Genomic DNA, 71,050 nt, shown 5'->3' on the forward strand with positions numbered 1-71,050 from the left:
ACAAGTCCTACGGTTGACCACCCGACCAAGCTGCACAGATAAGACTAAGGTTAGGGTTTGGCCAAAGTCAGCAGGACATGTCCAAGGGGGCGCGCCCAGGATACTTGTCAAAAGTAAGTCCTGCCAAAAGAAGGCATCTATGTAGACATCAATTGGCGAATACGTTGGCACTTTTCGGCCACGAGAACAAAGCCAAAATCAAAGCCGGGACAATGAGAGGGCCCAAATCAATTGTACATGGCCATAAGGCCCGAGAGTATGTCATCAAGGTGGAGAAAATTGAAAATGGTAATGGAAATGGAAATGGAAATCGACCAGCAAATGAGGCAGATGTAGACCTGGGCCCAGACCCTTCATGCGGGTTCTCCGGGGGTGACCAGGACGACCTCAGGCCTCAATTAAAGACAATCCTATGGTCGATTTCGAGACAAAGATCACAATCTCGAATTGACAGTTCCGAGTAAGAAGCGTGCTAAGAGAAATGGAGTTGCCAAAGGAAAGAGCCAGAAATGAAAACCCCCATTAAAGAAAACCCTCCATACCTTTGGCAAGACATTTGGCACGTTCCCGAATTTCAAAAGAAGCCACAATGGAAACTAAACTAAAAATTGAAAAACAAACTGAAACACAGGCCATAAATATTTGGACCGCACCTTAAAAATAAACAATAACCATACCGATACCGAAATCGAAACCAAGCCATGACAAAACCATAGCAAAACTGACATCAAATTCAATTCGATTTCATAAATTAACCTATGCGACAGATTGAATATGTTTTTGGTGGCGAGACTTCTGCTTACTTAATCGGCAACCTGAAAATTAATAGAGCTGCTTTAAAATGCGCAAATCGGGATCTGCATAAAAACTGAGTTATATGCGAATGGTTAATAAACTTTGACAGCTGCTGTTTGATTGTTCGACTTATATGGTCTCGAGAATTCTGTCAGATGAATTATGTTCGCAGCATGGGAGGAAGGTGTAGGAGTTAATCATCACATAAAGAAGTCGCCTATATTGATTAAAAGTAAATCAAAACCAGTCAAAATATTTTACAGATAAATAAATAGGCCTATAAAACCGTATAAAATTATGTAGGCATTTAGAAACTACTTGAACAAGATATAAAAATATTTACTCGGAACAAGTAAAAAACCCATCATTCTTTTTAAGCTTAAACTTTTCTGGAATATTTATAAAAAAAATACGTCAAAGATAATTTAACCCGTGTGAAGGAAAAATGGTGACAAATCAGTGCAAAAGGACCATCATAAAATTCCGCGAATCCCCAAATCCCTAGCGATAAGAAAAATGCTTTTTAAACTTCAGTTGAAAATTACTCTCCTTTATATTTAAGTATTTTTTGTGATAACTTCATATCAATGCGAATATTTTTTAGGCATATCTATATACAGACTATAGGTAGACGATAATGAGATCGTTGTATCTTTGTGCTTAGTCACAATTGCTAGGGCGACAATTAAGTTGTTAAGTCTAGACAGTAAGTAATCATGACACTCGTCTCGGTTTAACATTACACAATCGATGGATTGATTTATTCACGTATTATTTAAATATAATAATTAAAACAGTCTTTCATTAACCAAAGCGGGTTTGAGGTTTGTTTGATTGAACTATTGTAACATAACATTTGGTTTACTTTTAAATTACAAACTGAATGGGCTACTACGACTATTAGGTACAATAAATGTATTTAAGTTATAATTACAATCATATTATATTTATTTTAATCTATAGTTTACAATTGTGTGTGTTTTGGAATTGTTTTGTAGGAGGCTTGTGCTAGCAATACTTTTCATTGGATATTTCATCAGTTTTCCTCTGCTATTTGACTTTGGCATTGGTTTAATGCAATTGGGGCTTGCTATATTTCCGGGTTATATAGAACCGATTGCACGGAGGATGACTTCTTCGTCTACTTCTTCTGCTCACTGGGTTGCGATTGCGGTTGCGCATTGCTGGCGAGGATTTTTCACTTGCACCTTTGGCCAGAATGCGAGCTGGACTCGGTTGATTCTCCATTCCAGGCACTTCCCATGCCTGGCGGCTGTCCAGCTCTCTGGGTCCCTTCTTGAATCTCTCAACAGAAACCAGATGTCGGTTCGGTTTGGATTCGCGCCAATCTATCTGCTCATGATCTCATCGATGGTGAAGCCCAGCGTTCGCTTGGGCTTCTCGGAGCCCGAGGATGAGGACGACAGATCGAGGACGGGCAGGTGCTGTGCCAAATTCTCAGGTTGAGGCGAACTCAATGCCTGGTTTGGCACGGAATGCGAAGTGGCCGCGGAGGAGGCCACCTCCTTGGTGCTCTGCTCGCTGTGGCTCTGCAGGTGACTCTTCAGGTTGGCCCGCTGGTTGAAGCTCCTCTGGCAGATGGGGCACTTGTGCGGACCCTCCTCCAGGTGGGTTACCTTGTGGACGGCCAGGGTGCGGGACTGGCAGAAGCCTTTGCCGCAATCGCTGCACTTGAAGGGCTTGTCCTTGGAGTGGATGTAGCGGTGATCCCTCAGATGATCCTGTCGCCGGAAGGCCTTGCCGCAGATGTCGCAGGAGTAGGGACGCTCGTCCGTGTGGGTTCTCTCGTGGATCAGGAGGTTGTAGGACTTGGTGAACTGCCGGTTGCAGTACTTGCAGATGAACTGCTTCTTTGGGCGACTGCTGCCGGTGGCAGCACCACCGGTGGGTCCACCACTGGCACCACCGACTCCGCCCAGCTTGAGGGTGGGCATGGCTCCAAAGTGACGACCCACAACTGCGGCATGCAGCGTATGGAGGCCGGCGGGATAGGGACGCACATGGTGGGGATGTGGGTGCGGGTGGTGCGGATGTCCATGGTGGTGATGGTGGTGCGGGTGTTGCTGCTGCTGCTGTTGCTGCTGGTAGATGGCTGCATTGCGGATCCAGTGGTTCATCAGCTGCTGATGCACTGCCACGGGATCGGCGGTGGCAGCGGGGTAAACTGGATACTGCTGCGGTGCCGCATGTTGCTGCTGCTGCTGCATCTGCAGCCACAAGCGGTGCTGCTGCTGTTGCTGCTGCTGCTGCTGCTGTTGCTGCTGGTAGTGGGCCATGTGTCGCATGTGCAGTTGCGTGGCCACAGCCTCGTCGCTGATCGCTGGATGCACTCGCCTCAGCGGCTCCTCGGTGGGCGTATGTGGGGGCGTCAGCATGGGGGAGAGACTCGTCTCGCGCTCCTCCTTGATCACTATGAAATCCTCCTCAGCAAAGTCTAAAAAGAGTAGAGAATAGATGGGTTTGGTTAGTTAAGGCTTACTATAAATATCATTAAGAAATTCAACACAAAATCAGGCTAATAATGTGAATTGAAATATTTTCTTATGAAAGCTGGTAATCCATTTAGCCGACGGTAAATCCCTAGTCCTAACCCGTTTCCGAGCGTGAACCCACCTTGTTCTCTGCTTAAGTTGAGCTCGTCATCCACGGTTATGTTGCTGATGGGCGAGGCCGATGTGGAAGACATTATACTGTCTTTTTTGGCCCTTTGCTGACTTATTTGGTTTTTTATATTTGTGGTTCTGCGGGAACTGCACCGTTCACTTTGGTTTAGCACTTGTATCTGTATCTGCGCCTTGCGTTCTTCTTCTTTTTTTATTAGCTGGCTGACTGAGCGTTCTTTTGGATGCGACGTGCCACCGACAACGTCTCGACACAAACTGAATTCGTTGGCCGTTCGCCGCTCTCCGACTCAAACGGCTGAAAATCGAGGCGAAACGAGTGGAGTGTGTGTGTGCACTGTATTCCCGTCTCTGTCGCCCCTTTTGAGTGACTTGTTTGGTGTTGCTGCCGTGCTGTTGCTGTTGCTGCTGCTGCTGCTGAGCGATGTTGCTGTTGGGAGTAGCGCTCGTTAATAACTGACTGCAACTGCCGGAGTGGCGACCCGTTTTTGAACCCGCCGAGAAGTGCGGAGGAGGGCGACGAGGGTGACGAGCGGCCCGACCAACGGCAGCTGCCTGTGGCGGGGTTGAAGTTATTTGGAAATGGTAGATAGGTCCACGCCTACCTGCCGCTCTCGGATTGGCCCTTGCTGCTCGGCACCCGGCACTGGGTGCCTGTATCTCATGGATATGTGGATGTGTGGCTCTGTGGCTCTGTGTCTTTTTGGCTTTTTCCGTTCGAGCAGTAAACAAGCGGAAACCGTTGGCCTGACGGTCGCAAGCGTGGTATTTTGTTGGTGTTGCTGCCGCTGCTGCTGCTGCTGCTGATGTTGCTGCCGTAGTTGCTGCTGCTGCTGTTGCTGCTGCTGCTGCTGCTGCTGCCGTAGCTGCTGCCTGGCATCAGCAGCCATCGCTTAAGTCCAGCCCGCATCCCAATCCCAATCCGAAGCGATTCCCTCCCAGGCGCATGTGCCATCAGGAGCAGCTGCACGAAGGCCCAGGCCCAGGCCCTGGGTGTCCTGAATCCCCGCATGTCCTTTGCCCTCCACCTCCTCCTCATCCTGCTCATCCACTTCCATTCCCCGCCTCGTGCCTTTTTAATGTCGTGCTGTCTGCGCCCCAGGATATTGTAATCTTTTGTCCCTGCCCGTGTTTGTGCCTGATTCGTTTTCACTTAAATTTTAATTTGCAATACAAATCAGTTTCTTTTTTTGCGCATCCCCCCACTTTGGTTTACACTTTAATCTGGAATTCAATTAGCCGCTTCAAAGTGATGGCGATAAAAGTTTCGAGTGGGCGGGAATGGCCGTTTGTGGCGGAAATTGATTGGTTTTTAAAAGGGTTTCCGGCAGGATATGATGGACATATTTTACAGAGAATTACCATCAAATTGGTTAGGTATACTGCTAATGTAATTTGAGGAGCTAATGGAATGGATAAAATATTATATGTTTATATATCTAGGGACAAAGGTTCTTTTTATAGTGGTTTCAGCGAGAGCTTCTTAAATTTACCGAATTATTTAACATTAACAAATCGCCGTTAAGTCACAGTTTGATCAGTACACTGGGTTTCCAAGTAAACATTTTAAACTTCCTAGTTTAACCTTATTATACTAATATAGAAAAATAAATTGTTCATTTTTACTGCTGTTTTGTGGAATAATCTAAGACGAGACTTATTATTAGTAGTTTCTCGCAGGTTAAGTACGACTCGAGCCTGTCAAATCGTCTTTCATGAGTTTCTCATTCGAAATGCTTCATGCTACTCGCTTGGTTAATTATTTAATACGTACTGTAATTGAAAAGACAGGTGCACTTTGGGGACAGTTGTTTTGAACTGTATTAAGGAAACTGCTTGGTAACAAAAACATATGTAACTATTTTCATAGATCTATATATACATATTTTTATACAAAAAGTATCACTTGAACGAAAGAATCAGTTGAATAATTTTAAGACAAATTTGTTTAAGTGTTAACATAGATATGTTTGTTTCTTTTACATTTTATACTTTAACTACAATCTATTTCGAATTTATATTAACATAAATTAATTAATTATTTTTTAAATGTTTCTCTCTAGCAATATCCTTGACAATTATCCATGACTACTATATTTGAATTTAGTTTTTAAAAAAATCGAAACATTTATGCTCAATAAACTCACAGGTAGTTTATATCTGGTTTGTTATAAATAAGATGAAATAATTGAAAAATTCTTTATAATTTAACAAGCATTAATAAATGTTAAATATGTTGCTCAAAGAAACTCCTTTAAATGATTTTTCTTCCTTTCAAATATTTTAGAATTTCACATGTTATTTTCTTGCTTCCGAACTAAATCCGCTTGGATTTTCCACATATTAAAACATATTTTCCAATTTTTACAAAACTTCGATGTACATCCCATTATCCTGCTTCCGAAACCCGAAAATTCCCATGACTTTGACTTGTCGACTTTGCCGGTGAAGCATTTCCGCAACGGATCTGCGGCTAATCCTTTAACTTGGCAAAACAAGAAACATTCCCATTGATTGGTTTTACCAGTATAGGGATTCAGGATGCGTGGGTCCTAAGGCTAAGCCCATTGCGACACACTCCGTCACAAGCGGTCCTCTTGGAGGATTGACTTTGGGTGATTAAATTAAGCAATATTTGCACAACATTTAGTACAAACTTTCCCAGGCGGCGGAGAGTCAGAGATCAAACAGGCTGAATCAATAGGTCCTGCAGGATTTTCCCCGAGTGCGTGTTGGCCGGATTTGACTTTCGATCCGTTTAAACATCGGATGTGCCGTCGGTTTGTCAGTGCCTGACAGCTTTAACCTCGGCGTTTGGCAATTGTCGCCGCTGTTGACAGTTGACAAACAGTCGGCGAACTTTTCCATTTCAAAGTGACTGGAAATGGGACTGGGAATGGGTCTGGGACTGACTCCGCCTACCCTTTCAGTGCCCTGCCTTTGGCTTGGAGTCGCGAGCGGTAATTAACATCATGTCATAAGTGTACAAAGGCAAATAAATAAATAAATAGATAAACACGGAGTGGATGGAGTGGAGACACATGAAAGACCCAGGCCGAATATTTCCCAGCACATGATATATGGCATCGCACTGGCTGACTCTGACTTCCTGCTGTATCCATTTGTTGTTGATACTAATATTTTTACTATTGTTGTTGCTCTTGTCAACACATGGCCAAAAGGATTAGCCATCTCCCCGGGGGAAACACATGTCGTCTGCGTCCAGTATTTGCATGTGGAAAACGCGAGAGAGCCGGCAGATCCTCCAGATCGCGGAAACGGAAACCGAAGGATGAGATGGCCATAAAAAAAATGGGAAGACCTGAAATTCCGGCCCAAGGACCAGGACCTGCACCAATAAAGAAGTCATTGGCTCGGCCATAAAGCCATAAAAAACTATTGAACTCTCGGCCTGCTCGACATTAGTAGCCTGCCATTGTTTCCGGGAGTCTTGCTCTTCGGGAAAAAAATGTCGAAATACAAAAATGTAGAGCGTAAAAAATATAACAACGAGAGCAAAAAATCACAAAATCATCATAAACCGAAAATGACAACTTACTTAGTCGCTTCTTTGGCATCATAAAAACGCCCTTAGGCACTTCGCAGAAGACCCTTGGCTTTGGTTGACTCTCAGATCGCCGGACTCTGACCCGGTTTTTAGCAATGTTCTTCTTTTTTTGGTTTGCTTTCATTGTCTGCTCTTTTTTCGGGCCACAGCCATGCATATTTTATGGTATTTTTTTCGTGTTTCCACGAATAAAATTAGATTTTTTAGAGCAGAAATGTCAGAGTCGAGGTGGCAGAGTCATGGGCAATAATTGTTAAATTACTTTTTAGTGCGCCATATGCCAGAGGCTTTGCGTTTCCACCAAAATCGCTTTTTGTTAGCCATGGAAAAAATAGGGAAAATGCATATTCCTATTTTTTCGGGTATCTCAATTCGATGACCTTCACTTGTAGGGAAATCTTTTACTTTTTTCCAGCGAATGGAACTTCTTTAAGCTACTGAAAGAAGTCAAATGAGATTTTTGTTTCGAGGAAGTCATAATAGTAAAGAAATATTTTCAATGCCAATTATAGAAAACCCTTGAAACTAAATTAAAGATGCACTTTATATATTAACCTAATAACAAATATTTTGGGCGTGAATTCACAAAATGTAAATTTGTATGTATTATTATTATATTAAAGTCGTTGTTTATTCAAGAAAAATTTTGTTAAAAAGGTTTTGATTGCCAGAATAATTTATTGTACATTCGTTTCAATACGCCATTTTCCTGCTCCGCAATAAAAACCATCTCTAGGTGCAATTTCATATAATTTCCCCCAGATGGGAGGGGTTAAGATGCAGCACAATTTTCTCAGGCCTCAAGTTAGGAGGGGAGAGAGGGCCAAAAGCATCGGTTCAAGGCTTCGCTCGAAAGCAATTTGCAATTTCATGGCAGAAACAGACCAAGTATGGCACCAGCGATGAGGTAAAGGAAAAAACAATTTCAGTTATTGGAAATTCTTCCAGCGAACTGGGCAACAACAAGCAACAACGCAACCTCGATTTCCCAAGCAAAACGCCAAAAAGTCGCTAAAACTGTTCCACGGCAGTCCTTGGGATTCGCATGATAATTAGGTAAATCTATATGGTATTGGGATTGAGATCTCGAAGGGATGTGCCGGAGTCAAGGCTACCGAAAAAGACGGGTGCATGCGGCATTGTTGCGATTTGAATTGCTTGCGAAAAGTATCTAAACACACCATAAACGCGTCACGCCCGCGACTCCGCGAATCGTAAACCCAAGGACACCGCGGCCCTAAGTTGCCACGACCAAAACCAAAACTCTCTCTGGCTGGCGGAAAAGGGGTGTACCCTTTACTGGCGTAATTAAAGGGGTGTGCACGGGTAGGTGCCCAGGTAGCCGATACCATCTTGGAACCGTGCTGTAGGGGTCGTAAACCCGGGTTCCAGGACCAGCACCAGCACCAGCAACCCTAACCCTAAACGTTACCCTGAACTGGACTTTGGCTTCGGGACCCATTGTCTGCCTCCTTGCGGTGGGCGCGACGCACTTTTACTCCTTCGAAAAGGATGAGAACATCCAGATACATTCGCTCGTTCACGCACGACCATCGTACCTGGAAGATCGCGCGAACAAAAGGAGTAGCTCAAGGATTAGTGAGCTTGGACCGAGTATCCTTCGACTGGCATTTGCACATTCCGCGTGTGTGTGGCCTTGTCCGGTTTTTCTTGGCCGACTCCGAGTGTAGCGAATCCAGAAGGGGTTAGTCCGCAAAAAGGGTTGCACTTTATTTGCGAAAATAATTAGATTGATCCGGAGGGCAGTTGACTTGTCTGGTCATATTAGTGCTGCGCGAGGCAACTCCCCCACAACAAACCTGCGATTTCCTGTAGCGAATCCAAAGGGTTTAGGGTTGAGTTCGGTTGCGGGCGAGCAACTCCCCGAAAGGATTGCACTCTATTTGGCAAAATAATTAGATTGATCCCTTAACTTGGCGGCAGATTAGTTTCGGGTTATGATGGCCGGAAGAGGGTTATAAGAGGTTAGTGAGGATGGAGGTTAAGAATACCTATTATTATCATGAAATGTATTACCTTTCAATTAAACAAAAAACCATCTAACAGGAAAATAATGTTTTTGGAATTAAAAATTCCAACTGTATTGAAAATATTTTGAAGCTTAGATTTGTATTCTTAAAACAATGCTTTAAAATCTTTAAATCTTGGTAACATATAACTTTAACCAGGACTGAAAACCGATTTCTGGGATATTATAACGTGCTTTAATACCTCTTAAGCATCGGTTCCTCGTATAATTTCAATCCTTACTTTATTTAATTAGAATAAGGCAGTCTCTAACATCTTAATATCTTGTGGATTTTCCCCTAATTTCCATCCAAAACGTGACTCACCACCCAAAACTCCTCCCCTTGGCCTTATCGACATCGGCGCTTTGTGGGTTGTCAGCTACCTGAAAGCACCTCGTTCCCTTCTAGTCTTATCGACCGGGCGTCAGTCACCACCATATCAACATAGTATCCTATCCCCACCATGATTGCGTGGCTGTTTGCCGTATGGTAATAAACGGAGACCGGAGCCAACCCCGTATTTTGATAAGGACCTCGAAAATGTCGCAAAAACAGAATGAGTTGGTAGAAATCTAATAACAATAAACGGCATGTGGGGCGACAACACCTTTACGACGATGGCCCACAGTTGGAGCGAGGGAGACGGGGCTAGGGCGGCAGAGAGAGACGGGTGACCAGCCAGCGACTTTGATTTTAGCCGCAGCGCTTGTCATAAACATCGGCCGACTTTCATATTTCGCCGGCTGTTTCCCTCTTTTTTCCATTTATTTTCCTTTTATGCTTTATTTGCGTTTGTGATTTAGCAATATGGCGGACGGCTCGGTGGATATGGTGGTTGACTTATCCGGTGGTTCGGTGGTTCGGTGGTTGGGTTCCCATATTCATGGCCTCTCTGTCGGCAGCCCCCAAAGTAAACGGCCAGCCGCCAATCAAAATGCGAGTCCGAAATTAACCCACTGAGGGATTTGATGATTGGACGGTGGGCCCTTCACAATTAATGTTAGCATATGTGGGTAAAATGAAAAGGGGGTGGCTAGAAACACAATTACTGCCTTTATAGGAAATGTAATAGCATTTTTATTTCATTTTACAAATAGGTAGGTACTATAATAAACTGAAAACAGCCATGTCATTATTGCATAGCTAATTACAAATTTCTAACAAATTTTCTAGATTTTACAATAATTTTTGTGGGTATTCAAAACAGTATCATACAAATTAATGTCTTCTTCGAAGAAAACCTACTAAAAATATAAATGAATACATTTAAATTAAGTACTGTTAATTTGTTTTATTAAAACGTTTATTAAATTAAAAATATCTTAGCTTAAGATCTAATAATTCCATTTATTGATCTCGATCCACCATTTTTTATTTACCCTTCAGCCCACCAGGGGTTAAGAGCTAGCTCGACTTTGTCTTCCTTTCGAAACGATGCTTTGATTAATTAATAATGGAATTGCTAGAGTTCAACCTGGGATCAGTTGGGGTGCCAGCTCAGAGGACTAATTGAAATGGCATGAATGGGTTTACTTGAGGTTCCCCTTCAGCTCGTCGGATCTTTTCAATTAGACCAAAAAATCACCTGGGGAGAGTGTTCGCGCTTTCCATTCGAGCCACGTCTAATTACGCGGAGTATTAATGAAGGGCGAGCCCTTTGATCTGGGGACCGGGATCCAGGGTGCTGACCACCCATTGATAGATAATCATGGTGACTGATATGACCCCGAGTAACTCAAGACAAGTGTGTAATTAATAATGCCCCAAGGGCCGCGCTTCTCGCTTTTCGATGATTTCCAGCGAAGATCCCGATCTCTCGTAAAGTATTCAAATTACGGGGCGACGAAAAGTGTGAAAATGCGTTCAGGAATACACGAAAGGTTGCACCCCTGACACCATGTGATTTATGATGCCAAAACATGTGCGACCCACAAAAAAACACGGTCCGAGGGCTCCACGCCAGATGGAGTGCCTCGGGGATGATGATCCCGATCCCGATCCCGATCCTTCAGCGCCACTTGCGGGAGTGTCAAGTGTTTGTTTGCTCCGATTACATGCTATGTTGGTTATTTCGATCCAGCTATTAGGGCAGTGTTTACAGTGCGGCGCTATCCATAAATTACCAAAATTCTCCCAATGATCTGTAGCGGAGAAAGCAGATCTCCAGTTCGTAACCCGTAGCCCGTAACCCGTAACCCGAGGCGGAATTTCAATTTCTGGAAAATTACCCCAACCCAAAAGTTTGTTTACATTTTCCCTGAGACTAATTGTCGACATTGTATTCGAAACGGCAGAGACTTTCGGGCACTGGGCCAAAGTGCTTCCAATTCCAACTAAGTATTTGAAATTTATTGGTCAAATCTCTGGATACTCGTGTCGCTTGTGTGGTCCATAATCGCATTTCCATTTGCATCTCAAGTGGGGGAGTGCTGGCCGTTTGCCGGGTTTCGCAGTTGCCGTTTTACGACTACTTAAGGCTAATGCCCGGTTCGGGGAATCTGGAGACTCGAATACGGTAGTAAATAGTTGCACCACTCAAGTGGCTGCCCGTGGAGTTCCAGCTATGCGACTTAACCCACTACCGAACCACACTCCTTAAAAAAATTCCAAACCTGCTTATCAGTTCGGTTTTGTTTGGTTTCGTTTTGACAGGCCTGCGAAAGGAGCCGTGTTATGCACTCTTGTGGTTGTTACAAAACAACCCAGCCACTAAAGTCGAAGCGGGAAGTTTCAGATATCGCGTTCATCGATTCCCGGGAGTGCCAGTCGGGATCATAAAAAAGAACTTAAGTGTATGTCGTCCCATTTCGCTGTACTCACTATCTATTCATTCAAATTTTATTATAAGTTTAAAGTAATTTTCAAAAGTAAGTGCTCTGCATCAAAATCTTGCTAAAGTGTCAGCTTAATCTAAAAGCTACTTCCATCAATTTCAATTACTTTCTTTACTCATCATCGTTTTAGTAAAGTAATTACCTATATCCTATATTATCCATTTAGAAGAGAAACAATTATTCAAAGGCTGATAAAAAATATAATCAGATCAGGAAAGTCAGACGAATTATACGCCCCTTTTAAAAAGTTATACTACGTCAAAGTACTTTTACACTTACATAGTGCTGAAAAATATATGCGATTTTATCTTGCTGTTCGAAGTACCTCCATTTACCTTAAGGTATTTTAACCTCCATAAGAATCTCACTCCTTAAACGTCTTAATTTTCATCTTGAGGAAGTCCCCTGCTAACACATTAAGTGATTAAACTAATCGAACTTAGTTTCACGGTTAACCCCAGACTGCCCGCTCCGTCACCTTGGACCACACGCACTGCGGATCCTGCCGGCTGTATCCAGCAGGTTATTCTGCAGGTCCTGCTGCTAACTAGTTACAAATAATTATCTGTTTGCCAAATACTCGGGGACAACTTCATCCCAAGAACCGGCCATCTCAGCCAACCTTCCATCCAATTGCAATTACAGCCCAGTGACCTTGGATCGCCGCTGGGGCACCGAGGTTAGCCCAACCATCAGAGTTTTGGGTTTCCGAACTGGCATATCGAATGCCAAGACATCGATGCCATCCTCTGAAGTGGAATCTCTGCGACTAATGCTGTGATTAGCATCTGCGTTGACAAACACAGTGAGCGGTCCCAAGGCGAAGATCCTGCCAAGCAGTTTCTCGAGTTTTTCACATCTCCGGAATAGGGAATAGGGCATAGGGACCTGGGCACTGGTCACTGGTCACGGGAAGACGAACCCCACCCAAGATGAATAATTATGGGCGATCTTTATGCTAGCACCGGCTCCTCGCTGGGACCGTTAATGCTCAAGTTGAGTCGCGGGGTTCCAGGGGTTCTACGGAGCATGGGTTCCGCTCCGATCCGTGCCGAAGGCGATGGCGAAGGAGGATTACCTGCGGCGTTTCCTCTGGCATTCCTGAAATTTCCTTCCTTCACCTTCAATTGATGCGCTCGAGTCGCGCTTTGTTAGCAGCTATATATTCACGCGTATTCCGCCGAAACTCGCTAATGGTCACAGCAAGTCGTCCGATACGATGCGATCCGAACCGAGCTGAGCCGAGCCGAGACCATGTTTCACCTTGGTCCCCGCCTGTGTTATTAATGATGGAAATTTGAAAATACAGAAGGTTCAATAATTGCAACATCATTGGGTCTTCGATTTCTCAACCTTCGGCTGACTTTTGTCCCCGGCCGTAAACAAATTGCCAGGCATTTCGCCACACTTTCCGATGCCGAAACCGATCCCGGGCTTGAAACAACACACGCGCGTCCCTGAGCATATATATGTCCACCATCCCGAAAACATGGCTTTATGGACTGGGCCTAGGCCCATATCTACCTACGATCCGTAGAGATCCGATCGGCAGCACTGCGTTTATATTGCAGCAATTTCGAATCAATTGAAGAGTTTCCACGAATGCGCGCACAAAAGCCATAAAACGCGTCGCGTGGTGAGGGCGCGCAGATACAGATACGCCAACTCTGAGATATTGTAACCGGCAGAAGGACAAACTTCTGCTTTTTCAGCAACAGCAACAGCTTCACCTTCACTTGGCCGTGTTTGCCTGTTTTATTGGCCTTTTTGTCATCGTAATTCACGTGTAAAACACGCCGAATGCCCACTTCCCTTTCGGCCATTTCCCCTCTGTACTGAAGCGAAAAACTGGACTCGAAGATTGCGCGTGCGCACCTCTCCATTTGTTTACATTGCGCGCACGCCCTTCCTCGGGGACTCCTTGGACTTCCTTTTTAGAGGCGTACGCCCGGAATCCGGAATTCGAAATCAAGTAATGAACAAACAAGAGCTGGGCGACCCGTCCCATTGTCGATTCCCCTGAATTTTCGGCGCACGAATCAAGTTCTTTTAACACTTGCCAAGGGGACAGCCAAATGATAATGGAAGTAACCTTGTCAAAAGGGCCAAGAAAGTAGTATATAAGAAGGTTTTAGTAACTTAGTAAAACATTATAAAATCCTAGAAAAGACCTAAGGAGAGAAAATAACATTTAAAATATTATTTATATAATAATAATATTATAATATTAATTATAATAGCTAGCTCGATAAGCTATTGATAATAGCTAGACAGATAGATAAGCTAGATAAAGTGTATAATTATTTTAATTTTTATGTTTTCAAAGTTTAATAATAAGAATGCTTGGGTTTTAATCAGGATACAAAAAAATAAAAACCCCTGCAAGACCTCAAGATGATAACACAGTCACTACCTATCAATATTTTATTGGTTTCCGCAATCGTTTAGTTCAGTGCAAAACTTTGATTACAGCCTATTCAAATGGTTGCTTATCGTCGGCAATCGCAGCCCTTGAGAGTATGGACAAGTTGCAGTTAAGCTCCCGTCTGCATGTTTTTTGCGTTAAGCTCCCGACCAGAAGAGCTCCTTCAAGAGCCAAGCCCCCCGATAAGCTATCGGCGATTGTCTGTCGGTGGAGCAGCTTATATCAGCTGAAACCCCTCGAGTAGCTCCCACAAGTGGCAGTATGGAGCGCAAAGCCTAAAATCGAAAGCCCAAAACCCAGACCGAACCCAATTCAAGTAGCTCGTGCAGTTCACCTTAATGCGCCCCTCGGCATTCGGCATTCAGCATTCGGCACTCGACGGGGGACAGGAAACTGCAGCTCCAAGTGACCGCCACTGCAACTGCATTTCGGACTCGAGATTGGCCAGTTATCTGATGTCAGGCCATAGTCGTCACTCCGCCCCAGTCCTCTGTCCAGCAGATAGCTACTCGTCATTGTCCGGAGGCACGAGCTCGATTAGTTGCTAGGGAAAGGTGTGCACTGCGAGAAAAATATATTTAAGTTTTTGTTTTCTTTTTTAATATGCGGCTACCAGCTGCTCCCGAATTTTAGTATTTGATTTTAAAATTGTAAAGTTAAATTCTTTTTGAACACTTTAAAGTTCCTTCCCATCCCTTTTCTTTAAAGTTAGGTATTATTTTAATTAACCTGTCTTTTAAGAAAATATATGTACATCTGTAGCATTAATTTTCTAATACAAGATTCTGTTTGATAAAAAAAATTAATGTATAGATATTAAGTTTCTTTATTATAATATTTGTAAAATAACATTTTGGTTATTTATAAAACTTTTTTTCGAGTGCTTTGTTTGCCTTTGACCGGACGTTAATTGGATCACTGCTGGACCCCAGTAGGACCTACTCCCGGTTCCAATCTTGGCAGCTGTCTGCCGAACGACGCCCGCTGGGCACACATGTCCTGCGATGTGTCCTCCTTTGATTGCCTACTAATCCTGGCCATCGATGCTCAGGCGACAATCGAAGTAAACAGCCAGACAAATGGGCAAACAAATGAGCCGGGGCGTGTGTCCTGAAACGAGCCAAATTGGATCATAACTGCGAAATGCTGAAATCTGTGCAAACAGCGCTCTAATTAAGTCCTGCGGAGAGGGCTCACATAAAAAGGACATCGGACCTAGCTCCAAATAGCCGGGACCATTAAAATCGGACAATGTGGGTGCGTGTTTTCTGAATTGCGTCACAAGAGCGTTTACTTGTATAGGGAATTAATTACTTGGGGGAAAAATTGGTCTCGGGGGAAGGTTCTGACGTCAGCTGATTTTTGAAATACAATAAAGTAGATATTTTTAAAGAGGTGCGATCATAACCCAAGGGAGACATTAAAACATTAAAATATTTTATAAAATAATACTCCAATTCTATGGACATTGAAGTGAAAAATCCTTTTTAAAAATCTTGATGTTGAGACTTTGGGGACTGAACAAGAAGAACTGCTCAGAGCGCGCCTCACATCGTAGAGAACCTTGGGAATCGCGTGATCCCCTGAAATCAGGCTCGCGATAAGCCAAGACCAGAAGTGCCCAAAGTTTGTGGGGCGGTTCCCATGTGTATTTGACCCCTGATGTTGCCCAGAACCTATTCCCCGACAGAAAAACAGAAACAACTCTCAGCTCGATGGACGCAGTATCGACACTCTGGGCTTATAATGGGGGCGAAACTACCGATCGAAGCCACTCACAGCCACCAGAATCAGCAGAACCACCAGCTCCACACTCCGTCGGAATATAATTGATCCCATGGGGCACCTACTTATCGCCCGGAATGTTCGTTTTTAATTGCCCCGTTTTGTTGAAATACAATTTGCTCATGCTGATGCCTTTGTTGAATTTAACACACTTTTTATCGGCAATGAAAAAAGAAGAGGAACACTTACCGAGAAAAAACACTTAGCGTTAACTGGCTGCTATCGAGTGTGAGAGAGTGTTTCGCCCAGAGCCAATCGGCATCGAGAGGGCCTGGGAAGTGGGTCGATATAACACCCACACCCATTATCTGGTGAGGAGCCACTCTAAAGCACAACTCCCCAACCACCCACCGTTCAGATTCCCTTTGCATTCACCAACGAGCCATCATCGAACGACTCCAATTGAATTACTGCTGGAGACCATTTCTTCTTCCGTTTTCAAATGTGACACACTTGAAAATTCTTTTTCTTTATTCAATAGTAAAAAACTAATTATTTCCCTTAATAAAAGTAATTTTAATTTTGGTTTTAAGCGCTTAAGAAATACAGAAATCCAACGAATTGATAAAACTAGAACCATTTACTAAGTTCAAACTTTGTTCTCTACAAAAAGCTATAATAATACAAAAATAAAAAATAATAATTAAAATATAAAATATTTTAATTATTATAGCTTTTTGTCAAAGAAAAATTTCATACAACTTAGACTAATAACAAATACATTATATTTTCTTGAGACATTTCTCTAAGTGCATTCTGGGCAGGGCCAGGCACTTCGAATTACCGCCACTAATCTTGCGGGCATGTCAGCCGGACCCGGCCAAACCATTGACAGATCCCAGAGCCCAAACCGAATTCAAATCCAAAAACCGGCGACCGACGACCGCAGCTCAAAGTGCAAAGTGCACTTGACAGACAGCCAGCTGCAGCAGCTGCCAAATGTATCTGTAACTCTGGGCGGGTATTCTTTGGATCCTTGGCTGCGTTTCGAATGGCAATTGCATTTATTATCGCTCCATTTCGCTTGAGGTTCAATTAACGCTTACTACTGTCCATTATCGCTATGTTTTGAGGGCGTGTTTCCGCATCGCCATCGCAATTCAATTGCCCAGTTGAATATCTTGAGGCCGTTTTGCAATCGACTGTTGAGACAAATGACTTGGATTTCTAAATGGATAATTAAATTCTGAATGTTATTAACAGCGTTTGGGGTTCAACCCGGCCATGGATTTCCTTTGGATATTACGCAAGTTACAAATAAATTAAGAGAAATCTTACAGATAAAACCCTAAGCAAAAATGGTTATGCGAAGTGTTCTTTATTTCTTGGATACTGTAATTAATATAGAATATATTTTAATATTTCAATAGCATTTATCTTATTTTGATATTTAGTTTTAGGAAGTTCAAAAGTATCTTTTATCTAGTCAGTCGCATAAATACATTTGTATCTAAACTGTGCTAGGGGCGCCACCTTTATTGCGTTTCAGATTTAAAGCCAGGTGGCAACACCTCCACAAATCGTTAGATATCCAAGAAGTATGCTATACATTTCTTTATTGAAGCTCTATCCCTTAAGATAGGCTATACTGTGTGTTACTATATAAGAAAGGGGTAAAAAAGGATTTATAATTTGGTATAGAACAAATAATACCCAAAATTTTATAGAGAAAGATATTAAAAATGTAGTTAATAATTTGATTTATTCATTTCGACTCATTTACTTTTTTATACGGCGTAAACTATCGATATGTCGCTATCGATAGCAGTTCCAGTTGGAACTTTCCACGGGAAGGGAAGCCAAGCAGGTGCATTTCGTGCCCCTGCACTCACCATTCAGAAACCACAACAAAACACTTTGATTAGCCAAAGCATTAGAATCCCACCGCACAATGGAAGATAAGGTTATCGGATCTGGGAGTTGGGTAACCGACTCAGTCGGTGGAAAAGTACGGAGCGATGTGGCTGCGCAGCGGAGTGTTTATTGCATTTCTGGGGATTCTGGGGATCCCTCCCCAAATTTCCGCCGGTAATGTTCTCGCTGTCTATCCGCACTTTGGTTTCAGCCACTTCAAGGTGGTGATGCCCATACTAAATGAGCTGGCGACCCGAGGACACGACATCACAGTGATCTCGTACGTGAAGAATCCCCAGGCCGAAGCCCTTCCCAACTACGAGGAACTGCTGATCTCAGCGCCTGGTGAGGATCAGTCGAGCACTACGATCAACTTGGTTCCCCTGACGGAAAACACGCCCACACGATCCCTGGGAGTACTGATCCGGGAATATATAGCCCTGCACGAAGAGGGTCAGAAGACCTGTGAGCATCTCTTCGCCAGTGGTCACATAGAAACAGTCATCGCACGACACCAAATCAAGCCCTATGATCTGCTACTCACGGAGTACTTCAACTCCGACTGCCAACTGGCCTTGGCCAAGTTAATGAATCTGTCAATTATAGGCTTGAGTACCTGTGCCCTGATGCCCTACTATTACGATCGCATCGATCTGCCAGATACACCTGCCTTTATACAGTCGGAATTCGTGGGATTCGCTGGACAACTGAAGTGGCATGAGCGCCTGCTTAACTTTGCACAAGCCAAGTTGTTAAAGTTTCTCTACAAATATCACTCCAACAGGGCAGATAACCTATTGATACGAAAGTATCTTGGGGTGGAAGTAGATGTAGAGGAAGTAGCCCGCACCCAAACTGCTTTTATATTCGGAAATCAGCATTATTCGCTGATGGGCAGTCGCCCACAGTCCCTGCAATTTGTGGAAATTGGAGGAGTGCATATTACTAAGCAGGCAAAACGGGAATTGCCAGAGAATATCACCAATTTCCTGGATCAGTCAAGCGAAGGTGTGATCTTCATCAGCTGGGGTTCTATGGTACGGGCTTCAAGCATCGACGAAGATAAACTAACAGCTATTTTGGAAGTCCTACAAAACCAGCCCTTAAGAATCATTTGGAAATGGGAGGGCGATGAGACGCCAAAAACAGATCCCTCCAAATTTCTCTTTGTCAAATGGGCTCCTCAAATAGCTCTTCTTTGTAAGTTTAGCACTATAAAATTCTCGAAGTCCGGATTTTATTTTAATACTATAGCATTATAAATTCAATTCAGAACACAAAACCAGTTATGATGTAAAAACCGGACTAGGGCCCTTTACATTTTAAAAACCCACTCACTCTTCGTTCTATTTTAGGTCACCCTAAAATAAAGTTGTTCTGGTCCCATGGCGGCTTACTGGGAACCACCGAATCGGTTCATTGTGGTAAACCCCTACTAGTCACTCCAATCTATGGAGACCAATTCCTAAATGCATTTTCTGTGCAAAATCGTGGAATGGGTCTTAAGTTGGACTATGAAGACATCACTATACCAAATGTAAAACAAGCTTTTACAGAGCTTAGCAAAAAGAGGTACATTTTAACTAAATTTTAAAAAAAAAAATCCTCTTAAAATGTATATATTTTTCCAGTTACTCAAAACGTTCCCTCCAGATCTCGAAGATCTTCAATGAACGCCAGAAGACGCCGCTGGAATTAGCCATTTGGTCTGTGGAGCATGTCATTAAACATGGCTTAGTGGCCGCAGAACTACTGCAATCGCCCGGCATAGAATTTAATGGATTTATCTACCACTCAGTGGATAGTATAGCTCTGATATTCGCACCTGTAGTACTTTTGATAATAATCCTAAGCTGTTTAAGTAGAAGAAAGCCATCTACGCCTGCCACTAAGAAACCTGGCAAGAAGCCAAAAAGATCTTAAGCCTCACGAGACGAGCAAACAAGACGCATGCCATGACAATTTGTGTAACATTAAATATATATTAAGCATAGATTCATGAGGATTTCAGTAGCGCAGGCGTTGCATGCAATCCCTGCGACACTCCTCAAAGGTCAGGAAATTATTCTCAGTGGATGCACAGCCCGTGTAGTAAAAGCTTTCGCAATTTCCGGTCTTCTTGTTGTAGGCATATCTCAGCTGGCGACCTCGGCACAATCCAGGTGCCTTGGGCTGTCTGCAAGCTAAACAAATTATATTTGTTAATTTTTAAATACAATAATATACATTTTAAAAAATTAATAACTCACCTATTATCTGTTCGATTTGGTCGTCCGTATGATTTTCCAAACTGGGAAGACCCAGAGATAGGCCAATGAACAAGAATAACACTAGGCCAAATTGCCTCCAGCTCAAAGTGAATGCCATTTTGGTCAATTCATAAAAACAGCAATAAGCTGCACAAGTTCCAGAATGTTATAACACTCAATCTTCCTGTTTAACTTTCGTTTTTGAACTATTGAGCTTCAGTTTTCCGTTGCGATCTGCACTAACGTCGGGCACAGAATGTTCTCATTCAATTTGTCTGACATTTTGACTGATTTTTCTCAGTTTTCTCTGTGTGACGATTCTTCTTCCGTGCGTCACGTACCTGAGTTTTGTTTTTGGCCAACTTCGTTTTCATTTCAGCGTTTCCCCTTTTTATTGCATATTTTCCACTGCACTCTCTGGCAAGTGAAAACGTGTGCAAAGAGAAGCGCCCATATAGGAAGTACCTTGGATGAGGTCAATGTAGGTGGACAGCTTTTACCTGATGTAAACACGATGTAAATTTCTTTTTTCACTTAAAAAAATATCACTGTTCACTTTGAATGTCATAATACTAGATATTCTTATCTATGACAGCCAAAGGAATCTTCTAGCGCCTGCTAAATAGTTGATAAACAAATATAGAAAAATACAATGAGCTATCGCATAAATTTGTTTATTCAATTTCTAACTGATTTACTTAAAAGAGACAATTAAAAGGGCATATTATTCGTACAAATAATAGAAATAATCGCTAAATCTAATGAAGAATAGCAGAGAGGCTAGACAGAATTTTAACAAATGTTTTTTCAGGGCGAGTGACGGAAGACCTTGGTCAGATGTTGCTTTAAAATGTTCTTACAGACTATAAGGCAACCCGATTTGTATGCATTAACAATGATATATAATAATTATGTTAATAATATTTAATAGATACAAGTAGAAAGAATTTATACAATGCACATGGCTAATAGAGCTCAAAAACAGAGTCACAGAGACCTACTTACAATTTACATCAATTCCAGGCGAACTAGACACATATCCTCATTACAAAATAATAGTTATAAACTCGTTAATAAATTCATTGCGTTGCACATCATGGGGATAACACGTCACGGAGACGTCTATCTATGTATAAATCTAAAAGAGCTAAAAAACGATGGATGATTGTGTGCTTTTGTGTCGGCCCTTGGCCTTGCGACTGCTACGTTTCTTTGTTTTTTGGGGCAGCTTTCCATTGCGAGCTGCTGACTGTTGCTGTTGGCTTTGGCGTACATATGGCGCACTTAAGATCAGTTTCTTCTCCTTCCTAGTATTCATCCCCTCTGGTTTCCTGTAGCAGAAGCGTCTAGAGAGCATCGTCTGGGAAGCGGGACCTCAACTCCCCCTAGAAGTCCTTGTCCCATCCAGTGACATCGTCTGGCGGCGGACCCTCCGGATCGGGGGGATAGTCATCGAAGTTCGTCGTATCCACCACACTCTTCACGGCGGGCTTAATGGGCGGTTCCAGAGTGCAGTTCTGCAGGCCCCACCAGTAGAAGCCATCGAACCATCTGTGCAGGGAAAAACCAAGACATTAGTTTGATTTAAGCATATATTTAAAGGGAATCTTACTTGTGCTTCTGTATCTCGCTGATCCCCCCACGCTGGTAGCCCAAACGCTCGGCGGGATTGTCGCGGCACAGCTTCTTGATCAGGTTGCTGGCATTCCGCGTGATATTCCTGGGGAATTCGATGGCATCGATGCCCTTAAGTATGATGTTGTAGGTGCGCATGGGATCCGAGCCAGTGAATGGAGGCGTACCTAGAAAAAGTAATTTAAAATGTTTGTTCCATTTATTGTATACCTTTAGTTGTTTTCCCAACTCACCCGTTAGCAACTCGAACATGAGCACTCCCAGCGACCAGTAGTCCGCACTTATGTCATGACCTCGGTTGAGAATCACCTCGGGAGCCACATACTCTGGCGTGCCGCAGAAGGTCCAGGTCTTCCTGCCCGTCTGCAGCTTCTTGGCGAAACCAAAGTCCACCAGCTTCACATATCCTCGCTCGTTGAGCAGCAGGTTCTCCGGCTTCAGATCCCGATAAATGATGTTACGCGAGTGCAGGTAGTCAAAGGCCTCCACCACACACGCCGTGTAGAAGCGGGTGGTGCTGTCATCGAAGTTGCCCTTGTCGCGCAGAATCGTCCAGAGCTCCCCACCCAGGCAGCTCTCCATCAGCATGTACAGGTACTTCTTGTCCTTGAAGGTCTTGAACAACTTCACGATGAACTGGCAATTGGCCTCGCCCATGATCTCCTTTTCGGACATGATATGCTGCTGCTGTCGCGTCTCCACGATCTGGGACTTTTTCATCTGCTTGAGGGCGAAGGATCTGGAGCTATCACCATTGGTCTGGACCAGCTCCACGCGGCCGAAGCCGCCAACTCCCAGGGTTGCGATAACGCGCAGATCCGTGAGGTTGATGTCCCGGAATTCCTCATTGATCCTGGAAAATATTTTGGTTGTTAGTCAATATACTTGATAAGGCCAAATAGCTGATTATAGAGATCTTTAAACAATTCCAACAAATTCAACATATCTACTTTAAAGTAACTAAAAGCAAAAATGATCTGAAATTAACTAACATTTTGTATACACCTAACTCTAATAAGCGTTTTAGAACTCTATTATTAGTCTTCCTGCCAAGGTTTGTACGGTAACTACTAGCTATAGTCAAAACAATTGTACTTGTTTTGTGTGCCGAGCTATCAAATAATTATACACTTCAAAATTTGAATAGATGTGAGTTGATTTCGAGGCAGTTTATTGACCTTGTTGTGGGTTGATTCCGTTCCTCGTTGCTAATCTTGATTCATTTTTTTTTACTTATTCCACACTTACTTTCTGCGCTCCATGGCTCCCTCATCGTCGTAGCGATGCTTGATCTCGTCCAGATTTGAAATTAGCTGATTGAAGGTCTCGCGATCGATGACCAGACAACTGACGCCATCAGCGGATTCGCAAATAATATTCGCCGTGCGCAGATCATCGCTAAGTAAATAAAAATTCAATTAGTTTTGGTTGCTAATAAAGATTTTTTCTAATGTAGAACTCACCCCTGGAGAGCCTTTTCGCCGAAGAAATCGCCCTTGCCCAGCATGCGAATGAACTTCTCCTCCTGCGTGTCCTGCTGCTTGATCGTCACCCGAACCTTGCCCTTTGAAATGATGAAGAAGGTGTCGCCCCTGGCTCCTTGGCGCACTATGTAGTCGCCGCGCTGGTAGTGCGTCTCCTCCAAGACGTCGGAGATCTTGATGAGTGTGTCTTCCGCCAGGTCTTTGAAGATGGGCACACTGGTGGAAGATAAGAAAAACAAAAATTGATATTTTCATTCGGGAGATAATCTCCGTTGCAGGCTGAAGAAAGTGCTGTAATTAGTGGACGCAGCTAGTTCGATCTAGATAAGAAAATTCCACGGTAATGGGAATCTATTGTTGACCTACATCGATCACTGAAAGTCGCGTCAGAACTCCTCCCATTGTGTCTTTCCCTCTGGCATGGTGCATCGCACATATCTTAGATCTCTACACTCGAAAACTATTTTAGAAGTCTTGGAAATATATATATATATAAGAAGTGAAATAACCAAGCTATGAAATAGGGTAGTTGTAAAACAGATAGTTGTAATATAAGTTTTAAGTAATACAGCTTTAATTAATAAACATTCTAATTGTCAGAAAGATATCTTGACCTTCAAAAAGATTTTACATACTATTTTCTTCAACTGTAGACCAAGATACTCAATCCACTACTCCTCCCATGCTTTTTCCCCGCTGGCCAGCATTTTTTTTAGTGAATGCCCACATGTATCTGGAACCTATATCTTCAGTTACTGTTGCAGTTGCAGCTGCAGTATCTGTATCTGCATCTTTCATCATCATCATCATCCCATTGCACTTTCATTTTCTACCCGCTTTTTTCGCTACTTCTTCGAATCTGGAATAGGCAACGAGTGCATGGCCGAGGCCTCAATTATGGTTTTAGCAGTTTTTACGGACGACCAATTAAACGCGATTAATTTGCCGGTCACTCTGTGGAAGGAGCGACTGGAGGTGGAAGTGAGACTGGAAGCTGCTGATCATTGCACAGACTTGGCCAAAAAACTGGTTGCCACGGCAGCCGGTGGAAAAGAAATTTCTATGCGTTCGTTGGCCGCAGTTTGAAGTTTAGCTGAAGTGAGCTGTGAGTTTGAGTTTTCAGTTTGAGCCATTGCACGTCATATGGACGCCCATGACCATGACGCCGACGGGATGGCCATAATGTTGCGTTCGATCTGAAGAGATGCCGTCGATGGGGCCGCCCGGCGGAGAAAGTTACCTTACTTTATTCGACAAACCTTGCACGATTTGAAAACACAAATCGACCGGGTCTAAGTGAAGCAAAAACAAAAAAATCCCTAAGCTAAGCGATTTTTACATTTGCCATTATAAAGTAATGACCCTACACGTTGTGCTCTGCGGAATTGATATACTTAAGTGCAAATGAACATTAATTACGCCCAAATTGCAAATAACCAGTCGCCACCATCTCGCCATCGCCACAGGCTCCGAGGCTCATTAAAATGCACATTAAATTGCCGCTTGGCAATGGGAAAGTCTGGCGTCGGTCTTCGAGAGGCTGTTGGCCAAAAAGGAAAGTGGCGGTCCGGGCGCAGGGCTACTCACCTCTTGAGGAAGTCGCTGTACTCCGCCTGGCGGATGAGGCCCGTCCGCATCATGATGGTCTGGAAGCACTGGCGCTCGATGGCCCACAGATTGCACTCGGTGATCGCCGTGATGGTGGCCGTCCTCTGGCAGTTGTACAGGATGGCCAGCTCGCCAAGGACCTTGGCGCCCGAAAGGGTCGAGAGGTACTTGCCCTCGCGGGAAACCTCCACGCGTCCATCTGGGGAGAAAATAACCAAGTTAATAGGGTGCTTATGAAGGATTTGGATTGCAGTACCCCCTTATTTGCCAGACCTAGTCGTAATTCTATGATATTTTTGAATAATAGTATCAGGATCATGATCAATAAACAAAGAATAAAAGTATTTTTATTATAATCTCTTAGGAATATCTCCTTAGAGGCCCTTCCATTCCAATCACCCAACCCTTACCCTTCTCTGCCTCTTCCTCCTGCCCCCCACTCGACTGCTCCTTGAGATTGCCGGTCCTTCGTCGCCGGGCATAGGTGTGCACTGGTACGATGAGACGAGGACGTGGGATACAGAACCCTTCCCCGTTGAGATCCTTGGAGCTGCCATTGCTGCTGGCAGCGGGCGAGATGTGCGGACTCTTCTGACGCACCGCCTTCTCCTCCTCCAGTTTCAGCTCCTTGATGGCCTGCTCCAGGCTGTGACGCCTCAGCGAGGCAGTGGAATCCCTGGATCTGCCTGTGCTTCTACTGCAAGAAGTCGATTGAATGGGCATCCGTATGGTGGCATATCTCTGGACGGAGGTCTGCGATCTAGCAAGCGGCTTGGTAACCCTTTTGGGTGGCTCCGGAGGCGGTTCTCGGGGCGGCGGAGCCATCAACCTCTGTGGCTGCTGGCAGATCACCACCTGTTCCTGGGCGTCCTCTGCAGCGGAGGAGAATGTGGAGTAGGCGGAGGAGGAACTGTTGCTGAGATTCGGCTGCGTTTTGCTGGCCACCTTCTGGGGTGACCTCAAGGTGGCATAACTGGGGGGTTGCGACATCGTTTGAGAGCGACGCAGCGAGGGCGGCTTCACCGAGAGCTGTTGTCGTGGTCGGGGAAATCTGGGTCTCTCTGTGGGGTCCAGCACGTAATGGTTGACTGCGGGAGATTCCTGGAGATTAACCGACTTTTCCTTTCCCTCCACCGGCGGACGGATCTCCTCGATCTCCTCCTGATCCTCGGCCACCCAACCGTTGTGCATGTGCTGCTGCTGATGGTGTTGCAGCGCCGATGGCCTGTAGCCATTCAGTTCCTTAATGGTGGTTACTATACGCTTGTCCCGCGTTTGCTGCTCCAACTGGCGTATGTTCTCCAGGGTCATTTGGTACTTGCTCAGGGCGGAGATGCCCTCGATGAGGAAACTGCTGCCGGCGCAGCTGCTCTGGCGTATCAACTTGGAGCCCGTCGGCGGCGGGGGTTGGCTCACACGGTTCGCCTGATTCGCCTGATTCGCCGCCCTCAGCCAGTTTTCCTCGTACAATGCACCCATGGCGCTGCTGCCCTCCAGCGAAAGACTCGCATCGACGGCTTTGCCCGGATAATGTTTGATTTTCATTACGAAAGACAACAAATTTCACTTGACCAGCTGCAGCTACGTGCTTTGTTTGTCTTCGCTTCACCGTTTAGTTTATGTTTTTTTCTGTCAGTTTCTTTAGTTTTTTTGAGTTTGTTTTTGTCTTTTGGACTCTTTTGCATAACCCAAGAGTTCGGAAATTTCGCGCACGGAATATTTGAAGAGTCACTGGGAATGGCGATGCCTATATGGTTTTCAGGCCTGATGTTGGTAACAAAATAACAAAAATGTATTTGTTATTTATATTGCAAAAGCCACACACGTCTGCTGGCTCTTTGCTGTTTCAGTTGCTGTGTTTCTGCCGTTGTTGTCGATGTTGTAAACTTTCCATGTTTTCGCGACTTGCCTCACGTTTGTGCATTGATTTTGTTTATGGCCAGTTGATCTACCAACTTTGACAACTCTTTCGCAGCGATGAGCAGAATAATAACAATAAATTTCAATTCAAATTGGGCCATTCCGAGAGAAGAAGTCGTTTTTAATAAGCTTACTGGTTACTGAATAGCCAAATGGGATTTAAAAAATTCCTATAAATTGCACATTATATTTGCCTTAAGTTTTTAACATCTGTTTTTTTCAAAACCCAACATCTCTAACGCACCTAAACAATATACCACATCATTTAGCTCAACTTGCAAATTAATTTCGGGCAATTGGTAAGAGCGTGTGAATGAGCCAGTCCCGACTTATTTTCCACCTCTTCCACTGGCCAATGCATCGAAAGCTTAATCATCGGCAAATTAGCCAATTGTGAATGAAAGTGGGCGACGCGGTAAGCAGGGGGAAGTGACAATTGGCGATATTGCCAAAGGTAAACAATAATGGAGGCGTTCGACAATCAAAGGTGACGTATTGGCCGACCTAGAAAACCAAAATAAATCGAGTGACCATCGGTGCTGGGCTCCAAAATAAAATGGAGCGTGACTCTGAATTGGAAGGGAGTTGTTAGCCACGAGGGATTTCCACACGATTGTGGCTGCATTTACGCTAATTGATCGGGCAAACTGACGCAAACGATCTTTTATGACTCACTTCTCCAGAGGGGTGTGTTCAAAATCTGCGGGTGATCTCAGGCAAATATTTGTTTAAAGTAGAGCTTAGTTAATATTCAGTGAGCACTTGGGGAGGGCATGCCTGACTAGAAAAAATGTGCACAGCAAATTATAAAGTCTGGAGTTTTCGGAATTGGGTGTGCCGAAAAGTCGCTTTATATTAATGTATAAGAACTTTTCCTATAGGTTTATCAATAAAAAAAAGGATTTTAAAAATGGAAAATTATAATGACCGTAAACACAGTTTTTTTGACATCCTTCGGTATAAAGATAGTAAAATGTCTAAAATTAGTATAATTATATCTTAGTTTGAGTCAGAGAATGAGAACTCTTACTTCTTATAACAGCTTAAATTACCCAATAAAAGCATTTATCTTAATGAATTTTTGCCATTCAAGAAACTGTTGTTATAAGCACATTCCACATCATCTGCGGTCCAATTGAAAACACTCGATTGTCACGACTACGCACAATCGGAAACGGTGACTAAACAAACAAACACCGGCGACGAGCAACAATTACGAGCGGCGAGCACAAACAGCAAACAATGATCGTTTGTGGCACCTTGAACACGATCAATCAAACAGTAAACAAAAGAGTTGTTGAACTATTCTCCTAACTAATAGCAAATAAATTACCGTGCACACAAGCACACAGATACAGATACAGATACGGATACTATACATTTGCGTAAGAGTAGGGGGCGAGATACTTCGAGAGACCCGAGAATTCGTTATCACTACGTGGTTTTCCATGGACGAGGTTTCAATTCAATAATGGACGAGGTTTTCCCAAAACCAAGTGTGGAAAGCGCCGGACTGCCAAGTTTGGGGCTCGACGAGTTCAGAGGGGTCGAGGTTTGCTGGCTTTTAAAATGCGGAAATCCGTCAGGCCCAGCTGAACACCCCGAAAACGAAAAATAACCACTAAAGTAGGAGAAAAAATGTGTACAAATTGAAACTGCAGACATTTTGCAACTCTGCCCAGAGACTGGCTGCGGGTATTAATGGTTGTTGGATGTCGAGTGTTGGCAAGGTCAGCCAGTGTCTGATTCGCCGATTTGAATACAATCGCCCAAGCGGAGGGAAACAAGAATTCGCTAAAAGCAACTTTGGAGCTACCTTGCACTGGGGGAAAAGCACCCAACTCTGATAATGGCTCGGTTATTATGGAATTTAATCGTAGGAACATGTCAATTATCATTCCAAATCGTATTCATGGGAATAAAAATTCAAGGGTAAAGTGTTCATTGTAAATATTTGCTTTTACAAAATGGTCATTTAGTAATGGAGTTTTAAATATTATAATTTAACCAATCTCTTCTGTTCCCAAAATTGATCGACTTTGTTTGTATTTTTCCCAGTGTGCTCCACTTCTTGCCTTTTTGAGACTGCTATTTATAGAAGTTAACGGATCTGCGGAGCGGTCTTTCGGAAGCCTCGATTAAGCCTTTAGTTAGTCACAGACATTGGCTTGTGTGCCAAGGGCAGTGTTTTTTGGACTCGGACTCAAACCCTCGGCTTTGCATGACAGCTCGTAATTATACACATAAAAAACTTAGTTATTTTTTGGTACGCCCTTTTGAGGGCAAGACACAAACCTCAATGGCTTAGTCACTATTTTTGGATTATTTCTGCCTTTTGCCATCATGACCGCATTTTGGCAACACACATTGGCTTGCAAATCATCGCAATAAATATTTATGGCCATATGTCTCTGTTGGCGTCGCTTTTGTTTGTCTATGCTAATGAAAGTCGCGTATGAAGAAAGTTATAAAGGCTGGCGGAATGAGAAGGGAGCTGCGATCGGAGGGACGAAATATCTTTTGTGTATACAATTTAGATTGTAGTCAAGCAAGATCGAGAGGGAATTGAGTCTGGGAATCAGCTAAACGGGTCTGATCGAATTCACAAAACCTTATTGGCGCGGTTTTTGTTTTGCAAATATAATTAAAACAGCGATAAAGCTGACAAACGTGATTCTGAAGTGATCTATGGGGTTCTCTGCACTGGTTGGCGCTGGAAGCCGAGCTCAAGTTACTGATTAGAGTCAAATATCAATGGGGAATGCCACAGAGGTTCTATAATTGAGAAAGTCCCAGTTAAAGATTCTCTGTATTAGGTCTCATTTAAGTGGAAATAAACAAAAGCAGTGAGATATAGAAACTATTTAATGGCCTTGTATCATTAACTTTCGATTAATCAAGTTGAAATGCCTTTTGGGCATCGACATAATTAGTTAATTAACCTCTTCTCTTTTTCTTTGAAAGAAATAAAAAAATACCCGTCTTCTTTACAGTTTTTTTATATTTTCAAAAAGCTAGCTTTGTTTTTTAAACACAAAACACTTTCGTTCCAAATCAAGCGAATAATCATTTTCTAAAGTACCAGGCTAAGATCATTAAAAAATCATATTTCTAGCGATACTTCTCCATTTTATCTATAATACCAATAAACGAAAATACGGCATCAACCCACTACCGAATTCGTTCCACTTGCTTGAGATCAATTAGAAACCGCTACGGAGCACTGTAATTTTGACCAATTCAGCCTCAAATTTCCCAATCATCTTGTGATCTACTTCCCGCGAGCGATCATTTTCCACTTTTCGTCTATTACTCAATCTTATTTGGGCGCCCAAGCGAAGCCCGTTCATTTGGCATGTCAAAAGGCGAATGCAAAACTCGTTGGGTTGCTTAAAAGTGAGAGTGCCCCCGGTTCCGAGCCCCCAGGCCCAGAGGCCCGGGAGTCTCCGAGTTCCGACCGGTCTGCGACTGGGTCTGAGGTTCCCCCGGCCGTAACTAACCACCGAGTTGGGATGGCGAGAATGACAAAAGAAGTCAAATGGCAGGTGGAGACCCGGTTCCAGGGCATGACACTGGCTTCTGGGGCCGCAGCCTCTCCCTCGCCACGATCATAATCACACTCCTGTCCGACTTTCGGCTTCAGACTTCACGCGATTTCCAAATTTTGGGATTTTGTTTTGTGTGTCTAGCAATATTTAATTCAATTTTCCGCATTCCCTCGCATTTCAAGTGAATTTCTTTCGTTTTTGGGGCCATATCAGATTCTCTGCGGGATTCGTGTTCTCACATTCTTGCACGATCCCATCGGAGCAGTGACATTTGGCATTATACAGTTTGGCCATACAAAAAAGAAACTCTATAATATCTGTATTTCTACACCATTTTGACGGATTTTTTTTGGTTTTAATTTCGGACCAATGACCGAGGCATAAGACAAATACAAATCAACGGAGCAGTAACAGCAATAACAACAACAACAACAGCTGCAAGGAAAACCACAAACCGGAATTCTCCAAGTGATCTTTTCGTTCAATTCGAGAAAAAGAGCAAAATCCGAGTCAAGACCCCGTTTCTGCGTCTCGTTCTCCGCACTCAACTTGTCTCTGTTTCTCGTTTAGTTTTCTCATTCCTTAATACAGGGTATTTAAACAATTCACTTTCACTTTTAATTCACTTTATTCGAAGAATTTACGAGCAGTTCAACGAAGTTAACTCGAATCTTTCAGCATAATTAGGGAGGCGATGGGAAAATAGTGCGGTTTTTGTTTACTTGTTATGTAGAACAGCAACTAGAGCTATTTATGTACGCATAATGGGAAATAGCGCAAAGGCACAGGGGCGGAGCATTGCAATTGTCCGGTGCGTGGGCTTTATTATTATTTCACTTGGCACCGCCATATGCAAAAAGGAAAAGAAACGTTGAGCACACACGATCCACAATCTGAGAAATCCCAACCCGACGAAATCGAGGTATACGAAGTGGGAGTTTAGTTTTCAGTTATTCTTTTAGGTAAAAATCAAATCCAGGTGCGAATTCTGCAGCCGAGCGCGCATGCGCCACACACGTTCACTCGCTACGCCGCCTGCCGGACGAATGACGAATTGGCCGGAGATCGGGGCTTCGAAATACTGGTGCATTACTCACTCGCCAGCGCGAGCGGAGAAAGAGCTGCCGGAGAGCAGAGGTCTCTGTAGATAGTGGGAGAGATAGGCGGCAGCAGCTCAGCTGGCCACGCTTTGTTTTTGTTTGTGGGTGAGAGCGCCAGAGATCGGGGGTTAACTGATATGTATGTATATGGGCACGGGGAGAGAGAACACGAAATACCCACACACCATCACAGGTAAAGAGCTGAACAAAACAAGTGATGTGCACTGGGAAAAACCTATTAGTAAGTTTGCGGTTTTAATACTAATTAAGTTCTATATAGTCTAGAAACACTATAAAAATATAATTTCAATTTTAAATATTCTAGTATTTGTTCCCTTAAAATATTGTTTCAATCTCAAAAATCTTTTAATAGTAAAATAAAATTTGAATTTGAATGTCTTAAAGGAATTAAAATTTCCCAGTAAATATTACTTAGTCATACATATTTTTTCAGTGGTAAGAATATTTTTCTGAGTGCATCTGTAGAGTGCCAAACCGGTGAACTGGTTTGGTCATAAGTGACATGCCGATTCGCTACGGAAGCCAGAAGAAATACAGGCGTTATCATCTGGAAAACGTAACAGTTCAGAAATGGAACAGTGAACGTGCAGAAATATTTATAGATCCCCAAGTCCAGTGACCTCACAGATAGCTAGTAATATGAGAACAAACACGAATTAAATGTTGCCTAATCGAAAGCAGAGTTATTTTCGATTTGCTAAGCAGCACAGAGTTTTAATATAAAACATAGCGGTGTAATCAGTAGATTCCTATCTCAAAAATATTTATTTTTACTTTGAGTGCATTCGCAGGGCATTGGAATAATCAGCAAGGCCGGAACCTTGCTCGTTGAAGAGACTTGAACATCTGCTGGTCGGGATTTCTCAATTGAATGCCATTTCCCTCTCAGAGTTTTCTCTTAAAAGTATCATATGAGCGCGACTATATAGATATATGATATATAGACAGATGCCGTGACATCTGCTCATCGGTTTCGAGTGGCGGACATTGGTGCTTCAGGTTAAGGAAGCGAAAATCGCAGACGATGATGTGCAAGTTTGAGGAAGCATCCTCATCCTCTCTCTCATTGCATCTTGCCACTTCGAATGCGAATGCATAATTCGGATGTTGATGAATATAATCATAATTAGTACTTTTGTGCGAGGCATAAACTTCCACCGTCTGGTTGCAATTAAAATGCTAATGCTAGTACGTAAATTAAGTCGGCGACTAAATTAACACACGAAAGGTATTCGAACACAGAACTCAAGCGAAACCCAGCCCAGTTCGAGCAAATATTTAAGCCACCAATTAGCCACGAAGCTCGAGTCAAAAGGCCCGGAGCACACCCAGATATAGAAAAGGTTGCAAGACAAACGCAGCAAAACGTGCAAAAAACTATTAAACAAAATGCTAAGCGAAAATTGAAAGGAAAACCCGCTTCTTGGGCATTGTTCGTCGGTTGCTGACATTTCGCTGCAAGGCGAGACTCTGAACTTCTCCTCTTCTGGCGGCGTGGGTGTGACGCAGTCCCCTCGGCAGGCCCGAGCACCCCCCATGTATCTTTTTCAGACCGCGTTCCAGTCCCAGCCCACAGCTTAGGCATGCCACATCTGGCCAAAAAGCACACGTGCAGCTAGCCAAGCCGAAGGCTTATCTGCGGCACTACTGGCACGATCTTGGCGGGGCCAGGTGGACACATATATTTATAAATATATATATAAAGGGATACAGAAAAATGTATACAAAAGATAGAAACAAGTTGGAAAAATCTCTCAAAAACGGTCATCAGGAATGTGCTTTAAATTGATCCTTCAACTATTATAATCAAATCAGGGAAAAAAGCTACTACAATAAAATAAAAAAAAATTAAATACCTAAGAATTCGATAAAATCTTAAAAAACAAACAATTTTTAGCACCTGGTGCACAATTCTGCATTTTTAAAATCCACAACTTTACATGCATTTTACACCGTTTTGATTGCAGTTTAATAACATTTTCCTAGCATACTTTTTGGCTGAAATGATTGTATCTGAAGTACAAATGTATCTGAAAAACCTCGTTGATCTTGGTGGAGTAATACCAAATCAATTTGTAAATAATTATAACCAAAAACATCAAAATATCTGGAATATAGAACATATTGAAAGCTACTAAGCTTAAAGATTTTATCCTATTTTGTATCCTCTAAGTAAGAAATGCCCCAATATTATTTGCACCTTGAACTCACCTTCCATGACATAGACAATGCTCCCGACATCGCCCTCCTTGATGATCAGATTCTTGGCTGGATATTTCACCGGGTACATGCAGTCGACGATCTCGCGTATCTGCGTCAGATCCAGGTTCTTCATGAAATCGTTATCCAAAATGGCAGCCTTGATAAGTTCTCGGGAGCTGCACAAAACGATATATGAATTCAATTAGATATGGATATTAAAAATGGCAAGAGACTGTCAATGAAATGAGCAAAGGCAAGAGTCCAATTAATTTTGCGACTGACACATATAAATCGTTTTATCTGGTCGGCCAGTTTGGCTTACAAGCCGGGCAACAAGTTGTGCCACCAAAATTTTGCGGCATTTTAACTATATTTTTTTTGAAGCCCAATATCGATGGATGTTGGCATGCGCGCAATCGACCGATATGAAATTAATACAAATTCGAAAATTGTATGCTTCGATCTTGGGAGTGGGGGCGATTGGTTGCTTTTGGGGGAGTGGGGATCCATATCCATGGACCATGCCATGCTCTGCCATGTCGGCAATGCCTGTAAATGTCAAATGACTTTATCTGTCAGCGAACTTGACAAGTGGCCCGGGCCAGAGAAACAGTAATGGGAATAGAAGCAGTGGATCGGATAAAATTGGAAGCCAGAACTGAGCTTTGGGTGATTAATTAAAGCCAGTCAGACAAAAGACAGTGTGGCCAACATTTTGTGGGATTAAACAAAAAATAATATAAAAGATAATACTTTAGTAAGAATAAAATATAATTATTATTACTAATTATATATAAAGTAAAGAACTCGAAACGCAAGCAGTGAAGAAAATATTTAGTGTGACCAAACCTATATGCGATTCACAAAGCTGCAAATGTTATATAAGCATTTTGTACTTTGGTTAAATCGTAAAATAAAATTGAAAAAAGTTCAGAAATAAGTTTTTATAAAAACCTGCTTAAGAAAAAATAATAAATATTTGAAGAATACAAAAAAATTCTTTTCAGATCTCCCCGACAAAATGGCCCCACCGATCCGATATCAAGTTAATCACGAAGGCGTTGCACATGGCTGTCGTCGATGGGGTTGGGGGCCAATTTGTAAGCCTCGTTTTTGGCAGCAGTCTGAGTTGGGAGAAACCTGCAGCTACCTGATTGCCCCAAAATGTGGTGATGAGTTGGTTTGGCACAGTGGAGTGGGGGCATTTGGCCGAAACGGCCAACTACACCCAGACTCCGACACCTGTGGCGCCCGTTAGGCGGGTATTCATGTATCTTTGCGGTATTTTGGGGTACAGCACATAACACTCACAATTAAATTTTAATAAAATGTAAAAAAAAGGAAAGACTCATGTCTAATCGATACCCTGGTCACGACCAAGTGGGTCTAGGAAGCGACAATCTGTAATAACATGGATAGTTTTTTGGCATGTTAAAGTATTAGATTTCAGCGCACCACAAATCAAAACGAGTTTTAATAATGGAGCTTAAACTAAAGAAGAAGGAGACGGTCACACTGATAAAAATATTTTATCAAAGCAAATAAAAGGATTGCTAATTTCTAAAATTAAGAATACTACTATCCTTTGATTTTGTCAAAGTTGAATACTTTTAAAAAATGTATACTATTGTAAAAATATCTTCCATGTTAAGCTGGCTTTCTAGTTTTGTTTAACGTATTGTAAAGCACATTAAAAAAAAAGTTATTTAAAGCATTAAAAGTATTTTTCGAGTGTAGACGAGTAGCCGGCGGTGGTGGGTCGCTGCGTGGTGTTTGCCCCGTGGGGTTTTGCCAGCGGAGCACTTTTTATATGCCTAAATTAACATTTTCTTTGGCTGCAGCACCACGCACCACGCACTGCGTGGCACAATCACAATGGCGGTGGTGCAAGTGGTGCCACTGGCGCAGTGGTGCCACAGGCGAGTACGAGCCAAAACAATTAATAGCTTCAATTAGACCTACGGGCCGGATCGCTTGAGCGTTCCAGTTGTCGGAAGCTATAACCATTCATATGGCTATATTTGTGCGTAAATTGAATTCGAAATGTGTGCCAAGGCATGTGGAATGAAATTGGCTGCACCTTAGGAAATACGCGGAGCCTGTCCCCGGCGAGATCTCTAGAGATCCCCGGTCGTCAATCAGTTGCGGGTGCGTTCAATTTGCGACTATCTGGCCGAACTGGCAAGCCGAATTGAAAGTGCAAACACTTGGCGGCTAAGAGCAGTTGACAATAAAAACGATCTGGTGTCTCGGCCAGGGAATTGAAAATGGAAATTGCGAGTAGAAGTCAGCGCCAATGGAAGCCACAAGCCAACCGCAGAGTGAGCTATTTTGGGTGGGGCTTGGTTTTTGGTACAATCTATATCTACGGCCATGTCTGAGGTGGTTCACTGTCTATAAAATGGCAATCAAGACACATACGCCAAAGGGGAGGAGATTTACCGAAACTCCAAGCAAGTGAAATGAAAAATTGCAGGCCGATTCGGGGTTGTTGAACAAATTAAATAATAGTTAGTAGTTAGCTACTGTTATAATTTTGTAATAATTGATTAAAGATTGGTCTTATATGCTTTAAGAGCCTGAGAATCATTATGATATTTCTTATGAAAAGAGTTTGGACTCAGAATAACTAATTACAAATATTATTTATTGTCGTTTTGAACTATATCTCGGTAGATAATTTAGTAACTTCTTAAAGTGTTTGTATGATTTATTATTTTGATTTATATCTAGTGAGAATTTAGTGCTTTGAAATACTACTTATAATATATCATTTTGATTTATATCCATTTAAAATTATGTCTGTAAGATATAAATCAGTATCATTAAACACTCAAATTATTTAAGAAAGGTATATTTAAATGCAAACCATAATAGTACCCTCAGAAGTTAGTTATAATTATGCATCAAGTGCCTGACCCTCAGGCTGTTCCTTTTTGTCATCCTGACAGTGGACACATGTGCAGCGTGTAGCAAGTTCTGAATAGACCCCCTGCCTAGGCACGCCACTGCCCCACGTGCCACCACCCCCCTGGAAACTCCACTTAGAAGGCAATTTCGCACAATTTTCTGGCATTATTTATTAGATGGCCCCGTTGAAAGCCAACAAGCGACAGTTGCGTGGTGTAAATGGCCACAAAAGTACTGCAGTAATGCTGACCAGCCTCGGTTTCAATCCCGATCCCATAGATATATCTGTATATATGTATGGAGCCGAGTTGGAGGCCTACGGCGCTTTTGATTTATGCCATGCAAGTGTCAAAAAATGTCCTGTTGCACACACAAGCGTCGCCGTCGGCACAGATTTTGGTCAGAGATAAAATGGACCTCAATTGGCTGGCTCCAAAATCCAGACTCTAAGGCCCCCTTCTCACCCATCCAGTTGGCCATAGTCGCCGGCCATTAAAATGTTTGAATTGCAATTGAATTTCGCGTATTCGCCGGCGATTTTTGTGATTGTGTCAACAGCTTGGGGTCATAAAAATGGCCGATTTAAACAAATTTGCCGCATTACTTAGCGTCCGATTCAGATTAAATCGCACTAGCTATATGCAAATGTAAAATAAATATGAAAGACTAACGCATATCGATTTTTTTTTGACATCAAGATCGTTAAGATTACTTCTAAAGCTGAGTTTTGGTGACATATTTTTTTTGGAAAACTATCAATTATTAATAGTAGAATTATTATTATTTTTTATTTGTATTAGCATAAATATGTATAATTCAGAACACTTTCGTTAAGACTGCCACATTTTCGTAGATGACTGAAAATTCTAGTGGAAAAACCTTGAACTCCAGATAATTAATTGATTGTTTACAAAAAAATGAACAACGAAAAACGAAATTGTTATTTATAGAAGTTCCTTTAAATGTCTGGCTAATTTTATCTGAAAGTTTTCCATTTTCTATAAAACAAAAAAAATTTAAAATAGGAAACACTCATTTGTTTGCTTACGCCTCCGGCCATAATTATTTAAATATATTATTTTGCCTTAGCCCAAACATAAGGAAGAAGACCGTGGAAAATATTTCGACAGGAATTCCAACGCATAAAATATGGATCTCCCTGATATCATGCAAAACAATATCAAATTAAATTATAGCCCACAAAAACCTAATAAAAATTAGTAGACTATGTGGATCAGCAATTTTCCGACAGCGCGTGTCGCCATTTAAATGATCAGCGATCCCACATGCCCCGGCGTATTATTGAAAAGCATTCAGGAAACATCGCCACATAGCCAAAGAATAAATATTTGTGTTTCTTGTGTTTTTCAGCAGACAAAGTGGGGAAAGCTGGCCAAGAGCAACGACTTCCAGTGGGCAAAAGTGCGAAAAAGCCCAGAGCCGACAGATGCGCCCACGCATTTTCACGGATTTAATTTTATACTCTTTTCATTATTTAGCTATATATTCCGGAGAGACTGCATCGAATTTTGCACAAACAAAAAATATACGAAAAAAGGTGTCTTAAAAAATCCCCCACAGAATGAACCAAATGTGACGCAATGTAGCGTGAGTTAGCTGCCAATTGGCAGCCTCTTTGTGGGCCGCCATTCACATATGTGGCTTATATATTCATACGGATTTTTATATCCGAGTACTGACACCGCCCAAGGCCACTGGGCGGGGTGGTGAGGGGGTGCTGGGTGCTGCAACCGCGCCTGTCACCCCAACTCAATTTAAATAAACGCATTTTGTGGCAGGCGACACAAGCAATCGACGACAGGCGACAGGGCGCTGCTCCCAATATTTGATTAAAATCGCCGCAGTGACGCCGATGCCGATCGTTATCGCCCCGGCCATATAGAGCCTATATAGCACCTCGTCTAAACTTTGTACATCCGTATACCCCGAATCGTATAGTATAATGTCTGGGCCCAGCGATGGGGTTCAACTGATTTTGCTAGGAAAGCCAAAGTGTTTTCAACTCTTCATAACTACAGTCAAACTGCTCTCTGAGTATATAATCATTATAGCTATTATTATAAGCTATTACCAAAAAAAAAGAATACTAATTAGTGGAAATAGAAAATAGTCCATAAAACAGAAAAAAAGGTTTAAAAAAATTAGTGGTTAAATTAATATTATTAGTTAACATGGGTAATTTGCAAAAATAAAAAATTGAAAAATATATTTTTAAATATCTTTAAGAACCAGAAGAATGGTAAAACAAAATGGATATGTCTAAAAAAATAATAAAAACAAATCATTTGAAAAGCAAAAAAAAATAAAAAGGTTTTTAGAACCTTTAAATTTAAATAAAGTTTATAATCCTCTACAGTGCTCAACCCCGAAAATGTGTTCTAAAATATTTTCCAAATGCATCTTTCCAACTCACCGCTCATCCTTGTCGTATTTGGGAAAGCTGACGTGCTCGAGGAGCAGCGAGGACTCGCTCTGAGGTTCCGCGGAGATGCCCAGGGCCCTCTGCCTCTGGAAGTTCTGTCCCGACTTGCGGGTGGCACCTGTGGCGGTGCTGGGGCCACTGGCACCACCACTCCCCGAGCCCGATCCCGACCCGGTGCCCGCACATCCCGCCGCACTGCTTCGGCTGAAGGGGAAGACACTCTGGAACTTGTCCAAGTGCGACTTGAGCTCGGCTATCTCGTTGTCCTTGAACTGCAGGGCCCTCTGCATCTCCTGTATCTTGAGCTCCTTGGCCTGAATGATCTGGATGAAGCGCTCCTCCTGCGGCGAGGCAGCCACATAGTTGCTCACTATAAAGTTGGGATCCACCAGGCCCACCGGCGAGGGCGTGGCCGATCCCCCCGCGGCGGTGGGCGTGCATCCCGAGATCCGCAGACTCTGCATCTGCTGCTGCAGGTTCAACGTGGTCGGCGGCTGCAGTTGCGTGGGCGAGGGGCAGCTGGCTCCGGGAATGGCCACCGGTTGGCTCGATCCGGGACCGGGCTGATGGTACAGCACTGGACTTCCCTGGCTGGTGTACAGACCCTGGGTCTGGGCCTGAAGCTGCTGCAACTGCTGGTAGCGCTGCTGCAACTGCAGCTCCTGCTGGTGCAGCAGACTCCGGGGATCCTGATTCAGTTGCTGGGCCCCCGAGGGCGGGGTGCCGTAGATCAGCGTGTGGGTCAGCACTTCCGAGTGGGTCGGTGGTGCTGGTATCAGCCGCAGACCCGACGCCGTGTGCTCCAGACCTATGAGACCACCAGCCGCCGGCAAGGTCACAATGCCACCCACCAGATTGTTATTGTTATTGCTGCTGTTGCTATTGCTAGATCCACTTGGGTGGGTGTTTGTGGTGTTATTATTATTGACGATGCTCACCAGACCCAAGTCGGTTGGGAACTGATAGTTGGCGTTCGGCTCCTGCTGCATACTGGCTGCTTTTCGTATCGCCTCCGTAGTATTCGAATCGGTTCGCCTCGTGCTCAGATTGCGATCTTCGGCACTGCTGTGCCGGCGATAGCGCTGCTGCTTCTGCTGCTGCTCTTGTATCTGTATCTGTGGCGGCGTAGGAGGACGAGGAGGAGGAGGTATCTCTATCTGTATGTGCGGCTGCTCTACGGGTTCTGTGTGCTGTATAATGTCCGGTGGCTTGGCCTCGCTCCTCGTATCTGTATCTCTGCCCCGCTCCCAGTCCCGATCGATTATCGCCGGCTGCAGCTTCTGGTAGTCGGCGTAGAACAGATTACTTACTGCTGGCTGCTGCTGCTGTGGTGCTGTGCTTTCTGAGGCAGTGGCTACGGCTACATCCGCTGCTCCTGGTGGTGCATCTACTGTGGTGCAGTTGGGTGCATTGCTGGTGGAGTTTTGGGCTGGCCGCTTGGTTGCGAAGCACAGCCGATCAAAGCAGAAACGCATCCAGGCGGCTTTCCTGAACAGCCGCCACGGAAAAGTCAGTCACCCAAACGTTGGGAGCCCTAAAATAATAGAAAACAAAAATGTAAAAAATTAAATAAAGAGTAAGTGCCGGGAAAATAATATAAGCATTTCGAAATAAAAATAATAAAATATACATATCATATAAAGAACAAACAAAACATATGCATCATTATCTACTTTTCCAATGGGCCATGTTTTTTCTGTGACTTTTATAATAATTATAGCATATTGTGAATATGAATCACTTTGGGAAAGAGTGTCAATCAGGTTGTTATGGAATCTAATCGCTGGCTAATCAGTTGAACTGAACTGATTTACGAGCGATGGGTTAACACGATTGCCGAGCGAACAATTTATGCAGGGAAATTCTTCACAAACAAAAAAGCTTTTACACAAAGAGAAAAAACTACAGAAGTTTGAATCACATAATGTCAAAGAATATTAAATAAATTTTTAAAAACTATTAAAAAACCAAATGCAATCCCTAAAATGTATTTAAAAATAGTTCATAAATTGTTTTACTTAATAGTAATCAAATTTAATAGACTTTTTCCCCAGTGCACCCCCTCTTTACCACAAATTCCCATGGCTGGCAACAATTATCACAGTATGAAAATAAAATTCAGTTATCGTTTCCCTTGGATACACAACTTGTTGGACAACTTGACAATGTCTCCGCCGTTTTGGTTTCGGCAAGCGACACGCCTTAAGCCCTTCAAGATAAGACACCGGAAAAATTGTCGACGCTTTGCGAAAGAATCCGAATTAGAAAATACCAAAAAAACCGAGCTGGCACATTTTCGTGTATTTACTTTTCGTCTGTGGGCTTTGCTATTGTTTTCGGACACGTTTAGACAATAATTCAAGTGGAATGAGGGGGGCTAAAAATAAGTCCAGCAAAAGTTAAACACGGCCTGGCCAACTTATAAACAAAGCGCACGGGAACCCTATAAACAAGTGTGGCGGGTTTCGGTTTCCACTTGGTGTGCGAATTCGAAGCGGAACATAGAAAAGGCAGTCGAAATTCGCGAGTGGGATGATCATGATCACTTGGGCAAAGAGTGGGAAACTAAAGATCAGCCACCTAAATTATTTTGCGGTTGAACATGACATGAAATTTAAAAAGCTGCCGAGCAAGATCCACTTGTAAAGTGGCACTCAAGTTTTTTGTTTATACTTCTGCATCCCATAAAAATATTACTTCATTCAGGAAGTAGGCTTACCAAGTGTAAGATAATAGCCATGCATATTCTTGGTCCCTTAAGGCAATAAACATATAAAAAGATCGTCTAGCTTTTATTCATAATTCTTTTGAAAGTGCTATCACCAAAACTAACTGAACGGAGAACAAACAAATAAATTACCTCTATTAAGCAAATACATTCTCAACTTAAGCATGAGAAGACAAATTGGGAACATAAAAATATAATTCTTCGGGAGACACAACACCCGTAATCGCTGAACATGTTTGCCAAAAAAATGAGATCCGTTTAGGAACTCGTTTAGATCAAGATAGTTCCCCCGCACATCAGCGATCATTTGTTCAAGCAGCGCGCCACCTTGGCTCTGGGCTCATCCAAGTGGGCCTGAGAATCCGCCAGACTCTTGACTTCGATTACATCGAAAGCGATCGCTTTAGACGGCCATTAGCATGTTAATGATCGCCCAGCGGATTAATGTGCGATTCGTATGCCGTGCTATTTATAAGTCGAACGCGCCGACACTCCATAAACAATGCGAAATCGGCATTGAGGCGGGCTGGAACTCCGGACGGATGCCCCCGAAGTGCGGGCAATTGCCGACCCGTAATTACCCGCAAATTCGCCAAATGCAATTCCCGATCCACACCGAAATAGTGAAAAACTGTCACAATAAATTGAGACAATTGAGGAGGCATTTGCCTGTGGGTATTTTTACGAGTATTTATAGAACACAATTGACGGGCCACTCAAAACCATCTCGTACTTCCCCCTTATTTTTTTGTGGCCTTTCAGTTCCATGGGTTTTCAATGAATTCGTTGCTCGTGATCGGAGGCAGCTTTTGGGCCACTTAAGCGCAATTACGATTGCCATTTGTTTTCATCTCGGGCGCATATGCAATGAGCAAGAAGCGGGCGGGCGTATACGTAATATTTTAAACGATTTTATGCTCTTATTGTAATTTAAATGATTGGTGGCAACTCTGGCAAACAGGTTGCCTTTTTAATTTTAATTAGTATTATGAAAACATTCGTTAAACGACCGCCCGAAACTCGAAATCTTTCAAATGTCAACTCGCTTTGGCTGGAGGGTATTAACATCGGCCGATCGTGAGTTCATTCATGCCTCTGATAACAGGCCAAAGCCGAGTCGAATATATGTTTACCGCTTATATATAGTGAGTAATTGCAGGGGGGTCTTCGCATCGCATCGCCGTGGTGACCATTTAGGGAAGTTCTGCGGTCCGGCGTGACTGGCCGTGAAAAATTGCGAGTCCCGGACAACTCACGATGGCAGATAGCGCAATTAGTGTGTCATTATGATCGCAGATAACGATACTGGTTGCGAGCACTCGAACTTAAAGCTGTTGGCCAACAAATTTGCATAGATTGGGATCTGCTGATATTTTTAGCAGGAGACGAGATTGATATCTAAGATGCATATTTAGCTGCTGCTAAAGTGTTGGGTTAAGTGAGCTCGATTTATCAGGCTGCCAAGTGGGATAACTGGTAAAGGGGAACGAAGTCCTATCACAATTTTGGAAGCCCTCTTTAACAAGTGCTTTCTCATTATTTTGCTTTATATAGCATACTTTTTAAGACTTGTAAGGTGTTTGCCAACCCCTACCCATCCTCAAAAACACAACCACAGAAGCCCACTTAATTCTGACGTCTCGCATCCTTGATGTCTGCGATCCATCAAAGTCAATTCCAATGATCAACATTTAAATCGTTCTCCCCAACTTTCAGCTTGCCCCTCTGGCAAATTGCGATCATCGCGGACGTTTGCTAATCAAAAGTGACATTTGCGATCATCAGGAGATGCCCAGCGAATTTTCCGAATGTCCCGCCTGTCAATCAGCGAAAGAGACGGCAACAGGGCGGGGCGAAAGAGACGGGCATGGAGAGTGACAGGCGGAGACAGCATGTTGAACACCGGTAGCAACAAATAGCCGCATAGACTTAATGGGCATGCCAAAAATGCGCCGCATTCGAACAATTTAAACATAATTAAGCGGCTAGTCAGGCCCAATGACGAGCCGATCCCTCTTTCCCTCGAATTGAGACATCAATTGAGAGTTATGTCAACCGTATTTGGGAACGCCATCTTCTGTATACAGAGCTATATGCTCCCAGACTGCCATAATTATAGGTCTCAATTACTGGCGAGTGGACGGCGCTTCCTCAAATGCGAGCAAACAAACAAACTCACAAGAAGCCGCACCAAATTGAAACAAGAATTCTCCGGATTTGCACCAGACATACGTACGAGCATTCGTGTATATAAATTGATTCTCCGGGGGAATTCATTCCATTTCACTCCATTCGATTCGATTCCATTTACGCCGCTGGCGTGCAATTATTCAAGTTATTTTCAATTTTCGTACGTTGCATAAACAATCAATAGAAGTGTTATAAAAATAAAACTTGAGGCGCGACTCTAAGTCGTAAATTTCACAAGAAGTTTGTTTTTAGCCCGACCCGAGCGACCCCCGGCGAGCAAATATTGTCAAAGCTGGTGATTTAAGTCCCCTCAAAATCGAGCCAATGTCGAGGATCGCATGTACAGATATGTATTCAGTGTAATTTGCGGCTAGTTTTCAGTTCTGTCGTTTTGTTTATCGTTTATTTTTGGCTTACAAATGTTCATTAGTCCCGGCGACACGTCCATTGATCGATCGCCTTGCCGAAGGCAATTGATCGCCTGATAACACTCGAAAGACACTCAGATACGGCCAGACTAGTGGCTCGATTTAGGCGGCTAGTGGGCATTAAGTGAGCTCTATCTACGGATACGGATACCGCATTTTGTATGGCGAAAATTGGCGCAACGCATGCGGACCGCTTGGTATGAAACGCACGTTCAATCAATTAAAACCCTCGCACAGCTGGATTGCAATTCCAGTTGGTTTCGCTGGGCAAAATTTGGAGTTGGTCCCATTTCGAGGTGACTCACCCAAGGCTGAGGAAGGGCTTACGCTTGGCATTACTGGGGATTTCTTTTGTATGGGAAATTTAAAGTACAACTAAGCCATTATTTGACAGAAAAATACCTAGATAGCCACTTGTAATGGGTGAAAATGTTAAGAAGCTAGGTAGCCACATTCCTTTGGCTACATTCCAATGGTCTAGAGAAGCATTTTGTCATGTTCCAATCCCTCCAATCCCTCGTAAAATATTTTGTTTACATATGTGACTGATAATTCTAGTTTCTGCAAAGCACAAGACAATTATAAGACCATAAAAGTTCTTAACGAAAAGGCGAACTCGAAGGAGCGGCGGCCTGTGATCAAACAAGTTCTAATCAAACTTTTTGCTCTTGGGCCACTCAAAATACTTAAAACTTTTGCCAGTCGTGTGGTAATCCGTTGAAAATTGGATAAATAATAACTAAATATCAAAATGTGTGGAAAAATGAATGTAGTTCTTTAATTTATTTAAGCTTAAAAGCTATATATTATAAATGGGAATTCCTCTTGATTAGAACATATTGCTTAACTTCCTTTACAGAACCATATTAAACTCATCCAAATGAATGTTGCCATATATTATACATCTTTATTTGCACTCCCAAGTCCCCTCTTTAATATAGAGTTGTTAAAGCATTCCTTAATGATCCTAACGATGATCAAACCAGCTAATCAACCGTCACACTTTTTTGTGCACTGCTCCTATTTTCCTCAGAGGAAACCCACTCGACTGCCATGGGGAGTATACTGGATTCTAGACCCCACAACAAGTGCCAGTAGCTCTTCCCCCGTCCTCCTTTCAGAGCCCCTATACCATCCGTTATGACAGTTCTTGGCTACCGAATGCACTGCGATAAAATTAGCTTAGTTACATTTTTCAATCATCTCTTAATGAGTAATTATAATAACAAGTCATAAAAAAACTCCTTTTTTTCCCCGGCATTAATTAAACCATCGACACACACTCACACGGTCTTGGCAAGGAAAATTGCCCGCCTGGGAGCGATGCAATGTGAGGTAAAAAAAAAAAATCGTAAAAGGAAATTGGCTGTTTTACCTTTGAGAGGCTGGCAAAATTCTCGTAAGCAATTTGCACTTTTAATGAGCCAAAACAAAGTGTAGCACACGCACAAGCACACCCGACTCCGATCCGCTGTTTAATTAGTCGGAACCGTTGGTTCCTACGCACTTTGTTTTATTTTGTATTTTTACTTTTGGTATTGTATTTTGAAGTTCACAAACTGCGGGTTACTTGCTTTCCGGCAACTACACGCGTTGTTGACCGATTGAGCGACGCTCGAGAACTGTTGGCCGCAGCGAGTGTTGGGAAGCAACGATCGTAGGATCGCAAGATCGTAAGCCTATCGATAGTGCGGTGGAGCGACGTCGGGGCGTTCGACGGTTCGGTTATCGAAGTGAACCCAAGCCAAACCCCAGAAGCGTTGGTTTGTCGTTCGCTCGTGGTTGTCGCCTAAATCAAAACTCGGAATTTGGCTGAAACCAGTTGAGTGCACGCACACGACCGCGGGGACTGTATATAAATCCGTATCAATATGTCTACGCCTCGCCTGTGATTCGTGCGTTGGCTCTGGCCGATCGTTTAAGTAAAATAATAGTAGTAGCGCCGCAGCTCACACACACAGAGTGACGGAAAAATTGCATTGGCGGCGATCTAATTGCTGGCTGGCATGCTAGAATGAAAAGCGTTTCGGGCACAAAAGTCACAAATAATAACCCATCTAGTATCGAAAGTATTTACTTCCAGGCACACGCACCGCAGACCGGCACTGGCGTTTCCACAGATCCCCTACTTGCATATTTATGAACGCCCCGGGCTCTTGGGATGGCCTAGCTTCGCCTGTGATTTAAAGGATATGCCATTGACATCTTAATTCGCATGGTTGAAACTTGAATTTAAGAGTTTCTTTTAGATTTTGTAAAGCACTATAAAGTATTTTTATATAAGTCAACTTATAGGAAACAAATACCAACATAGTTCAAGAATTGTTCTTTAATCTTTTGCCAAAAACATAGATAAAACCCCTTCTCAATATTCGACTTGTTTGATGTTGCGATTAAGAACACCCAAGATAAAGGTTTCAAAATGAAGTTTTTTAAATTTCATTGAGGCGTATACTTAATAAAAGCTCATTTTTTAGTTTAAAATATTTACAGTAGTTGTAAAAGGTTTAAACAAAAACTTGTTTTAAATAAAAATCATGTATATTTCTCTTCTCAATATTCGACATTTTTGAGATTGTGAGTGAGAACACCCAAAACCAAGGTTTTTAATGATTTTTTTGAATTTCATCGAGGCGTATACTTAATCAAAACTCATCTTTTAATTTAGTTTAATATAAATCACGTATATTTCTCTCCTCATTATTGGACATTTTTGTTGTTGCGATTAAGAACACCCAAGATAAAGGTTTCAAAATGAATTTTTTTAAATTTCATTGAGGCGTATACTTAATAAAAGCTCATTTTTTAGTTTAAAATAATTATTGTAGTTGTAAAAAGTTTAACCAAAAACTTGGTTTGATAAAAATCAATAATTTCTTTCCTCAATATTCGACATTTTTGAGATTATGAGTGAGAACACCAAAAATCAAGGTTTCTAATGAAGTTTTTTAAATTTCAACGAGGCGTATACTTAATAAAAGCTCATCTTTTAGTTTAGTTTAACTAAAAACTTGGTTTTAATATAAATCACGTATATTTCTCTCCTCAATATTGGACATTTTTGTTGTTGTGATTAAAAACACCCAAGATAAAGGTTACAAAATTAAGTTTTTTAAATTTCATCGAGGCGTATACTTAATAAAAGCTCATCTTTAAGTTCAAACAAAAATATTATAAAGTAGTTGTAAAGGTTTAACTAAAATAGCTATTTTCATCTTATCCTTGGTTTCACATTTATTTTTAGTTATCTTTAGTTAGAACTGACACGTACCAATTTATTTTTTAAAGCCTTCTCTTCAGTTGCAGGCCTGTAAAATATTACGCATACGCCGTGTTGACAGCCCCAGACAATTTATTGTAAACTATAGCCAAACTCTCGGGGCGGCACTCAATGGATGATTTAGTGCGGATCACTTAATAAATCATATCCTGTAGCTCAGCCAAATTTCGAAATGGCCAAATGCTTCGTTCTGGTTATTCTCTTTTTATGTCATAATTACAAAAGCCTGTTGGCTGCTACTTGCGCGTTATTGCTGCGGAAAACGTTTAGGGAAACTGATTTATTTATTACAAACAATATTACGGGGCATGTAAACAAAGCCGAACTGGAAATATTATCAACTCAACGCAGACGGAAAAGGGGTGCATGGGGAAATTGAGTCGGGCATGCAACAATCACTTGGCGTGGGACGTGATTTAAGCAAAAATCAAAACATTATTAAATTGTTTACATGGAAATTGAATTGGAGATCGTGGAAAAAATGCAGTGGAAGATTTACAAGCACTCAACAAAATTGAAGGTGCTTTTCATCATGTTTCAGGACCTATTTTTATGATATTTTCAGGAAACTTTTTTACATTTTTTACAAAAGCTACATATTAAAATTTTTTTTTGTGTGGATATACAAAATAGAATTTATTTCCATGTCTGGTTATTTGTGTTGATTGGAAGACAGTGGCTTCCGAAAAGGGGTCTAAAAATTTCTTTCAAAATATAACAATTAAATTTCTAAAGTGGTATTGATTAAACAATTTTTTACATTTTTTATTATGTCTTTAAAAAATATATGGATAATGTGTTTTTTATAAATTAAGTTTCTCCACCCATGAGTGATTATTCAGTGGCCCGGGTTTTTTTTATATTGCTTCGATGTCGTTGTCACTCGATTTTGTTTGTATTTGGCGACATTGACGCTAGTGATAAGCCGTCATGAGAGTCGCCAGTGAGCGTAGGTAATAATTATATATATTTTACTTAATTGGTGCAATCGGAAAGGAAAGGTTATTGGGCGGCAACAGAGCAGCAACAATTGAGTGGTGACAGCACCCGCCCTGTTTTTGTTTTCGCGTTACTTAATGCCATTGCCATTGTACGGAATCTAATTAATAAAGTTAGTAATCATTTTGTATTTTATACATATAAAAAAGGCAAAACAATTTGGGTAACGCTAAAAAATATTTATAGCCCTTTTTGAAAAATATTTCACTTTCGGTTTTTGGATTTGTATCACATCAAACCGTTACATTTTGGCAGAGCTTTTTTACAGAGAGAGCTTGAAGTATTTTTAAAAGCTAACACATGGAGAGCTTTTTGTTTTTGGTGATGGAAAATAAATTAAATATATCGATATAAGAACAACTTAAATAAGGTAAGATATCGAACAAAAAAGGAAAAAAATCATAATTTTTATTAACTTTCAGCAAATATTTGTTTGTTGGGAAGCTTTCAAGTTCATTGAGAGTCCCATAAATTATTTACAAACATGTCAAGGAAACCCGTCAACAGCTGTTTTCCCGATCCCATCGTATGGAAGAGAATTAAAGAGTACAATTTTCCAAAGCTCTTAGGTAAGAGCACATCTGCCATTCAAGATCTCTCTTCAAATAAACAAGTTTCATTGATGAAAAATCAAATTGGTGTTAATTTTTCGCAAATTGATTGGCAAGCATTTTTCTTTGTCGTTTTTACTGTTGGAAATTTGTCAATTTGACATTAATTTTATATGCCGCTTATTCAGGATTTTGTTTCGCGAAATTCGACCTGAAAGAGGGGGGCGCATCTTCAGAAAGACGAGCTGCCAAAATCTTTTAGCGGGTAAAATTGCAATTTGTTTTGGTTCTGGTGATGAAGAATTCGAATAGTCGCGGAAAGAAGATCTCTGAGATACGAATATTTGACAAACTGTTTACTTAACGTGCTATAAATGGGCGAAATGGTTTTGGAAATGATTTTTTGGATAAGCAAACAAATCGAATTTGCCGTTTACCATCAGATAAACAAATTTATGATTTATGAAAGTGTAGGTATAATAAACAAATAATTTTCTTTTGCATTTAAATATTTATTTTCGTTTTAAAGAGATAAAATGGTAAATGGGACCATAGAAATATACCACTTTTATAATCTTTGTACTCCCCTGTTCGAGTCCCAATTTCCTAGTTAAGATAAGAAGGTATTACCTTCCCAACCTGGAATCCAACTCCCCATTGCGACTTGGTTTTCAAGAAGAAAAACATTCCAAGGCCCTGCAAATAAAGTTTGCAATTTATTCCTCCCCTTTGAGTATGTGTTGTGCAACTTCTAGAATTACCTCCGATAAGAAAACCTTTTCCTTATACCCAATATGTATTCCTACGTTCGAAATCTGCGCAGTTGTAAAACCGAGTTTATACACCCTCACACCTAAAACGATCGAAAACCAATCGCAAAACAACCACACATTTAATGGCGCACAGTGTCAGCTATTTTTCACTGTTGCCTGGTTGGTTTGTTTGTTAAACTTTATGACAAAAAGCTAAAAATAAACTAGCAAACAAAGCAGAAAAATGAGCAGCAATAACTAAAACAACAGCGGGTCTTTGTTCCCAGCGATTTGCTTTGGATGTGCAATATAAATCGGCGCTAATAAATTTACAAGGAACTACGGAAAAAAGATCCCCCGACTTATCCTTGGAGTGCCCTTGAAAAACTGTGTCGATAAGCCAAGGGTTTTATCAGAAGTGAGTACGTAATTTGTTTTCAAAAAGCTGTTTTTCAAAACATTTACGCATTTATTGGACTCCCAAATATTTTTAAAATTATTATAGTTTGTTTATGAATTAAGTAAATCATTTTTTAAATGATAAATCCTGGCGGTTTTAGGATTAGCTTGTAAGGATGGTTATTTTTCAAAACATTTACGCATTTTCAGAACTTAAATACACATCTCAAATATTTGTAAAATGTGTATAGCTTATTAATAAAACTTTTTTTCAGTTACATATTTGGTTACATATTTTAGGAATTCCATATTTTCAAGAGTCAACAATGCAATAAAGTAAGTTAAGGAAAACCTTATAATATATTTTCTTCAATATAAAGCTTTTGGGATGGTTTCAAAGTTTATGATACGTTTTAAAGAAATATCTTTAATATATCTATAAAATATTTGTAAACTAATATATTCATAAGTAAATGACATTTAATAATTCAAAGATATTGATGTGATAAGAGCACTTTCTTTATCTCTCTAGGGTATTATTCAGTATTTAAAAGGGTTAAAACCCTGATCCCTTATTAAGTATTCCAGACACAGACAAGAAAAACAGGGTTATATGGACTAAAAAGGTTTAAGGGCGCCACGGCGGAAAAAACAATATTCAAAGGCCAAAACGATTGTGCAATCGCGAATGTCGTAGGCGGCATAAATCCATAAATAAACAATAATAAATAAGCTGTTGTTCAACGGACGGCGGACAGTAATTGCATATTAAAATGGGGCTTACATGTTGGACGGGCGGTGAAGAAACTCCAGAGGCGAGCGCGAAGGAGGTCCCAGGGAATCGCTCTGCCTCTCTCTCCTCCCCTTGTTGTTGTTGTGCTCAGCCGGCTTTTGCGAAGAAAGTTTCTCGGCTTCCACTTGTTGCCTCGATCGGCTCTCTCGCTCGCGCACTCTTCGGTTTCCTCGTTAACTCACAGGAAGCGCGGAATTAAGGCCGCACATTTATACGTCTCAACTAAGTGCAGGCGGCACATGAAATTTCGTCACCAATTTGGGGAGCCTGCACTTTTGATTTCTCGAGTCTTTTCACTTGCGTTGCTCTTCGTTTCTATCAAATTGGACATTAAAATTTAAATGCTATTAGCCGCAGAACACGAACGAAGGAGAGGCCGAGAAAGTCACTGGGAGAGCAGCGTTCCAATCGCTCTCTTTCGCTCACCCAGCGCTGTTATTGTTATCACCTGAGTCGAGTACAGTGGGGCCTCGATTTTAATGCCGAGACAAAGCTTTATTTATTCGGTAATTAAAAAAACTATATTTTTTTGCGAGACGTATGCGTAATTTTTAAGCTTTTGGGGTCTAAGTTGACAAAAAATCACTCATACGTCACTTATGCCACTTGAATTATATTTTACAAGAGAGACTTGGCTTCCATTTTTGAGCCTTGACATTTAATGTTTTGGCTTTAATTAGAGTAAAAATCAAAGAAAAATCTATAAAAATAAAATAACAGTACGTATAATATAATTTTCCGTTGTGGATTCGAAAGTAGCTCGATCACTGTTTCTTCCAAAAACCGAAAGGCAAGGGCCAAGCTCCACTGTACCGCTCACTCTCTCCGCTCTCTCTTCACTCTATCGCTTACACCACACTCTTTTGTTTTCAACCAGCTCTCTCGCTCCGCATAGTTTGCCTTGTTGTTGTTCCTGCCAGCGTAGCGTAGTTAACTTGAGCGGCAGCAACAACAACAACGGCCATACTTGTTGCTAAAAATAGAAGCGCGGCGGCGAGACAGAAACAGAAAACAGAAAAACAGCAGCGGCGGAAAAAAATATGTATAAAAAAAGCGAAGGCGGCAACGCGCACAAATTGGAAAAAATTGTATATGAAGAGCAACAAAAACAAGGAGTAACTACCAGAAGAAGAGGATAGTTACAACAACAAGTGAGCTTCTAATAAATATATCGAAGAAAGGCCAAGAGGAAGAAAGCCAAAATAAGGAAATGCGACGCAAAAATGCAGTTCAAAGAGAGAAAGAAAGAGAGGGAGAGAGAGTTTCGAAAAAAACAATGCAAGCTTGGAAAATCCATTGGAAAACGTCCAGTTTATGGGAATCTTGCAGGGAAAATCAGTCATAAAAGTGCGTCATGTCCAAGTGCCAAAGAGAGATAGAAACAAACGAGTGATTTTCCATGCATTTAATTGCTGGCCAGACTGCATTTTAATTTATTAATTTTTCACTTCCAAATCACACACTGAAAGAGAGCCGCTCTCTCGCTCTCTTTCTCTTTTCCCTGGCCTTTCTCCCCGCCCCTGCCACTCCTCTCTATTCTTGCATATTATTTCACTGAAACTGCATTCGCACTTCACACTTTCCAGACATTCGGTCAACTTAAACCGCTGCCTTTGCCTTCATTAACTTCCAAGGCAAATAGTTGCACATATGGAAGAAGGCTAGTTGGTGTTTTTAGAATTCAGAATTGAGCACAAGCGCTAGATCGTTCGACTAGCGGAGGGCAACAACAACTAACCCAGTGGCACGCACACAAACACGCGTCGTTTGAAGAACCGCCGATTCGGATCGCGATGTGGAGCGCGCGAGAGCGAAAAGCAATCTGAGCACTCGGCGCAGCGCGGAAAGCCTTGGAGCCACAGTCCGAGGGGGAGAGCGCCAGAGAGGCCCCACGGAGAGAGCCCGTAATCAGCAGCAGGTAGTTCGCGTGGTACAGTCAGGCTCCTCTAAGTGGAACGCTGAGCTAATGAAATTGGAAATAACAAAGCTAGCGCAATAAATGTTAAAAAATATTTTTTAGAATACACTTCTAAATTTTTAAAACTAGACGAAAATAATTTCAAATATTGATTTCTCGGTAAATTTAATACTTATGAAAAATTTGGATCGTTACAAAATGTAAATGTAAAATTGATTGATTTAATTGAAATGCCTCAAGGCATTCTTGTGTTAAACCAATTTCGTTTGTTATTTTTAATTACCTAATTTGCTCTTAAAACAAGCAATTATCGTGCATAATTTAAATCATTCTTGATAATTGGATCAAGAACATTTGTTTTCAAATTGAAAACGTTTTGTACTTGATTTGAGAACTGTGTTTGAGAATTAAAAAACAACACAGCTACTTTTAACATCCTTTTCCTACTTGATTAAACACCGAAATACTCTAGTTTTCGCTGAGTGTAACAGTGTAATCTTCTCAACGGAGCGTTTAAAATCCGAATATCGGCTCAAAAAGTAATAAACAGTTCAGTGGATAAGCATTTTCTCAGAAAAGCTAAGACAAATAAGTTTTATTTATCACGCCGAACTGAGGTAAAACCGGTGCATGCAATCATCTTAAAAGTCGGTCAAGAGCGGTCTCTTTCGAGTTAATCCAATTATTAATTAGAAACTGCGATACATTTTTTAACTTCGTAACGTTTATATATGCAAGAAGTGCATTAAAAAAGAAAATTTGTTAGAAAAGGTTTTCTGGGCAAGTGTGTGTGTAGTGGGGAAAGGTTTTTGGAATATATTTTGTGTGGCATACGTTCCAAAACAAATTTTTTGTAGCATACTTATCGAACACTGAAAAAATAAATAAATAGTCAAGACATACACCAGCTTAATGTGTGGCTGTGGACTTCGTAACTATGTAAAATGACGAGTACTTGTATTATGTATTCTACTCGTAGAATCCCTGTTACAGCCTATCACCGATAGATGGCGCAGTAACGTTATGTAGAAGATAAATTTTGATATTTATTTTATAACAAATTAGTTATATTTAAAAGGGAAAGTATTAAGTAAAGACAGCATTACAACATCAGCAAAATTTAACGTTAGACTACAAAAAAATCAAAACATTTTTTTTTAATGATGATAATGCTTAATGATAAAAGATACTACATCTTTTTTAGGCTTTTTTGTCATGTATTGCTAGCAAAGTCTAAAAACCTCATATTTTTTATTCTTAAGAAAATTCGCTGTATATTTAGTTCTACCTAGAAACTATATGACCTAGCACTTAACAATCGCATCATTTGTAAGTGAGATAAATTGAAAATCCACCTCGATGTAATTGTTGGTGCGTTTTTACAATAAGGAAGTTTTAATTGATGTATTTGTTATTTATAATCCCTTTAGGCTGTTTTTAATCTTTCCTAATGATTATCATTCCTATTATCGGTAATGTGCTCCGCTTTGATCCACCCACCGGAGAAGCAGACAAAGGCGATTGCTACCCCATCACAGAATTATCACGATAGCGTCAAGTAAAACCTCCTGTGTATATCACTGGTATAAAAGGCTAATGGCTATTTGTAAAAACAAAATTACGAGTCTTAGCAAAATAATACGATAAACGGATTGAATATCATTGTCAGTCAACAGGTATAGCTTTTGCAACTCCGGTATCTAGTTACCCATTTTCCCTAACCCTCAAAGCAAGACTTCCAATTGCGGATAGTTGCCTGCTGACTATCTCACGGTACAATAGACAGGCATCCTAATCCGAGCCGAGCGTGTAGACCGTCTTCTGGCACCGCGAGCTGACATGCAAATTAAAAAGCATATGCTTTGACTCCTAATCACAAAGCACTTTCATTCAGTGACTGCTCGCCCCGCCCAGCATTTTCCTTTTTTGCCCGGCCCACTTGATGGGTGGCTCTTTTCTTCCGCCTGTCAGACGTCGCTGCCGTCGCCTTGTCCGCGCTCACATCCGCACTCGCATCCGCGCTCACATCCGCGCCCTGCTCCGCCTGACGTTGACATTGATGTTGGCTGTTAGCTGTTGGCTGTTGGCTGTTGGCTCTTTGGATGTGTTGCCTGTTTCGAGTGGTGGCTGATGCGAGGGGCTGCCATTTGGGTGCGTGATGGATTTCTGCAGCGCTGCGAGTCGAAATCCAGCGACTCCGACAGCTCGGCGCACAGCTACGCCCCAAATGGCGCAAAAAGCGAAATCCCCCAAAATGATTAATGACTTTTCAAGTGACTTGCAACAAAACCAAGTCACCAGTCGCATAACGAGCCTCAGCCAGGATCAAAAAGTTGTGGGTGCACTGTGAAAAATCGCATTTGAAAAGAGATTTTGTTGTATCAGGGTGTAAGCTAATAAGTATGCTAGGAAATTTGTGGGAATTGTCAGTTTAGGATAAATGTCAGTCCAGTTTTAAATATTTTATAAATTTAATTATTTACAATATAATATTACTTAATTTTTTTTATTTTATTATGTTCATTTATTAAAGGTTTATAAATAGTACATTAAATAGTAACTTTTGTAAAGTTACTTAAAAGCGTTTAAAAACGTTTTTGAAAGTATGCTGTATAGTATGCTTATAGCATACTTTCCAACACTTCTTCAAATGATTTTTTAAAAATGTTCTTTGGTTTGTTTTCTTAAACTTTAATACACCTCAGATCTATAGAATCTCCAAGTGTAATGCCTTTCATTGTGGGCGTCTCAGAAGAGGGCCACAAATTAGTCTCAGCAAACGAGGACGCGACTCCGCTCACATCCACATCCCATCCACATCCACTTCCACGTCCAGAGACATCCTCCGCCGCTCCGGGCTGCTCGTCTATCTTTGACATCACTCTGGCTGAGTGATGGGGCTGCGTGTGTGGGGTCCTCGTCAGTGGAATTAATGATTTAAATGCGGGGGACGGGGACCTCATCCTCTGACTGGCTGGCTGACTCGAACTGTTGTCGTGTCATTAACCAACACTCCGGCGTGCCATTTTCACCTGCAGCTGTAGTCATTTTTCAACACTGAGCCAGTGGGATGGCATCGTTAATTGCAGGCAAACGTCAAAAGTCGTCTGTCAGCCTCCAAACCTCGAATGGACTATTGCTCCAAAGCTCCAAAGCGCCCAACCCCCGGGCTCCTAGCATCAGACATCAAACATCGGGCTGAGGCCTGGCTTCTCGTCCACGTCCACATCCACGTCAGAAGCTGTCAGGCTCACAAAAGTATACATCACGGGCCAAAGTCCCCGAATCCATTGCCCGCCTTTCAGCCAGAGTCCAGGCCTGGCCTGGTCATGGTCGATAGTTGGCTGTTGCTGTTGCAAAAGATTGATGTGTGCTGTACGACGTCGGCAGGCAAAACGGAAAATAAATGATGTTGGTGATTATTTTTCTTCATTGAGCGGCAGTCGCTGCTGCCTGTTAGCTCCGCCCCGCCCTCCCCTTCTGCCGTTGTTTCAACAGCCATTTTGGCCATCAATCTCGGAGAAGCATCAGGCGGACCCAACGGGTGTTTTCGAGGTGGCCATCAACTGGCGGACGGCAACAGGGGGGTTGCTTCGGCAGTTGGGGCTGCACTCGCACTCGCTTATTCATTCATTCATTCATACGCAGCACATTTAGACAATCTATCAACTTGGCCTGGCCGGAACTGGCTCAGATGGGTGGTAAGTGGGAGGTGGGTAGGGACTGGGGATCAGTGTTTATTGTAATACTCAAAAATATTGTAATACTTATTCTAATACTCACATAATTTCTATAAACACTATCTTCATATATAGTCAGATAAGGGGGTCATTGTATTTTTACCTGACCTTTATTTATACTTTTACAGTGCCAGAAAAATTAGGAAAACACATAGCAAAAACATTAAAGGTACTACGATTATTTTATTAAAATTCTGTATTATTTATATCTAGATATGGAGTGTGTTCCTGTTAATGTATCTAGCATTTTACTCTATATTTGTGATTATTGATAGTTTTCACTATTACAGTCTTGTTCTCCCCCGGAAATTTTATACATATCTTCATGTATCCATTTTTTTGTTGATAGAATAATTTTTATGGAAAGGAAATCCAAGAAATACCATTCCTTAGAGACATGTTTGATCCATAACATTTTTACAATGCGAATAACACACTAATCCTTACTTGATATTTGTCTATGTAGGTACCAGAAAATAAAAAATAGTATTAAATAAAACTTAACAGCAATAGGATGGTAAAATAAATTTACAATCAAATACTTGAGGCCGTACTTTTGCTAGGATGGATGACGGGCAAAAAACACGCCTTTGAAGTCCCAGTTCCATTCATGGCGTCGAGGACAGCAGTTCCTCTTCCCCGCATCCACGAGCATACATCTCCATCCATTACCCTGCCACTTCTCGCCACCAGGACATTACCACAATAACGCCCACAACTCTCGGAACATCTGCAGCTCTCCTTCTCGAACGCTAGTGGGGAAAAGTGCAATATCATCAATTACTCGACAAATTTAGTGCCAGAAGACCAAGTCACCAGTCGTTGGCCGAAGCTGCGGGGGAAACGTCCGAACAGCCGGAGGGCAGAGGTCGGAAAAACGAAATGTCCGGATGCAAACAATAAAATACATTTTCCGGTTACTTGTCACCCACTTTTCTATCGGGGCCGCCTTCGTCTTGACCCGCCGGAGAGGAAAATCCCTTCTTCGGTCTGAAAAGAAGTTGACACATGCTGCTCGCCTCCTCCTCCTCCTCTTCTGCTTTTCTCTCGAGCAGGAACTGCAGGACCAGCACAGCTGCAAGTTCTCCGACTTCTCCGGGAAACTCCTCGGCAATTGCCAACAAAGCATTTCACTTTTTCGGTGGGGAAAAGCACTCTTCCTGCTGTTGTTGTCGTCCAAAGTCATGTCGACAATAGCTTTAGCTTTGCTTTTGACACTTGGTAAATGGCGCCCGCCCGCTGAGCGACTGCAGCCAGCATTTCGCCCACATGGCTCACAGTGCCCAGCTCCTGTCCCCGCTCGACTGCCAACATCCGGCGGCCTCCTTGTGGGCGGCCAGTGGGCGTGGTCGGGTCACTTGTTTACCGCTCCACTTACGCGTCGCTCTCGAGGGCTGCTGGACACTTTTCCGGCCACTGCTGGTGAAGCTCCTTCCAGTTTTCCTTGTCTCGCTTGAGATTCCCGGCCCAGGTGCACTGGAGAAAAATTAGCACAATTTGGTTAACAAAATGATTCTCACTAATTCAATAATATCTATGAATTATATAAAATTATTGGGATGTGCTCAAAAATCACTTAGAGTCTAAAAGTATGCAGTGAATAAAAGCTGATGGTCTTTCTGCATGTACCTCTGCGTTTTAAAATATATTGTAGCATACTTTTGAGTGTCTAACAAATTAATATTTAAAGATCATTTCAAAATCTATGTGCATTATTTGTGTTTTCTTAAGAAGTATAAATTTATTTTTAAATTTTCAACATCAAGATGAAATATAATGTATAATAACCGATGTTTGGCAATGTTTTATAAAACCGTTGTGATGCAAAAAAAATCCCGATCGCGGCATTCCGTTTTTTTCCCTGCATGCCAGTCCTTGGGTCCCACTGCAAATACCCCTGTCTTTTAAATATAAATTGTCCCGAAGTGCAAAGTGCAGGCCACCAAGGGCACCGATGTGAACTTCCCTCCCCCTGCTGCTGACTTCATTGCCTTTCATCACCCAGACTGCAGATAATAATTTATCAAGTGCGTGTCGGGATGCTTGACACAAGATTTGTTGCTGCTGCTGTGGGGATATGTCAAGTCGGATGCCAATCGCCGACAGTGCGAATGACAGACAGACGTGAAGTATTGGATCAGGCTGTCGGCAATCGATGGGCCAATCAGTGGGAGGGCACTTCCATGGATCCGGCTCTAAAGCGGAAATTGATATTAGAACTCTGGAGGGAAATTACTATCTGCAGGATATATAAAAATAAATTATTTACTATACTTGGAGCCCGTACAACTATAAGACATTGTTTGACATACAAAAAACAGATCCTGAGAAAGTGAAACTTTTGGACAAAACGACTTCCAGCCCCTTCATTTTATGTATCTCAAAGTGTCATGTCACCAGAGTCCTGGCTCTTTTCTCCATCCCTAAAAGTTTGTCTTCTGCTCTTTGCCAAGGAACAAGCGAAAATATTGGCCAGCATAAATCTTGGCGGCCAAGTAGTAAATTTTCATTTTCACACCTTTCAACACTTTTCACGCTAACACGACCAGAAGGAACATTTTGCTGTCAAAAATAAAAGGCAGACTAGCAAAGAGGCAAAGAGATTCGACCTCTGATCCCGCCCGTTCTACCCATCTGTTTGCCCCCTGACAAGCTACACAAATACTGTCATATGCAGCGGGAAAGGAGCGGGAGAAAGTAGTGAAAGAGGAGCCGAGCAGTCCGAGCAGGGAGCATCAGAGGAGTTTGGCCAAGAAGAGCGGAGCAGACAAAGTGCCTCTGAGCGTAAATAAATTGGAAATGTCCTTTGCCCTGGCAGTGCCCCCATCAGCCACGTAGAGGGGCATTCGGGGAGTACACTTGGAAAAAAGGATAATCGGGGTATATAATAGGTTTAAAAAAAAAATGTATTAACATTTTTGGTAGAATAAAGAAATGAAAGATCATTAAAAGTATTTTGACAAATTATAAAGCAGTATTTTTAAAATGTCCTTTAATTAGTCAGATTCTCAGATTTGTCCAAACGCAGCTTTTTAGGAATTTTGAAAATTTATTTTTAAAAAATTAGAAAACCCCTTTTATTTGAAGTGTCGAGGAGGGAAGCGAAGGTCCTTGCTGGCATTGCAATGCGTCGGACATTGGGCGAAGGCGATGCTTCCATTTTAATATTAATTTTACCCCAAAGCAGCAGACGGGGCCCCGGACACAGAAAAGTTATTGCCACCGCCGAGAGCGGGCACGGGACAGAGACAGAGGCAGTAATCATGGGGCAAGGTCCTGGGCACGGCAGTATCCATCCTGCAGTTCCCCACGCCCCACGTCCCGCCTGTCCGCTGGCGTTGTCAGTTGAAGCAATTTATGTCAGTGCATATCCGACAGCCTGGCAGTTGCAAGCCATGTGCGGATCCCGGAGCCCCAGTCGCTATCCTGCTCCTCCTTCTTGAGGCCAACACCGAAGTGTCCTTGTTGGCAGCAGCACAGCAACAACAGGGCTAACAGCAACGGTGGCACCAACAATGCAGCCAGCACCTATCAAGTTATCAAGCAGCCAAGGGCTTCCCACTGCTGATCCCATTGGCGATGGCGGCGTGACACGCGGTAAGTCAGCTTGAGTCACATTCTACACTGGGAAAAATGTATAATACAATTACCAACCTAGAAGGTACTTAAAGATACTTCAAGGTTCCAACCAGGATACAAGACGGCACAATATGCAATTGCAATAATTAATACATTTAAATTTTAAGAAAGTATTGTTAGGGTCGTTATTAAAACAAAAAATAAAAATTTAAAGTGCCAAAAACATTTTTAATAAAATAATAATATACATATTGTGAAGAAATTTTGACTGTATATCCTTAAAAATTTAGTTTGTGAGTTGATTGCTGGAAAAATTAAAAATAATACTGCTCCCCCCTTTAAAGTGATATCCTCCCGATAAATACAGATCTGCTACCTTTTTTTGCAATCCTTAAAATAGGCCAAATAGAATATCTATCAGCGCCGTCTTCGATTACCAACATAAAAAAAAACTATAAGTTTAAATTAATAATATATGACACTTTTTGTTATTTCTTCTTTTTTTTACTGTCCTGAACGACTCACGGCGCCATCTCTGGACGCATTTCAACAGCAATACTCATCGTTCTTGTTGTTATCCTGGCAACGACATCGAGCAGGCTAAAGTTTAGTGCAACCTTTGATTTATATATTTCTGCCCGACCCTCCTTAGCATCCACCGAGAGCCCGTGCACTTTGCAGATGCCAAAGGAATTGCTCCATTTTCCCAGGCACGGGACTCCGTGTCCTTTTCCCAAAGCCTGTAGCACCGGAAGGCGAAAGCAAAATATTTATTAGTTTGTTAAATTGTGAATTGGCCGAAGGAGCCCCAGACAGTTTCCCCCTTCGATTTGTGCTGGCCCGGGCATTGCATTTCGTTTTAATTTTTTAGCTGGTCGCAAGATTGGCTCCTGTTTTGGCTCGGAGCAGGTCCTTTCATGCCATTCATTGTTTGTTCGGCCATGACTCCTGGCCTGCCTTTGAGTCCCTTTTCCGTTGAGTGGGCCAAAGGATTTCATTATTATTCTCCATTGCAATGCCCTTTGACACCCAATGTTGTAGATTAAAGTGTCCTGCTGTGTAATCGAAATAAACCGGATGTAGAATGTTGGGACTGAGCCGTTTAATTGACTCTTTTTGCCTGTTTATAATGCTCAAAAATTACTATTTAATGGGGGAACCCCCGCAAAAGCCAGACACTTTGCGGCCTCGTCCATAGACACATGTTTTGGGTTAAGCGCCCCCTGGCGGCCGGCGCCCGGCTGCATGCGATCATCGGGGACCCATTTTGATATATAATATTTTAATTAAAATGTAAATCGAAATGATTAAGTGCTTCCAATTTATACACAATATTTCATAAGCGCAGAAGAGAGGAGGGCCATAAAGCACTGAAAATTGTCGGTGGAATACAAAAGACCATAATTAATTACACCGCTGCGAGCTGGGCACGAAAGGAGCTAGAGAGGGAGAGAGAGAGAGAGAGGGGGCTAATGACGAGCGAGCGAGAGGGGCCGAGGAGGGATTGGCCGCTGATTAATGACGGCCTGCGAATGAGACAGAGACAGAGTGAGCCGGGCAGAGCGAGACGGGGCTAGAGGGACGTGAGACTGACGAAAATGAGCACAACATCATCATGATAAATTTGAGGACGATAATGAGCATTATATGATAAATCAGTGGAGCCAGCGGTGGTGCTGCGAATGGCAACGAATGCTCTGTTGAAATTTCTGTGGCACAATAATAAATTAATATAAATGATACTTAATTTTATGATTAATGATATTGATGAGTTCTAGCCAGTCGGCCAGTTGGGCAGCCAGGCAGCCAGGCAGCCAGGCAGCCGTGCAGCAAGTTCTGGCCAGTTCGGGAAAGGGTCGCTTCGGTAAGAATAATTTTCATAAATTTATCAACAATAAATCAGCCGGGAATCGCCGTCCCTCATATCGGGACCGATTTCTCGCCGTGAGTAATGCACAATAAATAAAAAATAAATAATACATAATTACAACTTTTGATTATTGCTTCTGCCGCCGCCTTCGAGCTGATGGTCTTCGATTAACCCACTCCCCTGAAGGCACCCCTCCTACAATATTTTTTCGACGCCATTGACGCCTCTCGACCCGGCCAACTGACACGAGCACGCAAAGCTCTGGGGGATCCCGAATATTCGGGGGAGTATGGCCTCTGACAAATGATGCGCCCAATTTGGGCCAGGGAAAAGATAAATTTCAAAATGATTGAAACGCGTAATTAATTTACTTTTCGTTGGCCTGCTCGATGTTCTTTTTTCTAAACCATTTGGGACAATTCGTTTTCTGCCGCTGATGAGGAGTGATTTGTCAAAATTACCCAAAATATGAAAAGTGGATGACCGGGAATATAAAGTTTAGGGGTTTAGTTTTGTGGTCGAAAGCACAAATCATGTGGGTTTGTTTTGGTATATAGAATATAAGTATCTTAATAATTTGCAATCAAGTTGATTTGTAAACAATAATTTTGTTAAGAATGTTACGGCTTAATGTAGTATGAAACCCGCATTTTAGTACTACCCTTAAAAAATATATAATTTTCTTTAAGCAAAAGTAAAAAGATGTTTGCTATACCGTAAATTAACGCTCATCCAACATCTCTAACACACTCATCTCGTGGAAAAATGTCACTTACCGGGGGAACCAACTAAAAGAGTAATTTCCAGATTGCATAAGTCGCATAAGTCAAGCTGTCAACGGCAGGCAGACAATCAGACTACGGGAGCAATTCCTGGGGAACGAGGTAGAATTCCGTTGCCTGAAATGAGTTGAAAAAGTGAAAAGTTAAGCGAAATGAAAAGGAGTTTTCCCCCTTTGAAACCCAAACCCTGCGCCCCTGTCTATCTTTCGCTTCCTTTCAATGTGTCGTTGCTGGTGGCATTGTTTCCATCGCATTTGTTCCAACAAAAGTGCAATTTGCACCCAAAACAGCCGCAAACAAGAGGAGAGAGTGTTGACAATGGCAGAGAGCAAGGAAAGAACAAAAGAAATGACAAACAAACAAATACGACGAAAGCCAACAAACACACATGACAGAGGCAAAATAAGAAAAATCCCCTTTGTCTAGTGTTGTGTTTTGTAACACGAGTGTGGAAAAAATCACGGAAAACTTTTCAAACAAAAAAGAGTAAGGAGAGAAAATAAAAAACCCCTTCTGTGGAGTGTGCGGCATATGCTAGGCCAGAAGAAGAAGCTGCCAGTAGTGAAGTTCAGTTCGGTTTCTGTTCGCTATCCGGGCGATAAAAACCCAAACGAACTGGCTGAAAAGCAACGAGGCGGCGAGCGGGCAAAGAAAACTGCAAAATTGCAGCAAATAACAATGGCAAACTGACAGGAGCAGCAGCAGCAACAGCTACTGCCGGCCACCCACCGAACCACCGCACCGCCGAACCACTGAGCCACCCGCCCACACACTCCGCCAGAGCGGTTGGCTTGGAACAAATGCGTACGTGACACTTTGGTGGCGCAGAGATATAAGAATGTCACATAACTCAACGTGATTAACGTCTTTTTGTCGCTCTCAGGCGGCGGCGGTGCTCGCCCCCTCCTCCTCAGCATGCAAAAATATAGCTGGCCATAAAACAAGTGGTTCTCGGTGGGTTCTGGCCGGGTCTGAGTCTGAGTCTGGCTCTAGGTCTCCCTCTGGCTCTGGATTTTCCCAATGCGTTTACTTGCTCCCCAGCCGCGGCAATCGTTTAACGAAAACTTTGGTATTATGCGAAGGCATTTTCCAGCATCCATTTCCACGCGCAGTTTCTTCCACTTTCAGTTATTTATGATCTGGTGTATCACATATATTCCGGATTTGTTGATTCAGTATGTTCTCATAAGGGTGCCATGTTTATGAAGGGGCTTCGATTTATGATTATTTATGTTTTCTTAGCCTCTGTGATAAGAAAGTCACTTAAGTAAAGTTCATAATGTATCAATCTTTAAGATTTATAAATATTTAACCGTCTCAAGATTTTAACAAGACCTAAAATGTATTTAAAAATTGTTATCGCTTTGCCTTATAAAAGTGGAGACTAACATTGGTAACTAATGATGTTAAAAAATAGGTTTTCCTGCTTAAACTAAATACATAATTACTCCCAATCAAGACGGTTTCGTCACACTTAACGGCCATAACTCATCTGCCAGCTTGCCTCGTCATCGACTTGATCATCTAACCGGCCAAATCCCATTATAAAATCATCAGCCAAAGCTGCAAAACGAACCGATAACAATAAATTATGGCAAAAAAAAAAACGAAGCCAAAGAAATCAACAAGAAAATATCAATTCGAACAATGGGAAATGCGTTTGATATGCCATGGAGCATGATTGACATGTTGTGGCAACCGGAAAGCCAAGACATTATACCATCTTAGATGGATGGCCAAGTCGCGGAAGAGGCACAACGACCGATCTGGGATGAAAATGGGAAAAAAAAGAGTCAAACGCTCACGCGCGCAACAAATTGGATTTATTTACGCCCCGTCAGCAGAGATCCAGGGCTCATGTGATCCCCAGTAACCGAGACCGGGCCCGTACCATTCCCATTTTCGATCATCATCATGCATGATGCATGATCGCTCAAATGAACTCACTTGGCCGGCAATTACGGCCGGCGAACTGGGCCCGTATTGAGTTACACCAAATCGCATTTTGCGCTAAAAGCGATTTGACATTTTCTCCGCGCCCGAGTTCTAGTTAGGAGTCCCGGGCTCGAGTCCGCAGGCGGTTCCAGCTGCGCTCCAGTCAACCTTAATGACACTCAGCCCGATCGACAAAGCGGCATGGCTACTGGATTTCCAGAGGGGTCTCTGGGAAGAGGACGGGGCCGGGGGACGCCTCTGCGTTCATACATTAATCAACAGACGAGGCTGCTTGGTGGTTGCCTTCCACCGATGTTGTTCACACATTTCAGCTCGAATTAGTCGAGGGTTTTCATGAATGAATCGATCGAACGAACCAACAAACCAACGAACTGTTTCTGTCCCAGGCCCAGCCATTTATTTCTTTTCGGCCGGAGTTGTGACCACATGCGGTCCCATCGATGGATCGCCGAATCGCCTGAATCCACTGAACAATAATAAAGAATTTGCCGAAAGAAAAGAAGCCGACAAATGCTGGGCTCTATCATTGAGAAGTCAAGAAATGCGCAAGGCCCCGAGATACTTGACTGGAAAGTAATGCCCGGACCGGGCCAATCGTCATCATTATTATTTTGTAGCGTTTCATGGTGCGCTGCGAGAAATTGAAATCAGCATGGTGCCCCCCCAGGAAATCGGGGAAATCGGGTATCGATCCCGGGCAGCCGTCGGCGAAATGTCTTTGTGTGTAATCGGCCATAAGCACAAGCCGCGGGGGTCCATTTTCTCAGCCCAATCTTTTGAGGAAACTTCACATTGGCCAGACCCCTTAATCAAAGAGGTTTCGCTTACAACGACCGGCGGATAAAATTGGATTAATTTACATTTCCCCCATCCCCAGTGCAAAGCCCAGTTCGTACATCAGGTGAGGATTTTATTTTCAATTTCCCCTGCCTTTCGATTATGACACATTCTCCACAGTCAACACAATACAATCATCAATCTCTAACATTGGAAATTTACAACCGGGGTTAGAGTCTAACAGGTCCTGGTTTTTAGGGTCGATGTCATGTCCTTTCCGCTCCCCAACTTGGCTTTCCCATCTCGTTTTTAGACTGTGACAGTTGGACAGGCCGAGTGACAGATTTGACCAGAAAACAATTCGTGTGGCACATACAACAATAAACTTATCCCAAGCCAAGTCCCGTCCTTGGATGCAAAGCCCGACACTGTGTCTACACTTCACTTAACTCAACTCCGCCTTTCCCCCGACCCTACTCGCTCTGTTTTTGCATTTTATCCTCGTCAACAGGATTTTTCAGCATGAGTTGCCTGCCAGGAGAGGCCATCATCAGAGTTTACAGCCAGGGGCGGGCCGAGTCATGTCATCTTCATGTGTCCAGGCAGGCGGAGGAGCCATCTGGACTGGGAGTACAACTACGGTTAGCTGCCGCCACACATAATGTCCGACTGGCAAGCAGCTGTCACTCAGTCAGGCCGGAAGAAGAATGCCGGGATACCCTTGTAGAACTGACTAAATGAAGTGGAGACGCAGCAGATCTACAAGCTCGATTTGGAAAAGTAACTTTTATAATTGGGAAAATTAGGGATATAATTTTAACTTATATAATGTAAATAACCTTGATTTTAATAATTTTACTTCGATTTTATCTATCTTTTCAGGAATAAATAATAAAGCAAGGGCTGAAATCGGTATAGATTTAAGAATGTTACTTTTTAATGTCAAAATAACATTTTTATAAATACCAATTTATTTTATAAGATTAAATAAGAATAATCTTACAGTTTCAATACCATTACCACTTTGAGTGGAAAAGTAAGAGTCCTACGAGTTCGACTGTACTCGCACACCATGCTCGTTCTGTTCTATAGGACAGAGTACATCCCATGTCCCTGATTCCCGGAGTCTGTCCGGATGAGTCCCGCTCATGAAACTCATTCGTGTGCACTTGTCAGGAGCAGCCACCAGCTCGTTCCGTTCCCTCGGCCCCTTCCGTTTCATTCCATTTCATCCCATTCCATTTCCCGTCGCCGTTGTCCTTGCAGTTCGTTTGTGGTCAGTGTTACCATACGCACGAATGAAGCACGCATCTTTGCATGTGGAGATTTTCTCACCAATGCTCCTCCATCGCGATAAACCTGATGGATTGCTCGGGTATTGGTAATGCAATTACAATGCCACTGCCGGCTAATTAAATCCCCCACAGAAAGGTAACCCGGACAATTAATAAGCTTATGGGGCCAATAAAATATTGATAAATGCCCGAGAGCTGTGCACAAATCCCCTGAACAACATCGCGAAACGTTCGTTGTGAAAAATTTATGTGTTAATATTTACAAATAAATTAAGCGGCCTGGGGAAACGGGGAGAGGGAGCTGAACTGGGTGGCTGGGTGAGATGCCTAGGCCATTTCATAGCCCATTTATAAAACCCGGGAATTCGCATCCCGTGTTGGTGAAGAATCCACTGGGGAAGGGGCCAAACGAATGAAGCAGAGCCAATGCAAATAAGGCAACATTTGATTAATGAGTGGGCCGGAAAATTAAACGGCAAAGCAAGTGCCTGCGACACTCGAGCGAGAGGGGATCAGGTCGTTGAGCCCGGGCTGGGTCTAGGGGCTGTTTCAAGAGACCGCCATGACGCAACAATCCAAAAATGGCTAACGCTTATTTAATTGCATTTTTATACGTAGTCATCGTACACCATAAGGAACTTTGTAAAAATATATATTTGAAAATCTTTAATCATTTTTCTCTATCTGCCTAGAGTCTCAATTTCATTGCATTGTGCCTAGCTCAACTGTTTAGCCGCAGCCCCCTTGTGTTTTCTTAGACATTTCTGGAATATTTGCGAGGGCATAACTCATTTGGTAATTTAAGTACTTGCACGAGTTGGTCGTTGGTCGCGGGTCTCACGTACTCCCCAAATGGAAAGAGGGACCCCGAGTGCAGAGTGCCCAGAGGAAGAGGCAGGAACTGGCCAATCCATTCAGTGGAACAGTGGGATAATTTCCAGAAACGAGAGGGGGTAGAGGCACCGAAAGAAGCTGAGATGTATTATTTAATTTAAATCATATATGGTTATATAAGTACCATGTTTTAAATTGATTTAAAAAATGTGAAACTCAAGAAGCTTTCTTAAATAATTTGTATAAGGAAAACATGTCAACCCATTCGGTTTTCATCGACTTTTTTCTCTCTGTGCAGTGCAGCAAGTGCTTCAGCTGCTTCTTCCGCTGGTGCTGTGGGCCTTTTGGCTCAAGGAATTAAGCGTGTAAAATACGAGCGCATAAATCTATTTGCTACGCATATAAACAACAGAGCGCATTTGCGTGTGCAATCACGCCATTCTCCATTTGCCATTTGCCGAGAAATGTAATTAGGCCTGCCGCCATGTGGAACGCATTCTGGCCATGCCCAAGGGCGATCCCGGGGCGGGGGCGTGGCAGGGCGGTGCCGGCCTGTGGTCAAGGGGGGTGGCCAAACAGATGGCTTCCAGCTGACCGCGACCGCACACAGCCAACTAGCCAAAACGGCCAACCATCCGCTGTGGATGCATTTTGTGGACTGCAATCGCTCTGGCCCCCAATGATAACAGGTCACGAATGCCCCATCGCCCAGTGATCATCTCAACCCAAGCCCCATTAACGGAGGGCGGAAAGGGGGTTAATAACAATATTACTGCTCCTCGGCCGCCAGGTGAACGCTTTGTGAATTTATTGAATTATGAAACGCGCGAGAATGCCATTTACTTGCCCATAAAGCGAGTCATTAAAATAAGTACCAATGAGGGCAACTGGCTTATATGTGTAATTACTCAAATACCCTGTAAAAACCATGTACATCACAAAAAAAATACACTGAAGTATTAACAGGGCCTACCTAATATATTGTAAAATTCACAAAGATTTTTTCTACATCTGGTATAATTTTACATAACTCGCACTCGAATAAAATAAACAGATTTTAAAATAAGAATACTAAAAAATACCAAATTTCTAAAAAATTTAAAACTTTAACTCAGGCTCAAAGTTGTTAAGCCACTTAACATTTTAAGAAAGTTATTTAGTGAAATATTGTCCCCAGACCACTGAAAAGTAATGCACAGTCTGATGCCTTTTTTATGCAGACCTAATGACCAACTGATGATACCCTCCGACAAACAATGCACTTAGTTCCGCTGCCGCAGAGGTGACCAGTAAATGGTAAAAGCTGCACCGAATGTGCAATGAAAAAGTTAGTAAAACGTTAAGGCCAAAAAAATGGAACCGAAAAATGCAGCCGAGTAGGGGAAAAGGAACGAGCGAAGGAGATAAAGAATAATGACCACTTTGCCATCTCGTGGCAAATAACCATTCATCAAATTGTCCAAATTACAGACATTTCACAATGACGCACCCCCCGCTCCACGAGCGATTTGGACTTTTGCAATGCCGACAGAGCGACGACGACGACGACGACGATGACTGCAATTCGTTTACACCAATTTTATGGTAACAAGCTTCTCTCCAGCTCCAGCTCCAGCCCCTTCCCCATACCATACCCATTCCCAACCCCATTCCCGCCTTGCAACTGGACATGCCCCATGGCAGCTGCTGGCAAATGAGTCGAGCTTGGGTTCGGGCTTAGTTTGGCTGCCCAGGAATTGGGGTTTATTTGTGTACCCTTGCAGAGGGTTACGGTGGTTCAGCCAGGTATTTTGAAAGTATTTTCCATACATAGCGGATACCCCCTAAAGATATATGAAGGGATTAAAGATATATAAGTCCAAAGGTCTTATTTGTTAATGTTAATTGATTTGCTTCTACATATTTTACTAATGTAATAAATTGTAAAGTTAAATTGTAAATTAAATTTTAATTTGTTCTTTTAAATCAATTTAACACCGATAAAATACATTTATTCCAACGTTTTTTCTAATACTCGAAACATGCCAAATAGTATTTTTTCGGTATAACTATCAAGAAATAAAATGATCTCAAATTTTATAAGCTTTAATTAAAGTTTAATTGTAAAATAGAGGGAAGATACTGTTTCTCTAATTTTATTAAGCAAGATATAAGTGATATTCATAAGCTAAATATTGATATAATATTCCATAAAATATAAAGTTCTAATATAACTTTATTACATAAAGATTGAATGAGCCTTGAAAGGTGTTTGTAAGATTAAGGATTTAAATTCTTTGTTCCAAATTTCGGGGCTCAGTAAATTTTCCTATAAAGTAAAATGCAGAGCTGGTTTAACGTTAAATATGATTTAAAAATAATCCAGTGGTCTTGATGATTAATCATACTCTCAAACCCTTTTTACTTGCTAAAACCTGAAAGATAATTAACAGGAAGGGTGTTTAAATTTCTCCGCTCAATGCCAGATTTTCCGTCTTATAATTTTTGCCGGATGGGTTAAAGTGCCGGCTGCATTGGGGGGATAATCGCTGAATGGTGGGACTCCGATTGAGGGATCGAGGGCTGGGGAGCTGACATGTGTCACGCCTAAAACTATGCAACAGCTGCCGCAGCATTCGCTTTCTGCGCCGGGGCGACATGCGTTCAATTTCATGGCTGACCGCTGACAACAACTGCAATTTGGGGACATTAAGTTTTGACATTGAATAATCACCGCCAAAGGCGTTGACGACACACCAAACTCGCCAGCCCGCCGACTGCCGCCTCCCGCCGCCTCCTGCCGCCGCTCACACCTCGGTGCTCATTCATAAAATCGCGTACATCGCCATCGCCATGGCCCATAATAAATTCAGCTCACTCATCAGGCAGTCCCTGCATGTGAAATTTTCATAGGGGAGCGTCATCAGTGGGCTTGATTGAGGAGGTGGCCCTGGGGGCTGGGGTCTCGGAGGGGAGTGCGCAGTTCCAGCCCGATTCAGTTCAGCTGGGCTCAAAGCCTGGGACCGGCTTTTATTTTGATTTATTTGCCACAGACACGACAGTTAATTTGATATTTTGATTAACTGCAGGCTGGACTGGTTTTTCTGTGGGGAAAACCCACTCTCAAGATTGCGAGAGGGGCTGAGG

The 71,050-nt window shown here is 42.4% G+C and overlaps 4 protein-coding genes across 6 annotated transcripts; 1 reads left to right on the forward strand and 3 right to left on the reverse strand.

Annotated features, from left to right (window-relative positions):
- Positions 1-1,527: 1,527 nt before the first annotated feature.
- On the reverse strand, positions 1,528-3,881 carry LOC108032709 (protein odd-skipped). The gene is made up of 2 exons (XM_017106688.3): positions 3,430-3,881; positions 1,528-3,250 (listed from the first exon to the last, which is right to left on the reverse strand). The coding sequence occupies exons 1-2, from the start codon at positions 3,500-3,502 to the stop codon at positions 2,145-2,147; spliced, it is 1,179 nt and encodes a 392-aa protein (XP_016962177.1). The 5' UTR covers positions 3,503-3,881; the 3' UTR covers positions 1,528-2,144.
- A 13,991-nt stretch (positions 3,882-17,872) lies between these two features.
- Positions 17,873-21,264, forward strand: LOC108032539 (UDP-glucosyltransferase 2). The gene is made up of 3 exons (XM_017106412.3): positions 17,873-19,133; positions 19,289-19,505; positions 19,565-21,264. Exons 1-3 carry the CDS (start codon positions 18,038-18,040, stop codon positions 19,854-19,856), a joined length of 1,605 nt encoding a protein of 534 aa, XP_016961901.1. The 5' UTR covers positions 17,873-18,037; the 3' UTR covers positions 19,857-21,264.
- LOC108032538 (kappaPI-actitoxin-Avd3d) lies at positions 19,896-20,325 on the reverse strand. Its single transcript, XM_017106411.3, has 2 exons — positions 20,183-20,325; positions 19,896-20,116 (listed from the first exon to the last, which is right to left on the reverse strand). Exons 1-2 carry the CDS (start codon positions 20,298-20,300, stop codon positions 19,941-19,943), a joined length of 294 nt encoding a protein of 97 aa, XP_016961900.1. The 5' UTR covers positions 20,301-20,325; the 3' UTR covers positions 19,896-19,940.
- LOC108032536 (cGMP-dependent protein kinase, isozyme 2 forms cD4/T1/T3A/T3B) lies at positions 20,841-53,002 on the reverse strand. Of its 3 annotated transcripts, XM_017106404.3 has the most exons (10): positions 52,912-53,002; positions 51,165-51,488; positions 39,045-40,587; positions 33,710-33,876; positions 24,889-25,108; positions 23,281-23,517; positions 23,066-23,215; positions 22,051-22,670; positions 21,795-21,984; positions 20,841-21,733 (listed from the first exon to the last, which is right to left on the reverse strand). In XM_017106404.3, the coding sequence occupies exons 3-10, from the start codon at positions 40,526-40,528 to the stop codon at positions 21,568-21,570; spliced, it is 3,234 nt and encodes a 1,077-aa protein (XP_016961893.1). In that variant the 5' UTR covers positions 40,529-40,587; positions 51,165-51,488; positions 52,912-53,002; the 3' UTR covers positions 20,841-21,567. The 3 variants fall into 3 exon arrangements, with proteins under 3 accessions (XP_016961893.1, XP_016961894.1, XP_016961895.1); XM_017106405.3 differs by lacking the exons at positions 51,165-51,488; positions 52,912-53,002 and adding an exon at positions 45,775-45,993; XM_017106406.3 differs by lacking the exons at positions 33,710-33,876; positions 39,045-40,587; positions 51,165-51,488; positions 52,912-53,002 and adding exons at positions 25,320-26,673; positions 30,833-31,419.
- Positions 53,003-71,050: the final 18,048 nt, after the last annotated feature.

Source organism: Drosophila biarmipes, chromosome 2L (assembly GCF_025231255.1).
Source record: "Drosophila biarmipes strain raj3 chromosome 2L, RU_DBia_V1.1, whole genome shotgun sequence".
Taxonomy (NCBI): Eukaryota; Metazoa; Arthropoda; class Insecta; order Diptera; family Drosophilidae; genus Drosophila; species Drosophila biarmipes.

Coding starts and splice junctions, on each gene's coding strand:
- LOC108032538 (XM_017106411.3), bottom strand. CDS start 20,300: ATGGCATTCACTTTGAGCTGGAGGCAATTTGGCCTAGTGTTATTCTTG. Junction 20,117..20,182: donor CCAAATCGAACAGATAATAG/GTGAGTTATTAA, acceptor TAATTTGTTTAG/CTTGCAGACAGCCCAAGGCA.
- LOC108032536 (XM_017106404.3), bottom strand. CDS start 40,528: ATGCGTTTCTGCTTTGATCGGCTGTGCTTCGCAACCAAGCGGCCAGCC. Junction 22,671..23,065: donor GGAGCCATGGAGCGCAGAAA/GTAAGTGTGGAA, acceptor AATATTTTCCAG/GATCAATGAGGAATTCCGGG. Junction 21,734..21,794: donor AGCGAGATACAGAAGCACAA/GTAAGATTCCCT, acceptor TTCCCTGCACAG/ATGGTTCGATGGCTTCTACT.
- LOC108032709 (XM_017106688.3), bottom strand. CDS start 3,502: ATGTCTTCCACATCGGCCTCGCCCATCAGCAACATAACCGTGGATGAC. Junction 3,251..3,429: donor CAACTTAAGCAGAGAACAAG/GTGGGTTCACGC, acceptor TACTCTTTTTAG/ACTTTGCTGAGGAGGATTTC.
- LOC108032539 (XM_017106412.3), top strand. CDS start 18,038: ATGTGGCTGCGCAGCGGAGTGTTTATTGCATTTCTGGGGATTCTGGGG. Junction 19,134..19,288: donor TCCTCAAATAGCTCTTCTTT/GTAAGTTTAGCA, acceptor GTTCTATTTTAG/GTCACCCTAAAATAAAGTTG. Junction 19,506..19,564: donor ACAGAGCTTAGCAAAAAGAG/GTACATTTTAAC, acceptor ATATTTTTCCAG/TTACTCAAAACGTTCCCTCC.